At 42.9% G+C, this 72,089-nt stretch overlaps 3 protein-coding genes across 3 annotated transcripts; 1 reads left to right on the forward strand and 2 right to left on the reverse strand.

Moving 5' to 3' along the window:
• Window positions 1–15,510: 15,510 nt before the first annotated feature.
• LOC306937860 (ras-related protein Rab-25-like) lies at window positions 15,511–23,740 on the reverse strand. The gene is made up of 5 exons (XM_079521865.1): window positions 23,184–23,740; window positions 20,549–20,744; window positions 19,305–19,498; window positions 17,037–17,117; window positions 15,511–16,898 (listed from the first exon to the last, which is right to left on the reverse strand). Exons 1-5 carry the CDS (start codon window positions 23,218–23,220, stop codon window positions 16,771–16,773), a joined length of 636 nt encoding a protein of 211 aa, XP_079377991.1. The 5' UTR covers window positions 23,221–23,740; the 3' UTR covers window positions 15,511–16,770.
• Window positions 23,741–27,546: 3,806 nt separating this feature from the next.
• On the reverse strand, window positions 27,547–44,936 carry LOC306937858 (ubiquilin-4-like). Its single transcript, XM_079521863.1, has 11 exons — window positions 44,690–44,936; window positions 40,871–41,022; window positions 39,788–39,927; window positions 38,892–39,154; window positions 36,295–36,453; window positions 35,853–36,075; window positions 35,536–35,675; window positions 34,329–34,412; window positions 33,365–33,480; window positions 30,999–31,317; window positions 27,547–29,342 (listed from the first exon to the last, which is right to left on the reverse strand). The coding sequence occupies exons 1-11, from the start codon at window positions 44,891–44,893 to the stop codon at window positions 29,190–29,192; spliced, it is 1,953 nt and encodes a 650-aa protein (XP_079377989.1). The 5' UTR covers window positions 44,894–44,936; the 3' UTR covers window positions 27,547–29,189.
• A 718-nt stretch (window positions 44,937–45,654) lies between these two features.
• Window positions 45,655–56,804, forward strand: LOC306937861 (lens fiber membrane intrinsic protein-like). Its single transcript, XM_079521866.1, has 6 exons — window positions 45,655–45,710; window positions 49,476–49,514; window positions 51,256–51,470; window positions 54,808–54,957; window positions 55,277–55,411; window positions 56,632–56,804. The coding sequence occupies exons 3-6, from the start codon at window positions 51,296–51,298 to the stop codon at window positions 56,691–56,693; spliced, it is 522 nt and encodes a 173-aa protein (XP_079377992.1). The 5' UTR covers window positions 45,655–45,710; window positions 49,476–49,514; window positions 51,256–51,295; the 3' UTR covers window positions 56,694–56,804.
• The last annotated feature ends 15,285 nt before the right edge of the window (window positions 56,805–72,089 follow it).

Consider the following 72,089-nt stretch of genomic DNA (forward strand, 5'->3'; position numbering starts at 1 on the left):
TTTTTAACTAAAATATTTGCTTCTGGGGGGGTCCCTGGAACTACATATTTTGAGATGGGGGTCCGTGGCCCAATAGAGATAATTCTGGGGGTCCTTGACATGAAAAAGGTTGAGCACCACTGACATAGAAACATGGGTTTTTCAGAAAGAAATTAGGCTTTAGAAGCCTTTTTTTTAATCGTCCAAAATGGGTTAAGGGAGTTAATTGCGGCAGGGTTTGTGGAGAGGTAATGCGGTTAAACGCGCACTCGTGCATGCAAAGGCATTAGTGCCACCGATACACCGCCAAAACCGTGTGCGTGAATGAACGTACAGTCGTACACCGACAAACACACACTCAACCGCACTAATGGTATAGCCTACTCTTTAGTACTCTGCATATGAACATTTTCTTAGCTAGCCTGACTGATAATGAACTATATCTTTGGGTACATTTTCATTCGTGATGAGGGCAACAGGTGAAATTTAATTTGAAATGGCAGGTGGGTGCCTGCCATTTCAAGGTAGCCAATACCCACCTTTCCCTCTCTCTAACAGAGTAGTAGAAGTGGAGAGTGCTAACACAGGGCTTCCCAAAACCTTCCATGTCAAGGACCCCCAAATAACTCTAGCTTCTGGCTGTGGACCCCTGTTGAAAAATGACCTATAACTTATGAGACTTCAAAAAGGGACTCCACAAAGCAATGGGTGAAGTGTCAGTGTCCTTGTAGTCCGGCAGCCGACAGGCTTCTTTTGTTTAAAGTGGGAAATTTGGTATATAGCCTTTTTTATTGGCCTAAAATATTATACAGTGTATACATACATTCATGAATCCACTTGCTGACCGGCTGTCGGGGTGTATATGTGACGCTACCATTAACATCCTATAGATTTTCAAATTTTCATTATGCTTTATGTAGCATGTGACATGTCAAACTAGGGGGTTTTCATGATTCTGAATCCTAGTAGGGGAGCCTATCAATTTCCGTGATTTTGGAATGTTAATTTTTGGAGACATGCATATCTTGATTCTTGGAGTTACCAGAATGCCAAAAAAACTTCCATAACTAGGATATGCAACCTTTCCTTATTTCCTTTATTAGCTTAATTTGCATATATATATATGCAAATTAAGCTAATAAAGGAAATCAGTCATATAAAATAACAAACAATATGAGAAATGGTCACAGAATTATCACGTTGTTTATTCTAATATTTACAGAAATGTTGAATCAATAAACCAGTGGAGCCGAGTTTTTCATACCAGTGTTGCGGACTCTATTTCTTCCTCTTGTACTGCCAATTGTCCAGCACCATGGGCTAGAGTGGAGGACGAGGTGCATGCTCTATTAGACTATTACCTTTGTTGTTTACATTACCACACACCTCTAATCATCTGCCCTACACATGCACATCTCAGAGCAGTTAAAAAATTGAGATCGACAAGAATAATGTGATATGCACTGGGATTTCTTGCAGACACATTTGATCAGTTGGGTAATGGCTGGGGCGTGGTATCCTGTGTTGTGACTGGCAGCAGTTGAGCTCCCTCAGCGATGCGTCCCATCCATATTCAGTTGCTGGTGGCATTGAGTCCCCTGACACTGATGTCTTTGTTTTTACAATCCGACGGTACCATCAGCTGTGCAAGGACATCTATTTCATCACCGGTGTGGGGAACAAAAAACGTATCATCGCTGGAGCCAGTAGTGTAGGCACTTGGTAAAACGAGGACTTCAGCCTTACCAGGGTTCCATGGCGTCTCTTCATCATCAGGGATGGAGATCCCTGATGTCATCAATATTGGCAAGCAACTGTACATCTGACCTCAAACCCTTAGATCTCCATATATGGAGCTGACCTGTTCTGACATTCCGGACATTATGTTGATCCTTCCCCATCCATCCTTCCTCTTTGATGTCTCCCTTTTGACTGATACCTGTCCATTTAAACTCTAGACGGGTGCAGTACTTACTACTTAGTTTAGACAGTACTTGGTTTAGACTAGTCATTGGTTAGACAAGTCATTAGTCCTACAACTACAACCTATCTCAAACCCTCACCCTAACCCTAACCTTCCACGGGGCACACCTAAACCTAACCTTAACCCATGTCTAACCAATGACTAGGGTTGGGATTTGTTAGGATTTTAACGGTTCCGGATCCTTACCGGATCCCTCTTAACGGTTCCGGTTCCTAAAGGTTCCCTTAACGGTTCCTAATATTATTTTTTCACCCTTTTTTGCTGACATATATTATGCTTATATTATAACTAACCTAACCAAGTACTTAATAAACACAAATTCAATTATTGTATTTGCACTTTAAAATTATGAGGTGGCACTATTATTTAAACTTCACCACCACCAGCTAGCCACCACGACAATATCATTGTTGCAATTTGTACTGTATATTAAATATACAGTACACATTGCAATAATGATATTGTTGTGGTGACAAATGTTGTGTCTTCAGATTAATTTAATATGAAGGACCCCAGTTACCCTAATGGAAACAAGCCATAGTGCTTTCTTGGGTTATAAAATCCTCTTAGCAGACCTTGTATTGAACTGTAGGCTACGTCCCTGTGCTTTTTTCTGCAAACTGTTTATAAAGTAATCAATGTATGGAGGTATATATGCACCTAAAGGCTGGGCTCTCAACAGTTGCACGATTAAATTAGAGCCAAATCAGTTGTAAAAATAAGTGCAGACAAATTGATTTTTATTTAATTCATGGCTCTATAGTTGATTGATTTTGAGATGTTTCCTCAATGTGGACGTGCAACTGGTGCAAGTTGCAACAACCTTTGCAGGAAACTATGGCATCACATTTATTGCACTTTGTAGATTCCTGCAAAGGTTGTTGCAACTTGCACCAGTTGCACGTCCACATTGAGGAAACATCTCAAAATCAATACGCCTACACGAGTCACAAGATTAATCTACTCACTCATGTCAAGTAGTAGAAGTCACCCCAGTAACTTGGCTCTGCTTGCATGCATGCACAGACACAGCGGAGCTAAATGACGACTGATGAGAACTGTTTGGGGAACCATTAATACAAAAACGATGGAACGGGCTCCGGATCCGCAATGTCGGAACCGGGTCTGAAATGGACCCGTTCCGAATCCCAACCTTACCAATGACTAGTCTAAACTAAGTATGCACCCCCTCTAGACGGAGTTCTCAACAGGCCCGAAAATTAAGGTCCGGCCCAACCTGGGCCCTCATCAGACCCTGTACACTCAATACACTGCCACCCTTAGATCTCTATATGTGGAGCTGACCTGTTCTGACATTCCATATGTTGATCTGACCTCATCAAACCCTGTACACTCAAGACACGCTCCATATATGGCCAGTACATAATTCACTCCATATGTTGATCTAACCCCCCCATGCCAAAGCACCAGCGCTTGCCCAGCAGTCTGCCATCACCCAGGCGGATATGTTGATCTGATCCCCCCCATTCCAAAGCACCAGCGCTCGCCATGCAGCCCTTATAGTGCGAGGTCGCTTCTCGCCCTCAGGCGTCTTACTGGATTTATATGAGGGATATATATATATATATGCAAATTACACTAATAAGGAGGTTGCATATCCTAGTTATGGAAAGAGAATATTTTCTAGACATGCAAACAGACTTACACTGTCTATAAGATCATGAGTATTAATTAACTTAAAGCAAAGAAATATGGCCATTTCTGGTTTTGGTGTGATTATTACATAATTATTACATAGACAAAAGGTTGCATGATTTATTTATAAGATGATAATAATTCCTGGAGTTGTAAACATACACTTAGATTCTGTGGGAAGCTTTCAAAGTTGACTAAAAGTAAAACATGCAGCAATTTGCTGATGTTCACCTTGTTTTTGCATAATTTATGGAAATTATGCTAATTAGGAAAGGTTGTATGACTTCACAATGGTAACAGATGAATTTCTGAACATCACAAACATGGACTTAAACTCTTAGATCACCTTTATAAGTTACCTAGAAGCAAAGTTCTTGCCATTTCCGTTTTTGACAATTTATTAGCCAATTATGCTAATTGCACATGCTAAACTCAACAGAAAAAATTGGAGACATGTTTTTTTGGCATTCTGGTAACCCCAAGAATCAAGATATACCTGTTTCCAAAAATTAACATTCCAAAATCACGGGCATCAGAATCTGATTGATAGGCTCCCCTACTATCCACTTCAAGCATTAGTTTTGCACAAAAAACACTCCTTGGGCTAAAAACGGCCTCATCATATTTGTGATGATTGCTATGGCCGTCACATACTACTTAAAGCATAATGACATTTTGACATTTTTTACATGTTTGCAAGATGTCGACGGTATGGTCACATATAAACCCCTATAAAAGAATTGCTCAATACCGACAGCCGGTCAGCGAGTGGATTCATGAATGTATGTATATTTTAGGCCAAAAATAAACTATGTACCAAATTTCCCACCCCACAACCCCGGCTGCCAGACTATTGAGCAAGACTATAATTGCTCCCGATGATGAGCAGGTTGGTGCCTTGCATGGTTTCCTCCGCCATTGGTGTGTGAATCGGTGAATGTAGGCCTAATGCACATTGTTAAGCGCCTTTGTTGGATAAAAGGTACTATATGAATGCACCATTTATTTGCATTCTTTTTTACAACCTTTTTGACAACATATCAAAGCACCGTTCCCTTAGCTCGCCATAATGACCATCACCATTGTTTATGTCAATATTCTTTGATTTTATGCAGTCTAAGTAAGGGCCTTGGGAACCAACAGTTCGGGAGCCACAGGGTCAGGAGCCTGTCTCCTGTTTCTGTAGCGTGAGATAGAAGTATACCCCCCTGGACATGATGCTAGTATGTCTCAACGACTTAACCCCAATTCAATACACCCTTGACTTGATGCTGACCAGAGAAAACTGGTGCTCACTAAGGTGGTTTCTGAAATTCTACAATACTTGTGTCACGCACGCACGCACGCACGCACGCACGCACGCACACGCACACGCACACGCACACACACACACAGGTTTATTCCATCCTGTTTTATACGGCACGCAGCCTGTGTGTGTGTGTGTGTGTGTGTGTGTGTGTGTGTGTGTGTGTGTGTGTGTGTGTGTGCACGCGCATGTGTGTGTGTTCCTGTTTGCTGTATGTGGGCGAGTTAATGTGTGAGCATATGCTGGGTTCTGTCTTGTTTGCATATGGTTTATGTGAAGAGACAACTCCTGGCAAAAAAACAAACAAACACACACACATGAACACTTATACAGTGACAGACAATCAGAAATACGTGGAAAGGAGAGAGAGAGAGAGAGGGAGAAGGGAAAGAGAAAATCCAGCGGGTTTGAGGAGGGTTCCATAGCCCCCCAACCCACCCCCCCACCCACCCCTTTCCCCGCCGGTCAAAAGCCAGAGGGGACAAAGGGGTCACAATAAAAGAAAAACGCTGTGTCCAGGTGTGATTCCACGACTGTAAATTCTCAGGGGAGTTACGCTCTTCTTCCTACAGTCAGCCCCTCACAGACAGACAGACCAGGCACGTGCACACATAGACATCAAAGGGGGCTTCGGCACCCTGCCCTTTTACCCCGTCTGTAAAACAACTGCCCTCTAGACCACGAACGCAGCATTTACTATGGTGAAAGAAATGCAAATGCCCCTCCTCTCCTTTCCATGCCATACTGGAAGGCAGCATTCAGGAGAATTGCTTTTTTTGAACTAATTTGTTTAGAAATCCATGATGTCGTATACACACCGCATCTCCAGTAAATAAAGACTGCTGGGTTTGCGCCCCGAAAATAGCTGATCTACAAGCTCGCAGCGCGACGCGTTGGGAGCTTGTAGATCTGCTATTTCCGCTATTTTTGTCCAAAAGTGCCCTCTTACGGGATTTCAGCCCCTGCCTCTCTCTCTAACCCTCTCTGCACGTCCCCTAGACAGTCAGTCAGACAGAGAGAATCAGCCGGTATAGGTAGCAGCCCCAGATATACGTCTAGTCTCTATACGAGGCCCCGTCCGCGGTGATAAAAGGTGCCACGCCATTCATCAGCTGTAAGCACGTACAACTCCCTGCGTTCTCTTTTTACGGGCTACACATGTCCAGCGGTGCGTGCATAATAAGCACCACATGGCCTGCCGCCGCCGCCTGCCGCGCCGAAACGCACACTTTTCCAACAGCCGCTCGATCCCTCCCTGGGGGTCAAAGCCCGGTCGGACTCCTAGCGGGACTGGGGGGGGTTCAGGGTGGATTTTTACAAGATCCCCCGTGTGTGTGGAGCGCTTTAACAACTTGGGCCCAGGGGTCATCAATAAGTCTGTGCTACCAGTGGTGTAAAGTAACTGCGTACATTTACTTACTTACTGTATACTTACTGTAAGTACAGTTTTTAGGTATTTGTACTTTACTTGAGTATTTCCAATTTCCAATAGGCTACTAGCTTCCAGTACATTTATTTGAAAACTTTAGCCACTTTAGTTACTTTTTGATCATTACAAAACATACATACAAACTACTTCAGCCATTTCGGTCAAAAAAAATCTTTTGAAAATATGTAAGCTCACAATGCGATACATTGTGAGCTTACATATTTTCAAAAGATTTTTTTTATACATTTGAAAACTTGAACATTGGTTCATTCTGCATAATGAGTACTTTTACTTTTCCATTTAGACCTGGTGTAACCTATACGTATACATTGATATCTTTCATACTGGATGCGCCCTCTGTGTCTCATACACCACTGTGTCTCATATATATATCAACATAATAATTTGTATTTTATTTTTTTAATAAGAATTTGAAGGTTTTCCGAAAACCTTAGGCTAGGTTTTTAGAATCGGCCTCAGGTCTAAATGGGTTGAGTACATTTTGATGCCCATTTTATACTTTTACGAATTCCGGACTTTTTAACAGAGTACTTCTACATTGCAGTATTAGGTACTTTTACTAGTATTGGTACTTTTACTGCCACGGACAGAGACTTGGGGCAGTATTATGCGTGTCTTAAGTACCAGGTCTTATGACTTAACTTAAGACCTGGAGGCGTGATCAATGCCATTTGGCTATTCTGAGTGGCCAAACAGCATTGACCACGCCTCCAGGTCTTAAGTTAAGTCATAAGACCTGGTACTTAAGACACGCATAATACTGCCCTTGGTGTCCCTGGCAAAGTTTAGATTTTCTTTTTTACACACCGCCGTAATGTTCTTATTTTGATCATAAGACCCAATTACTGCATGTCAAGTCTCCAGGCTTTTTCTTATATAGTATGACACTTCTTTACTACTTACTATTTACTACCACACTATGGCATATTAGGAGTCCAACTAGTACTGGTGATTCTCAATTGTTTTATTTACAAGGTCCCCCCAAATAACTCTGAAAGTGTTCAAATGGAACCAAATAATTGATTGATTGATTGAAATACAGAAACAGTTTGCAGAATTACAGTATAAGCACAAACTCAATACAAAGACTGTTAACTGTGAGTGGACGACCCAATTAAGCATTACACTTGTTTACAAGAGGGTCCACCTTGTTCAATTCATCAAAACATTTAGAGACGTACAAAATAGACACTTCTATATACCGGTAGTCAAAGAAAAGAACAGGAATTCATCATAAAGGAGGTAAAAAGGGAAAAGAAACATATACAGTGAGGGGAAAAAAGGGTGGGCGGTGGGGGGATTCAGATTTTACGGGGACCAGTTTTGAATTGCAGCCGTCCGTAGGTGCCCTTTGAGAGCGGTTTTGAAGGAGTCAAGGGATTCTCATGACTGTTGGTAGGGCGTTCCACATTTTGGTGGCATAGGAGCGAAAATAATTTAGTCCCTTGTTTGTGCCGAATCTGGGTTGTACATGGTTCGTTGCACTCCCTCTGGTGTTGTGGGTGTGGACTTCGTTAACATTAAGGAAGTATCTAGACAGGTATCTTGGTGGTGTATCGAATCTTGTGGACCAGACCCATTGCAAGATGCTGTACTCTGTCGTCAACCCTAAGCCATTCCAGCCTGTCAAAGTGGGCAGGGGTGATAATGGACCTGTAAGGGTCCATTTCTTTCCATTTGAACACTTTCAGAGTTACAGACCTAATGCAGGGCTAGCTCTTGTGTGTTTCTGGTAATAGTTTTGTCGACACACTTTTTATGTAAAAGCTTTCTTACAAAAATGTCCACAAGTGGTGATGACCACTGATAGGCCCTATATATACTTTGTCATGACAAATATGGAAAATAGCAGATCCACAAGCTCACAGGTTGAGCTTGTGGATCTGCTATTTTTCAAAACGTTTTCTGCCTGCCCTATAATGACTTGCCCAAATTAGTGCATGGTGCCACGTACTGCCAGGGCTAATGTGGTTAAATCAGTGGTTTCCAAATGGTGTGCCAAGGCACACTGGTGTGTGTGTGGTGACGGTGTGCCATATGAGACAAGACCCGCTGTTGCTTGGGATTTTGTGGCAACCACATGCACATTATATTTATTGCAATGTATACAACTATAAAACATGTATCATTAACATTATTTTTCCAAATACTACTTTGTGTGAACTAATTTCCCAACATAAACACATCATGATATATATGAGTTATAGGCCCTCATTTATCAACCGTGCGTACGCCAAAATATGGGTGTACGCCGAAATTACCGCAATTTTCGGCATTTACCATTTGCGCCAAAGATTGAAAATCATCTTGTGCCAAGACAAAACTCACGTCTGGTCGGGAGCTGTCGTACGCTTTGTCCTCACCTGTTTTTTGTCGTAGAACAGCGGAGCAGCATTGTTTGACAGCTGAGAGGCTGTCACAGGCATCGAAACATATGTATTCACTCCTAAAATGTTTATATAAAACTGTATGTAAAACTGTAGGTATGTATATGGGCTAAATGTAAAAAAAAAAAAAGAAAAAAAAAGGAAAGGAATACATCAACGATGTGTCTTTGTGTCATATGAAATTAGTAGGAGATTTCCAACTTTACAAGCAAGCAATTAAAATCGCGCTTTTAAAAACAATGTTGCAAGTTAGATGCCTAAGCCATTTAAACAGTGTTTTGCATGATGAGCGCATACATGCGAGGATTTGGGCTGTCTGTGCTGAAATATTTCCATGACGGGACGTTGGAGATTATAGTACAGCGCTGCAGCTGCGGAGAGTCCCAACATGGGTAGCCTACTGTAGCCTAATCTACAGCAGGCCGATGTCTTTCTGGAGTTACAGTATGTGCAATCTCCTCCTCGTTTAATAAACCCGACGCGTCGCTCGAATGCCAAATGTGTCGTGCCAGCGCAAGTGGGAACGCATCGGAGATAGTATAGGCTAACCCAGCCTGCAGCCCACCACCACCACCACCACTGTCCAGTGCATGCCACATGAGGCTACGGTTTTGGCTTCAATATTCATATAATTGATTTGACAGTTGACAGCCCAACCACTGCAGCGACTGCGAGGCAATTTAAATCGTCGAACGTGCTGGTCAGTTGATCACGGTGTCACGGACGGACCACAGTGATAGAGAGAGACAGACAGGACAGGAGGAGCACCTATGCAAAACAGCAGCGTGTGTGTGCCTATTTGTTATTTATTTCATGGTTCACAGGTTCAGGTTTTCGTTCACTAATATTTCTTGTTGTATATTAAATTAAAAATACTTTAATAATTGAATATACAACTAACAACACACAGTGACAGTTGCTTGCAAATTGCGATATGTGCGTGCATGCGTGCGGGGGGGGGTGAGGCGGACAGGGGGGAAGCGAAGCGAGAGGAGAAACAGACAGGGTAGGCTACAGCTTTATTTAATTCATGCAGGTTTATTTATTTAAGATACAACAAGTTGCAAGTTGCGTGTGCGTGCGTGCGTCTGTGCGTCTGTGTGTGTGTGTGTGTGTGTGTGTGTGTGTGTGTGTGTGTTTGTGTGTATGAGAGGGGGCAGAAAGGCAACTTATGCAAGCGAGGGGAACTTTATTTTTCCTGTAACCATGGTTTCCAGGTCGTATTGCAGTTGTTCATGTCGCAAAAACGAGGGCGAGGCTTGATTTCATAGGGCGTGCCAGATAGATTTCAGCCGTCACATTTATTAACGTCGGAACGAAATTAAGGAAGAAACAGCTGTCTGCGATCACTTTGTAAATGCCGACCCGACGTGGGTGTACTACGAATCCTACACTCGAATTTGGGGCAGATTTTACACTCGATTGATAAATGAGGGCCATAGGCCCTCATTTATCAACCGTGCGTACGCCAAAATATGGGTGTACGCCGAAATTACCGCAATTTTCGGCATTTACCATTTGCGCCAACGTTTGATTTTGAACTTGAGCCAGGACAAAACTCACGTCTGGTCGGGAGCTGTCGTACGCTTTGTCCTCACCTGTTTTTCTGTCGTAGAACAGCGGAGCAGCATTGTCTGAACTGCTGACACGCTGTCACAGGCATCTAAACATATGTTTTCACTCCTAAAATGTTAATATAAAACTGTATGTATATACATGTAAAAAGAAAAAGAAAAAGAGAGATTTCCAACTTTACAAGTAATTAAAATCGCGCAATTAAAAACAATATAACATGTTTACAATGTATTAGTTTGTGCTTAATCAAACAGTGCTTTACTGGCCTTGTTATGCGAGCGCACTTGTGAGATGATTTGGGAGCGCATCGCATGCGGCATGAGCGTGACATCAGATGCCTATAGAATCACTGTGATATTATTTTAAAAAAAGGCACATGGACTGCACGCCTTTATTTCCAAGTGACAATGACAATCATACAGCTTGCCTATTTGCAATTGTAGCAGGCTATAGGCGTAAGGGGCTTAATCATTCACCATTTAAATAAGCGCTTTGACAGTTCAGATAAAAGCGAGATCATTTTCGGGGGTCGGGAGGCGTGCGTCGCCAGCCCAGGCCAGCACATACCGGCACACATGCAAACCTTCATCCATATGTTTATGATTCGTTCATCAATGATCAAATCACTCCATAAACGTTGATTATGACTGCCTTGACGACATGGTAGCCTATCTCTCATGCAGGCATCACTGACTCACCCACAGGACTTATCACAGCAGTGCGCAGTCTCACTGATCGCCTTCGCCGTGCACTGCGCACGAATGGGTAAAATTATTATAGGCCTACAAACGTATTCCATTCATGGCGATGCGATGTGTCATGTAGCCTTGAGGTGCGTGCGTGCGTGCGTGGACATGACAGAAAGGCAAGCGAGGTGAGAGGGAAACAGGTGAGAGGGAATTATTTAATTCATGCAGGTGTTCTTTATTTATTTAAGATACAACACACCAGTTAGTTGGGCTTGCAAGTTGTGTGTGTGTGTGTGTGTGTGTGTGTGTGTGTGTGTGTGTGTATGAGAGAGGGGGGTGAGGCGGGCAGTACGTTTTTCCTGTATCCATGGTTTCCAGGTCGTATTGCAGTTGTTCATGTCGCAAAAACGAGGGCGAGGCTTGATTTCATAGGGCGTGCCAGATAGATTTCAGCCGTCACATTTATAAACGTCCGAACGAAATTAAGGAAGAAACAGCTGTCTGCGATCACTTTGTAAATGCCGACCCGACGTGGGTGTACTACGAATCCTACACTCGAATTTGGGGCAGATTTTACACTCGATTGATAAATGAGGGCCATAGGGCCTATTTTGCAAGGATATTATTAATATAGGTGTGCGTTGAGATTTTGACCTTTGGTGCATGTGCCTTAAGGGGCGCACAGAAAGTATCAAAACAGTCTGTCTTAAACAATTTCAACCTGGCGTTGGGAATTTCATGATGTTCAAAAATAGCTTGGATAATAGATAACATATTTTTGCTGTGTGACGTCCATGATACAAGGAAGTAAAGAAATAGCGCTTAAGTGGTTATAGCGAATTTAACCCCACTGTGTCCTCATCACACTTTGAACATAGGATTTGGGAGATATGGCATTTTTCATGTCTTTTTCTTCTCTTTTTTTGGCGTTGCCTCTTTGTGAGGGCCATGCTAGACACATCAAAATGTACAGTTTTCAAAACCGGTGCAGCCGGACTTGGGCTGCATGGATTATTAAACCAGATGCCTTTACTCGGCCCATAAAAATATCATCATTCATGGGAGAAATAATGAAACATTTACTGCTGCCCCTCGCAGATACTTCCTTATAATACTTTCATGACAGAAACTTAATTAAAAAATGAAAAAAGAAACCCCCTTTGTGGTCAATTCACTGTGGCAAATGATATCTGGCAGGCAGAGCAATTGTGCAAATAGGCACATCAGGCCACACGCACGCACAAACACACACACACACACACACACACACACAGGCACGCACACGCGCACATCTGTGAGCCAGAGATAGAGCAGTTATCTGTCAAAAATGTCATTAACAGCCAATACAGTAGATTTATAATACAGTCTCTCAGCCGAGCTGTACCGGCCGACCCAATTAAAGCCATAGAGACTGCAGGTGATATGTGCGCGTGCACACACACGCACGCACGCACACACACACACACACACACACACACACACACACACACACACACACACACACACACACACACACACACACACACACACACACACACACACACACACACACACACACACACACACACACACACACACACACACACACAGCTAAGAAGAATAAAACAGCAGGCATGTGAATGAAATGAGGAAAGAGTGTGAATTAATTCTGTTCTCCTCGGGTGATGAGCGCTTATGAGGTTGTCAGGAGGAGAACTCCCTCTCTCTCGCTGCCATAGAGACGCGGCTGGACGTTGTCACGTGAATCAATGCGGTGGTGGTCAGTGTTGTAAAAGTTACTCAAGACTGGTAATATATTACAGTTAATTTTCATATTACTTCCTGCCAAAAGTAATACAAAAATGTCCCCAAAAGTGTCTCCAGACGCCCTTCTGCATCCGATAGTTCACATACAGACAGGTGCGCATCGTTTCCATAACCGTTCTAGAGTCTATATCTAGACCGGATCAGCAGCCTGCATAGCAACTCCATCGATTCCCAACCCAGTCTATCATCTTAAATAAACACTCAAGCCCACAGTGCCACCAAGGCTCGTGAAAATAGTAATATAAGAAATGAAAAAATCGGCACACCAATTCAGGCTCCCAAGTATCTTTACTTTTAATCAGGTAATGTTTCGGGCCGCAGCCCTTCCTCAGACCTTGATCGAAAATAGTAACAAATACTTTACAAACTAAAATTGTAAAGTAATTCAATATATTACTAGTTACTGGAAAAAAGTAATCGTTACTTTTCAACACTGGTGGCTTTACTGTGCAACACAGTTAAACACAGTTTTAGTAAGGAGGAGAGGAGAGCTGGACAAGCTGAGCTCACAGTTTTAGTAAGGAGAGGAGAGGAGAGCTGGACAAGCTGAACTCACAGTTTTAGTAAGGAGAGGAGAGCTGGACAAGCTGAGCTCACAGTTTTAGTAAGGAGAGGAGAGCTGGACAAGCTGAACTCACAGTTTTAGTAAGGAGGAGAGGAGAGCTGGACAAGCTGAACTCACAGTTTTAGTAAGGAGAGGAGAGCTGGAAAAGCTGAACTCACAGTTTTAGTAAGGAGGAGAGGAGAGCTGGACAAGCTGAACTCACAGTTTTAGTAAGGAGAGGAGAGGAGAGCTGGACAAGCTGAACTCACAGTTTTAGTAAGGAGAGGAGAGGAGAGCTGGACAAGCTGAACTCACAGTTTTAGTAAGGAGATGAGAGCTGGACAAGCTGAACTCACAGTTTTAGTAAGGAGGAGAGGAGAGCTGGACAAGCTGAACTCACAGTTTTAGTAAGGAGAGAAGAGCTGGACAAGCTGAGCTCACAGTTTTAGTAAGGAGGAGAGGAGAGCTGGACAAGCTGAGCTCACAGTTTTAGTAAGGAGGAGAGGAGAGCTGGACAAGCTGAACTCACAGTTTTAGTAAGGAGAGGAGAGGAGAGCTGGACAAGCTGAACTCACAGTTTTAGTAAGGAGAGGAGAGGAGAGCTGGACAAGCTGAACTCACAGTTTTAGTAAGGAGAGGAGAGCTAGACAAGCTGAACTCACAGTTTTAGTAAGGAGAGGAGAGCTGGACAAGCTGAACTCACAGTTTTAGTAAGGAGGAGTGGAGAGCTGGACAAGCTGAACTCACAGTTTTAGTAAGGAGAGAAGAGCTGGACAAGCTGAGCTCACAGTTTTAGTAAGGAGGAGAGGAGAGCTGGACAAGCTGAGCTCACAGTTTTAGTAAGGAGAGGAGAGGAGAGCTGGACAAGCTGAGCTCACAGTTTTAGTAAGGAGAGGAGAGCTGGACAAGCTGAACTCACAGTTTTAGTAAGGAGAGGAGAGGAGAGCTGGACAAGCTGAGCTCACAGTTTTAGTAAGGAGAGGAGAGCTGGACAAGCTGAGCTCACACAGTTTTAGTAAGGAGGAGAGGAGAGCTGGACAAGCTGAACTCACACAGTTTTAGTAAGGAGAGGATAGGAGAGCTGGACAAGCTGAGCTCACACAGTTTTAGTAAGGAGAGGAGAGCTGGACAAGCTGAGCTCACAGTTTTAGTAAGGAGGAGAGGAGAGCTGGACAAGCTGAACTCACAGTTTTAGTAAGGAGGAGAGGAGAGCTGGACAAGCTGAGCTCACAGTTTTAGTAAGGAGGAGAGGAGAGCTGGACAAGCTGAGCTCACAGTTTTAGTAAGGAGGAGAGGAGAGCTGGACAAGCTGAGCTCACAGATGCTCCAACAACTCAGCAACTCAGTGTGCTTTCAACCTCACCGCTGCCACCTACAGTCTAACTGGAGGGAGTACACACGGTACAGATCATCACATACAAAGGGCCATGCATGGGTTATTATGAGACAATGGGACCCTGGGCAGTGGTGTAAACTAAAGTAAGTCAAAGTCATACGATTAGTCACACACGTTACCGCAGTGAAATTTGTTCTCCGCATTTGACCGGGAGGTCAAATGCGTGCGCCACGCTCGGGAATCATGAGTTGATTTGACACCCAATCCAACCTATTGATACTACTGAGTGCCAAGTATGGAGGCATTTTTACAGTCTTTGATATGACCCGGCCAGGGATCGAACCCCGACCTCATAGTTTCAGGGCAGACACTCTAACCACAAGTCCATTGTCTGGTCATTTAAGTAGTACTGTACTTAAGTAGAACTTTGTTACTTTTCCAGTTTTCAGTACTTATTTCTACTCCACAACATCTCAGAGACAAATATTGTACTTTTATTCCACTACAATTATTTGAAAACTTTAGTTACTTTTAGATTAAGAAGAAACCATGGCATTTAATCATGTTTCATGTTTATAGCAAATATTAAATAAATGTGTATTTCTACCTTTCCCTCCATGTTGTTTTCATTTTCTTTTGTGTGGGTGTATGCACGCACGCACTCACACACATGTGTGTGTAAGAACAGTGCTGTAGGCCTAATGGAGACCATCTAAAACGAGATCAAGTCAAGACCGAATCAAGATGGAGAGCAGAAGGTTTGGTATTAGTAAATGAATTGAGTCGATGACCAATTAATTCAGTTTTTCAAAAAGGAAAAATATTTTAATGTATTCAAGTAAAATACAAGTTACTATATAACAGAAGGCAATCCTTTGATCTGAAACACAAATATATATTTTTCTTACTTTGTAAAAAAGCTCGGAATTGGATATAAAACAGAAGAGTGTCAAACAGCGTACTTCTGCTGATGAAGACAATATTAAGCGTATACATATATTATGTACACTGAATATAATTTAAAATAATGTGTAAATTAATTACACCGCTAGTGTAGAGGAAAAAAACCCATCTTTGAAATAAGTAACATTTTACGCATCAATTACTCAAATAATTAGGTAGGCCTAATTATTCAAGGAATTGAGTAATTACTATAATTCAAGAATAAATCTGAGAATGAACAAAAACGGAACTAGCACACACTAGCATGAAACTCTCGAAGCTGCAGTAGTCATAAATGTCCTCTGGTCCGACAGACAACATGTGGTCTTGAAACTGGATTTCAACACTGGTCTGCAGCCCTACAACACAGCCATTTTATTTTGAATTAACTTCAAGCGTCCCAGTTGAGGGCATGTCATTGTAGGCGAAAATGTTCCAAACCTTTCAGAAATAGTGGGGGGGAAAATAGCTGATCTACTAGCTCACAGGGGCAGGCAGCTGTGGCCCAAAGGTTAGAGGAGCGCACTTGATGCCAGAATGGGTTCCCGGTTCGATTCCCCGGACCGTCAGGAAACAAATCTGGGTGGGGAAGTGAATGGCACCACTGACCCCTCCCCCAACACCGCTGAAGTGACCTTGAGCAAGGCACTGAACTGGCCAACTACTTCAGTGGAGATGCTCAGTGACCAACAGTATCAGACTGTGGTTGTACTGGTCAGCTCCCAGTACAACAGTATCAGACTGTGGTTGTACTGGTCAGCTCCCAGTACAACAGTATCAGACTGTGGTTGTACTGCTCAGCTCCCAGATGTTATTGTGTGTGTCTGTCTGTGTGTTTCTATGTGCAAGGCAATGCTGAAAATGAGCACTTGTGCTCAGCTGCTACCCTGGGTAAATTAAATGTAAAACAAATAATCACAACGAGCTCGCAGATCATCTATTTTCACTTTTTTTCTGAAATAGGGCTTAAGAAGTGGGTAAAGAGGCACTTGCTGATCATGTGAACGACACAGTGTGGATGAAGTGTAATTATGATGTTGATGTTAATGGCGGTTGGTCCGGTGATTGCGTGGTGAGGGGGGTCCAGTAGAAGCCCTCCCCCGGCAGCGGCGGTGGTCAGAGGTTCTTGCAGCAGCTCCGTTGCTCCGGCTGAGGCTCGCTGGCAGGTCCCACGGGGCTGGACAGGGTCACGGCACTGATGGAACCGCGGGTCACCTCCCGGCTGGCCACCTTCGTATGGATGGCTGCACAACACGGAGACGCAAAACAAAACATTTGTCTCTGTCATTGTATTTCCTGGATTTAGCCGTGTGCAGTATTCGGGTTAACATTCAAACAGATACAAGAAAACATCTGTATTTTCGCAGAGCGAGCGTGTGTACCTGTGAGCACGTCGTGGAAAGCAGTTTCAACGTTGGAGGAATCCAACGCCGAGGTCTCCATGTACATGAGGCCTTTGCTCTCTGGATAAAGAGGGAAAGAGTATGAAGTCAGCGTCGACTAAAACCCTAATGAATACTCTGTAGTGTAGTGCGACTGTCACCGACAAGATCAGTTCTTGCCTGCAAAGTGACACAGTCGTGAGGTGGAATATAAATTCCACCAAAAGCTGAACACTGATAGAAATAGTATGCAGAATATACTGTAGTGGTGGAAAATGCTCAATACTTCTTATACATTCATTTTATTCATACAGGTGAAAATCCCATTGAGATCAAGACCCCTTTCAAGAGGGAGCCATGGCCATACAGTACTTGTTCATACAGCATCTATCGAATAAACTCAAATCTCAATCCTATGTATCATTTATCTTATGATCTTGTGACCGAGATAGAGATTTAATTAGTTTTAACAGGTTTTGGACATACCAAGGTTTCTGTGGTAGAACGTTTTTCTTTTAAATGTACTTTTACTTCTACTCCATTACATCTCAGAGGCAAATTTTACAAGACTAGAATTATTTGAAAACTTCAGTTACCAGTACTAGTTATTTTGTATTTTGAATATTACTACAAAACATACATTAACCACTTCAACCCTATATAATTTGTCACAATGTGTTGTGTGAGACCACCTGTGTTAGTCTTACAATGCATCGCACCACAAGGCATTGTGAGCTTGTAGATTTGCTATTTTCAAATGATTTTTTTAATACATTTGAAAACTATTGCATAATGTGCATAATGAGCACTTTCCAGTTTTTTTGGTGCCAATAGTAAATGTTGAATTCCGGACTTTTAGTTGGTTCTTATTTCTACATTGCAGTATTGATACATAAAACATACTTCTTCCACCCCACTGCATGGTTTCAGGTTTTGCTCATTATGGATGAAAGTAAGCCCACTGTGTACGACACGTCCCTCCTGGATACCAGCAGCACACAAACAGTATGAGGAACCACACAATAATGATACTGTCACACCACCCATTATGTTTACAATGTGGATCTGCTGGACCTGGTTTTTATATACACACACACACACACACAAGGATTGACCGCCACCCACATCCCCAGTAGGATCTGTGCATAATCTTTAAACTATACTTAATCACACTTAGGCTGTGTGATCATAGATATAGGTTTGTGTATGTAATGTCCTCTTAATGACGGAACTGCATGTAGTACAACCTACAGTCTGTTCCTGTACGGTCTGGCCAACCTCTGTATCAGCCATGACTCACACAGCCTCCGGTCACGTATGTATATATAGTGTCTGTGTGAGAGTGTCTTGATAAACTTTAGAAGTCTGTGTGGTGTGTGACGCAGCCTTGCTGTCATCCTGTACCGTGCGAATGAGTAATTCAACAGAGTGAAGGCACCACCTTTCACCACATGAACCCAATAGCGTCCCTATTCTGTCATGTCATGTCATAGTAGGCGACTGAAAAAGGAGAGAGGCCGCACAGCTCGTAGTCACGATGCCATCAAAAACTTTGTCATAGTAGGCGAACATTCGCCGCGTGACGTGTTGTTGTGAGCTTTAGATCGGCTGTTTTGAGTGACGAGATTTGGTGTGGAGGGAAAAAGGAGGGGACCAAAGTATAGACCCCGTTAAGAACCTCGGGGCTACGAAGGAAATAGCGTTATTAGCGAGCTACGATGAGATTCTAGGATCGCAACAGGGAAGTCTAAATCACAGCAGGCCCTTTAGGGCAGTGGTTTTCCACCAGTGGGCCTTGAGGGGGTTCCAGGTGGTCCCCAGCTAAATAATGGGGAGTTGGTAACCAAATGGATCATTATTAGATCCTTAACTCTTGACACACTCTCAGTTTTGGGACAGAGTCAAGCGTAAAATGAGACCAAACGGACTCGTACAGGTCTGTTTGGTCTCATTTTACGCTCTCAAGTGTTTAATTATTGTTAAATATCTGCATTACTTAATTTACAAGAACTCTACACAATTGGATAATGTAGAAGAATTGTTATTTTGATCAACGTTTGCCTGTTATCTCTCCTAATGGTACCAACATCAATACAGCATGGAATTGTGGACAAAATCTTATCCAACGATAACAGAATATTCTTTAGTTTTGGGACCGAGAGGCTCAAATGCCGTCGAATAAATAACGGGCCTTGATGTGAAAAGGGTTGAAAACCACTGCTTTAGGGTGTTTCTATTAGAAAATAACAAAAGGGAGCGAAAGAGTACCTGCGAATTGCCTGGCATCGTCGCCGGGCACCGTCCGGACGGAGTCCAGGTCGCTCTTGTTGCCCACCAGCATGACCACGATGTGGGGGTCGGCGTGGTCGTACAGCTCCTTGAGCCAGCGCTCTGCGCTCTCGTAGGTCAGGTGTTTGGAGATGTCGTAGACCAATAGAGCCCCCACTGCGCCTCTGTAATACCTGGAGACACAAAGCAATGACGTTAGTTAGTGCACATATTGTTTTTTGTTTGTGCGGTTCCTTTTTTCCCTTTCTACCAATTTATTTTGTATGCCGATGCCCAAGTCCCTGATGTACTGTAGTCCCTTATCATGGCTGACCCCAAATGGTTAGTATGGTGTAGATGAGCATCTCCTCTGATACACGTGATGCAACCAATCCGCTTCTTTTCATGTGAAAGTGTGTGTGTGTGTGTGTGTGTGTGTGTGTGTGTGTGTGTGTGTGTGTGTGACAGTGTGTGTGTGTGTGTGTGTATACCCTTGTTCTTACTCTTAGACAGCCAGAGGAATTGCCAGTACTCGCAGAAAGGTCAAGTACTTTGTTTAAAGGACACAAACAAACAACCTATGCGTTTTGGCACAGAGCTGAAGGCTTTGTTCCGAAGCACGTATGGTGTTTGTTTGCTGCCTGTGCCTAATAAAGGAAAATACCTGAAGGACACTTTCCATGAGCGCTTCCTTTGAATGTCAAAGAATCTCCCTAGACCATGTATGAACCCAGCAAAAAACGATTAGAATAAGTTGTTGGAGTCGTGTTCACAATTATATTATGGAAATCTAAAAGTAGGGACATAAATGTCTTTATTTTCACTAGTACGTACGGACTAAGCGGCGATGGGCTATTGGTTAGGCCGTAATGTTAGGGTCGAAAAGTACAGTAATCGTCTCTGTCGGGTGGAAAACTCATATGTTCAAAACTGTTACTTTTCAGCTTTCAAATGACAAGATGCCAAAAATAGCAGATCTACAGATCAACGTGTTGCTTGCGGATCTGCTACTTTTGGGTGACGATGTAGTATGTACTGTATCATCAAGTAAATTGATGATTGATTGATGATGAAATTAAATCAAGTTAATTTACGAAAAAGAACCCCACAAAAGATTAGAATATGGAGATAAGAGGTTTCTGCCAGAAAGTCGTGTCTGTGTGTGTGTCTGTGTGTGTATGTATGCGTGCGTGTGTGCGCGTACGTGCGTGCGTGTATGCACGTGTGTGTGTGTGTGCACCCACGCGGAGGTGATGGCTCTGTAGCGCTCCAGCCCGGCGGTGTCCCAGATCTGAGCCTTGATGGTGATGGTGTCCAGCTGAACGGTGCGCGTGCTGAACTCCACGCCGATGGTGGTGCGGCTGTCGTGGTTGAACTCGTTCTTCGTGTAGCGAGAGAGCAGGTTGCTCTTCCCCACGCCGGACTCCCCGATCAGAACCACTGGGAAGGGGGGGGAATAACAGGCAGGAGAGAATGTTAAAATCAGCAGATGACAACAAGTTGTAGGTCCCCCACCGAGCCATGTGGCCCATAGGCCAGGAGCCTATGTCCTGTTTCTGTAGCGTGAGGCAGCTTGAAGTACACCCCCTGGACATGATGTACAAGTACACCCCCTGGACATGACGCGGCTAGTATGTCACAGGGCATTAACCCCCAATCCAACCCTTGATGCCCAGTTCCAAGGCACTGGCACAGGGTTCCATTTTTATAGTCTTTGGTATGACTCGGCCAGGGAAGGGATTGAACCCCTGACCTCTGGGTCCCTCAGGGCGGATCACTCTTGTCAAAGACAACTTGTGCTGCTGGTTAATAATGCTCCAAGTGCACATTTCACTTTGGGAGCGTGGAAAACAGTGTGCAGATACTGCAGAATATACTATCTTTTCCGTGGTACACTCCAAAATACACTCGCCCCTATTTTTATCACGTTCCACTAGGCACTCGCCCACAGCGGTTCTTGTATTTGTTTTCCTGAGATTTAAGGTTAGGAATAAGGTTAGGTTTAGTTTTACTGAGGTTACGTTTAGGAATAAGGTTAGGTTTACTTTAGGCATATAGTTTTACTGAGGCTAGTGCTACCTTTAGGAATACCTGGTGGAGACCATTCCGAGGTCACCGGGTTTGACCTGTGGAGAGCATGTTTTGGGGCAGGCATTTGTGTATTCTAATCAGTACGTCAACCTGGCATTTGGTACTAAGTGTGCCATCCTTTGGCCATCACCAGTCACCAGATGTGTGGTGTGGCGACATCCTCATCAGTCTACCTATTATCCTGTGTGGTTGTCACTCATAAGACAGCTGTCTCTGCATGACACTAGGCTACATTAAAAGAATGTTGCGCTGCATTGGCTTCAACTTCCTTCTGCGCTACAATGACGCAACAAAGCATCAATCAGTCACAAGTTTTAGTTTCGCCCTAGTTAGTCTGTCCCCACAACCCCCGTTCCTTTCTGTAAAAGGAAGACAAACTAATAGTTACTATGCTGCTGTCTATAGGTAGGGTAAGTGATTTTCTCTGGTTTAAAGAAATGTTACATATCTATATTCTGATAGTACCCATTGATATAGAGAGCTTGTTCAGTAACAGGAGTCTCCATGTCTCTCCAGCTCTTTATCAATAAACATTTTCAGGTCAGGATACCAATTCTACCCAATCAGAATAGAGATATTAGAGAACTCAGTCAGGATTAGGATACAGATTAAACAAGCAAAATTGGAAGTGATGAGACAAATAAATGAACAGACAAAATTGAACAAATGAATAAATTAACAGACTTTTGAAGCTGTTAACTTTTATAGTTATATCATGAAGCTGATAAATGGGTACTATCTTGATTGGCTGAAATGGTGTCGCCTACTTATGGAAATGTATGTTCTGTTTATTAAAGATCTGTAGAGACAGAGGGAGACCCCTGTTACTGAACAAACACTCTAGTCTATACTATACTATAGCAATGATTACTTTCAGAATATAGCCTAGTACTTCAACCTTTTAACAAAAAAACTTACTGACTTACTAAATCACTTGCCCTACCTAGCATTTTTCCATTTGCACAGTGTGTGGCTCTTAAGCAACACTTCAACAAAGACGTGGCATCAATGCTGCTGGTCACGCATTGTTGAACACAGCATTAGGAATGTATGGAATGAAAAATGCATAGACCACATAGGTACACTACTTTATATTCATAATAGGAAAGGGCACTGTCCAAACAAATCAGGCTATACAGAGTACACACACACAATAATAATTTCTTCTTCTGTTTTCTACATGAATATAACCACATTATAACCATATAAAATTAAACAGGAGTTAAATGCTGCAATTTGTAAAAAATGGCAAAATATGAAGGTGGGACTCATAAAATGTCCCTGGGACTCATCTAAAAGACCATCCCTGCATCCCGGGACTCATTACATTGAAAACCTATTTACATCATACACACACACACACACACACACACACACTGGGTCAAAGATCAAACAAGGCACGCTGCCAAAGCCAAACAGAGAGAGAGACACAGAAAGAGAGAGGGAGAGACGTGCACTTCCTCGTTTCCCTCCCAGATCTTCTTTTGTTTCTGCTTTCATGGAAATAAGTGTCAACTGCCAGAGGAGCAGAGCCGCTCTTTAGCATGTAGCTGCCCTTTGCACCAAGTGCACCTGTCGGCTGTCTGTGCTGTGCGCTCCCATCCCAGTCAGTCAGTCGGGCACACATACACACACACACACAGGCCCGGGCGCGTAATAATAGTGAAAGAATCACTGAATCAGCCTTGATTTAATAATACCAAAGTTACGCGCGGCCGCGTGTACGTCGCGCGTACACCCGGCCGCGCGATTTCGTTTCGGGCGTTTCAGTCTTGTCGACTGACTCACCTTTGAAGACGAAGTTGTAGGCCTCGTCAGACCCCATGGTGGCGGTGGTGGTGTCCCGGCCGCGTTTTAGGTTCACCAATGTGCCTCCCCGTCCCAGACCAGTCCCCCTCACAACATTCACATTAGATCCCAACAACGACAGAGATTATTAACTAGTAAAAGAGACCCGGCCTCTTCTTTTTCTTCTTCCTACTCCCCCCACCTGTCTTCTCCTCTCCAGGGCTGGACGCCGGGAATGACGTAAAGGTGAGAGTGGAACGGAAGGACAGAACAGGTTCCTCTTTATTTATCCGTCTGTGTGTGTGTATAATAGGGGTAGGTCCCGTCCCGGTGCTGGTTGTTGTTGGCAGGTAGGCAGGCAGGCAGTCAGTGACACGTACGGGGCAGACGATACCACACGCCTGGCTGCCGATCCCTGGCTCGCATCAGCTGACCTGGCTGGCTGCACCGAGGCGGTGGGTGTGGTGTGGGTGGGAGGAGAGACAGGACAGGTGGAACAGGTACAACCACTATCATAACAAGGCCTATACAACCCCTCCCTCTACATCCCCCACGGCCCACCTCACCTCCAGGGCTCTGCGGTTTCATCCCGTGATGATGATTTCCTTTCCCCTCCATCACTCTTATTTGGAAAAAGTACTCACATTTTGTACTAATGAGTATAAATACTGCAATATAGAAATGTATACTGTTACAGGTAAAAGTCCAGAATTCAAAATGTAGGCTATACTTGAGTAAAAGTACAAAAGTAGGCTATTGGTATCAAAATGTACCTCAATGTGCAGAATGTCCCATTTCACAAGTTCAAAATCATTCAAAATGTATAATAGGTTATATTTTTGAAAATAGCTTGTAGATCTGCTATTTTCAAATGGCCAAAATGTAAAATATACGGCTAAATCTACAAAGTAACTAGTAACTAAGGTTTTCAAATTATTCTGGTAAAAATCACGTCTGTGTGAAGTGAGGGGCACTAATATATTAAAGTCTAAATCATGTTGCTATGATTAGGTGATGTAATGGTGATGTGAAACAAACGGTGACAAAACAAACATTACATTCTCTTTGTTAATGGCATTTAATGTTTGTGTTATAGGGACAATCATTGTCAATGGCGTTTTTAAAACAAACATTGAACTAAGAACAAACATTAAACCTGTATATAGGCCTCAAAAAGTACAAATATTTGCCTCAGATCTATAGTGGGTTCCCACCCATTTTGGGCGGGAACCCCTTTTGGTGTTTAAAGCATTATGTTATACTTTAGCTATTGAAAAATAGCAGATCTACAAGCTCGTAGCGTGGCACCGAGTGGCGCGCTATGAACTTGTAGGTCTGCTATTTTTGAAGAATCGTGAAAATGTGGCGCAAATCTTTGAATATATATTCTTTCAGATTGAACGTTTTTAACTCAAATCTTTGCTTCTGGGGGGGTCCCTAGAACAACATTTTCAGATGGGGGTCGGCGGCCAAATACATAATACAAATACATAATTGTTGGGGTCCTTGACATGAAATATTGAGCACCACTGACATAGAAACATAGATATTTCAGAAAACTGTCAGGATTTAGAAGATTTTTTTTAATATTTCGACGTCAGGCCTAAATGGGTTAAAGTAAAATGCCTCAAAATTGTATTAATTCCAACAGTAGCTACTCCGGTAAATGTAGGCCTACTCAGTTACCTTAAACCAGTGCATTTCATCCTCCCCCCCTGCCCCCCCTCTCTCTACTGAGTCTCTGTCCATTTGTTTTCGGTTGTTTGTTGGAGGTTGGAGACTGGGAGTGAGTCTCACCTAACAGGTGGATCCAGGAACTAGAGTATAACTACACGTCTACACTTACCGAAAGCATATCCATTACCTGAGGGCTGAGGCCACGTGGGTGGAACTCCCTCCACTCCCTGACTCAACCCCATTCATTTCTCTCACTAGCAGCAGCATTCCAAGCTGGTATAGGAACACCAAGTTTATCCAATCAGAAGAGAGAATCTATACAGGATAAATGATAAATAGAGGTGAAGACACAAAGATATAAGACAAAACTGGAACACTATAAATTTGAAGCCGAAAAATGGCCACTCTCCCCGCATTGGCTGAAATGGGCAACCCACCTGAAAATGTATGAGACCCATGTTACTGAACGAACAGTGAGAGCAGTGACAGATTAAAAAATTTTTTTTTAAAAGCATGTCGTTTTAACCAAAAATGTCACGTACCCCAACTTTAAGGACATATTCTTTAAATTAATGTATGCATTAAAGGTGCTGTAGGCCCAAGTAAAACGTTAAATCATTGCTATAGCCTAGTGTTGGTTCAGTAACCGGGGTCTCACCAGCTACAGCCACCACTTATGTAGATAAGTGGGTCAAACCAATCAGAAGAGAATAATTTATCAACTTTATTTTAGTGTTCCAATTCCAAATTTGTCTGCTAATTTCGTTTTTTTCGTCACATCCAATTATATGTTTGTCCTGTATTCTGTACAAATTCCCTCTCATGACTGAATGAAATCGGTATGCAGACGCAGCTGACCTGAAAAGGTATTTTCAGTTAAAGTGCTGGAGAGAAGAGAAGATCCCCATTGTTAATGAACATACACTATAGCAGTGGTGGGTAACTGGCGGCCCGGGGGCCACATGCGGCCCCCACCTTTACTTAATGCGGCCCTCAGGTTAATGTCAGAATACTGATATATTATTAGTTTCAGCTGTTACAATTCCACAACATGCCAACATGACCCGCTTTAATTACTTCAGTCTAAATTAGTAGCTCAATGCTCAACACAAGTATAATTAAAGGCATTTGAAATTACATAAAAAAAATAATAATTCAGGATTCCATTATAGCAAAAAAAGTAATTCAAGATTTCAATTCGAATAATAGCAAAAATAGTCGATCTACAAGCTCAAAACGCGTCGCAGCGCGACGCGTTTTGAGCTTGTAGATCGGCTATTTTTGCTACGTCAGTAATATGCAATGTGGCCCTCTGGAGTGAGTGTGGAAATGTAGTGGCCCTCTCCATCGTCAAAGTTGCCCACCCCTGCACTATAGCAATGATTACTATAGTAATAGCTTTGAACCATAACTTAATTTAACAACAACAAAAAAATCACTTCTTAAAGTTTTAAAGGACCACTTCACCACTTTTCAACATCGTCATATAATTGGTCCTCACCAATGTTCATGATAAAACACCACCATTTTTTCCTACTCAGTCTGTGTCTCATAGGAGGGCTTTGGGCAGTTCGGACACCCGTCCACCAGTGACATCATCATTAGGCAGATTTTCTTTTAAACAAGATTTGTTTTAAAATACATTTAGATTTGTATTATCGTGAGAACGATGGCTTCAACTTTTCAGGAAAAGAAAGCCTGCCGTTTCTATTAGCTTGGATTCACCATCGATGATGTCACTGGTGGACGGGTTTCTGAACTGCCCACAGCCTTCCTATGAGACACAGACTGAGTAGGAAAAAATGGTGGTATTTTATCATGAACATTAGTTAGGACCAATTATAGGAAGAGAAGTTGAAAAGTGGTCCTTTAACTAATACAGTCGTAACCTCAATTTTGGTTTCGCTGAGCAGTGAAGTGCTCAATTGGGACTGTTCAAATATCACAGCCTAAGATACACAGCAGCTTTTACAGACATCCATTCTCAAAGCTCCATGTAATAAAGAAACCACTTTCATACACTACAAAATGGCCAAACATTCATGACAAGTGTAATTTGGTTCCCTTGTAATGGGTTCGCATCAAAATTGAAATGCCACTTTGAAACACGGCCCAACCTGCAGAAATCTAAATGGGAAAATGAACATTGCTCCGGATAATTAATTCTCAGTACAAGCTTCAGGAAGAGAAGAAACCAAAGTACCGAACCATAATATTTCTCACAGATAGGGTTGGGATCTCGTTTAGGTTCAGGATTTTAATGATTCCTTAACGGTTCCCTCCAAGGCTAAGCGGTCCGATTCCTTAACGGTTCCATTTAACAATTCCTATATTCTTTAAATATCTATATAATTTTGGCCTTAATTTTCTTGATAAACAAATTAAATCATACAGCATTGCATACACATTATTGTAGTGGTTCTCAGTGGGGTCCAGGGACCCTCCATGTTATTTCTAGGGGGTTCCAAATGTAACTCTGAGTTACAGACTCGTTTGAATTGGTCCTTGAAATGAAAAGGTTTGAGAAACAGCAGTATTGTAATTGTATAGCAGATCATGTGAAGTCCACATAATAGAGCTCCGACAGTGTGATCAAAGCGTTTTCCGGAAACGGTTCCAAAAGCCTAGTACTCACAGCACCGTTTCTCTTACCCAAACAATGAATGAATCCACACCGAGCAAACAGTCTCTTTTTGACCAAGTTTTGTTTTATTCTTTTAGTACAGTACTGTTAAAAGTTAGTTCCAACATGTTGAATTGGGAGATGGATTTTTATCTTTTTTTGTTTTTAATCCAGCTGCGGTCAATAGACAAAGCAAAGCTATAGAGCCCCTTGCCAAGGTTACCACAACTACAATGCTGATATTTTCAAAAGCAAGAGAAAGGAAAAAAACAACCTAAAATTATGATTTTTTTATTTATTTTTTTTACAGGTGGATGATCCGTTAGGAGCATACCAGCAGAACAATGAAAAGGCTCGTCATTGATGCATTTAAATGATTTCCAAATTAATTTTCAGATTTTTATTTCTTCCTTTCTTTCGATACGAGACAAATGATGATCATCTCTAGGTACTACGTTGCACCAAACAAAAGAAAGAAAGAAGAAAGAAAACCTATTAAAATAGATAAACAATCAGATCAAAAAAAGAAAGAGGAAAAAAAAAAGGAAAGCTCATTTGTTTTTTAAATTTTATTCCATGAATTCTGCCCGCATCTTCTGCTTGGGGGGTGGGGGGGGACCGCGACTCTGGTAACTGATTTATGGAGAAATAAAGTAAAAGGGGGTCTTGAATCGATGCTTGCTTGGCCGGAACACCAATAGGAGGGGGTGGGGTGAATATCTGTCCAGGTGGGAGCTGAGGGGGAGAGGGGAGTAATTCGATGAGTGCTCCTATAAGGTTTGAGAGCACAGAAGGCACAGTAGTAGTGCCTCGAGAGAAAAGAATGAGAGAGAGAATGTGAGAGAGAGAGAGAGGGAGAAAGAAAGAAAGAGAGCTCTCGCGGCTGAGTGGACTCCCTATCTGGAATGACAAATCGCAACTTTAGGGAAGTGTGGGGCAGAGAGGACGCTCCTCAAGCACTTGCAATAAATAGTGAGGGTTGTCGGGCAGGATCTGCAGTGTGGTCTCCAGAGAGTGGGGGTGGGGGCATTTGTATGGAAAAGGGTGTCTTCTTCCTTCGTTCCTTTCGTCGTAACCTACCCCTTTGTGAACCAGGGAGCCGTTTTATTCACAAGGAACGACCCAAAAAAATATCCATCGTCCGAGGTGACAAACGTGATGGCGTCACATTCCATCCCATCTCTAACTCTCTAAACCATCTCTATCCATGGTCGGGGGTAACGGTGGGGGGGGGGGCCCTCTGTCTGACCGGGGCGACTCTCGCGTTCGGAGGAGACAACGTTGTTAAAAACGGTGAATGAAGTTGGGGGCGGGGGGACGACGACACTTTCCCCCTCTCTTCTGCTCGCCGCTTTTTTTCTCTGAAACACTCGGGGAACACCCCGCACAACGAGCTGAGGAGTGATTCAGTCCAACTCTGCAACATGTTGCCCTGTGGCAGAGATCTCTGTAGATGATGCCGACTCGAGATGAGAAAAAAAAACGGGCTGGCTGGAGGCGAGGCAGGGGGGGGAACGGGTGCAATCTAAGAGAGGAAGCAGTAGAATTGGGGGTCATACACATCCTGCCCAAGATTCTTCTGTCAGTTTGGGATCAATCGATTTTTTTCATTTCTCGGTTCAATGCGAGATGCTGCGTGGTTGGTGATGAACGAGTATGTGTGTATGTGTGTGTGGATGAACGTAGGTGTGTGTGTGCTTATGTCTTTATGAGGGCTGTGAGCCAAGCAGTCTCTCGATAGCGGCGTTGATGTCTCCTCCGGTGGCGATGAGGGCTTGCAGGTTGGCTTCGCGGTTGATGAACCCCATGGCGTTCAACTGGTCCAGCTGGGACTGGAACCGGACCTCCGGGGTCTGGGTCTGCAAGGGAGGGGGAAGGGTTACAATGTTACACCACAGTGGACGAGGCCACATGGGCCTGGGGGTCGGATTCTAGCCTGTGGCTGAAAAGCAGTATTTACTGTACATTTTGATGGCTGATGGCTACAGATGTTATCATTAGCGTACCAATGAATCAAAAAACAAATGTCGCACTCAGAAATAAAAGTCTATGTTTTGTTTTACTTTTCATGCCACATCAAAGCCTGTATCATATGGAGAGTTGCATTTCTGTGAGTGCAACACTTTAAAAAAAATGTATTCATTGAATAGTTTATTCGAATAACGCACCAAAGTGGTCAGAGTGCAGAGGTATAGAGATAAGTTTCATTAGCTTACCAGAAATGTACCCAACTCAAGTCACTTTCTTTTCTGGTCTAACTGATCGGGCATGCTGTACAAGCTTAAACCGTTTGATTTGATGTGGACCAGCTGAACATGTGAGATTTGATAAAAGTGGCCTATGCTGACGCCATTGCCGTTGCGTACCGGCGGCACTAAACACATCTTGATTTGCATTAGTAATAAGCAAGTAATAGCGTTATGTTTGTTTACAAAACGAGTCATCCACCGTCCTTAGTTTAGAATCAACATACAAAAACACACAGCAGTTTGTGGAGAAAAAAAAAAAAAAAAGCAAAAAGAACGGTAATGACTGAGCTGACCGATAGGAGGATGACATCAGATTTCACCGACAGCATGTTGTTTAACCCATTTTTACCTGAGATCAGATTCTAAAAATGTCTTCTAGATCCTGACAGTTTTCTGAAAAAGCTGTTTCTATGTCAGTCGTTTAAAAAATAGCAGACCTACAAGCTCGTAGCGCGCCACTCGGTGGCGCGCTACGAGCTTGTAGATCTGCTATTTTTCAATAGCTAAAGCATAACATAATGCTAACACCAAAAGGGGTTCCCGCCCAACTTGCTTGTTCCCGAGATGCATGAAATAATAGCAAAAGCAAAGTCCTCGTGTTGCACAATAAATGGTGACATATCAAAACACACAACCAACATGGACTGCTGGCAGAGGTCAGCGTCACAGCACAAGTGGTGAACAACCAACACAGTGTGTTTGTGACAGAGTTCATGTTTTGACAAAAAGCGACTTTCAAAGAAAATAAAAACTGTGGCAAGGCAATATCATGTTAACTCGTTTACCGCCGACACCCCCATCTGGTGTCTGAAAAGGGTACTCCAGCCAGTCATTTAATATTAGTTTGAAATCCGTTTCACTCGGAAACCGAGACCCCGGAAGTTAATTATCGCTATGCAACAGGTGCCACGAATGTTATTTCATTCACCCAAAACACACATTTTGTAACCGGGGTTCATATAATTTGAGAAATGAGGCGCAAATCAAGCTTGTTGATTTTGAGCCAAAAAGAAGAATCTGAGATATTACGATTCTAAAAACTGCATTCCCATAGACATCAGCCAGCGGAATTTTCATTTCCGTTTTTCTTTTTCTCATCGCACTCGAACCGGAGTTCTGTTGTGAACCGTAATTAATTGATGTAAAAAAAAAAAAAGCGTCAAAACTCAGCACAGAGGGCGTTTCGACCTGGAGGCGTCAAAAGGCGATCTCGGTGCCGAGTGAGTTAATGTTATGGATTTGAAGCAGTGTGTGTACAGCACGTACCGGTGCACCTCCTACTCCTCCTCCTCCCCCTCCCCCGGCGAACATCTGGAGCATCTGCTGCATGAGCTGCTGCTGGGCGGCACTCGTCCCCGCCGGCGCGCTGGGCGAGGGGGCGGCGTTCTCCGGAGCCACACCCCCACCCATGGGCATGGGGGTGGCGGGCATGCCAGGGATTCCTCCAGGCATGCCAGGGATTCCTCCGGGCATGCCAGGGATTCCTCCAGGCATGCCGGGGATTCCACCGGGCATGCCGGGGATTCCTCCGGGCATGCCGGGGATTCCACCGGGCATTCCACCGGGCATTCCACCGGGCACCAGACTGACGGAGAGAGAGAGAGACAGAGAGAGGGAGTCAGTAGAACATCTACGTCAGTGCTTTTCAACCAGTGGTCCTTGAGGGGGTTCCAGGTGGTCCCGAGCTATTTTACACTCTCAAGAGTTAAATCATTGTGAAACATCTGCATTACTTAATTTAAGTCTAAATCTCATCAAAGGGTGGTCCGTGGCTCAAATGCTGAAAAACATAATCACACCCGTGTGAACTGAGTGGTGCAAGGTCTTATATAGCCTGATCAGCTGTGGTCTGACGTAATGTCAGTGACCATAGTAACCATGCTCATTTATTTGGGTCCCACGTACAGGTACACACACGTACAGGTACACGGGTACATACAGACAAAGCTGGTTGTTGGAGTAGTTTGCACCACTCAATAATGGGCCTTGATATGATACTGATCTACGTACATCACTGGTTCTACGATCTGGGAACCATCGGCAAAAAAAAAGATAGGAAAAAACCGGTGCCCTCTGCCGTTTGTTTCCTTTGAATTTGCGGATGTGTGCGGAATGTGGATAACAGGATGTTGGTCCGTTTGGTCCGCCCACAGCCCTCCTATTACGGGGGGGCGCTTATGTTTTCCTTCCACTAATCCCCAATGTATGCGCGTTCTGTAGTGCAGCTCAGAATCTGTTCTTGAGATTACTCAAGAACAGATTTCACGCCTCCACTCCTCCCTTGGTCTATCTGGCACCGCCCTCTCCTGGATGAAATCCTACCTGTCTGACCGTCAGCAATTCATCTCAATCAACAACTGCACCTCCTCCACTGCCCCAGTCATCCACGGTGTCCCCCAAGGTTCTGTGCTTGGCCCCCTGCTCTTCACCATTTACATCCTCCCCCTCGGACAGATCCTTCGCCACCACGGCCTTCAATTTCACTGCTATGCTGACGACACACAATTATATCTCTCCACCACAACCATCACCGCAGCCACTCACTCCACCCTCACCACCTGCCTCACAGAAATAAAAACCTGGATGCAACAAAACTTCCTCAAACTCAACTGCAATAAATCAGAAATAATCATCATCGGCCCCGACTCCCTCACCCGCTCCACTCAGGACTTCTCACTTACCATCGACGGCTCCCTTGTCAAACCCTCCCCACGCATCCGCAACTTAGGTGTCATCTTTGACCCAACTCTCTCATTCCTCCCCCACATCAACCACATCACAAAAACCGCCTTCTTTCACCTCAGAAACATTGCCCGTCTCCGCCCCTCCCTGACACCCTCAGCAGCTGAAACCCTCATCCACGCCTTCATCTCATCCCGACTGGACTACTGCAACATCATCCTCTACGGAACCACCACAAAAACCCTCAAACTCCAATATGTTCAAAACTCAGCCGCCCGCCTACTCACCTCCACCCGATCCAGAGACCACATCACACCAGTCCTTCATGATCTCCACTGGCTCCCCGTCAAACAACGCATCGACTTCAAATTACTCCTCACCACCTACAAATCACTGCACAACCTGGCTCCCCCCTACCTCTCCGATCTCCTCAAGCCACACGCCCCATCCCGCTCCCTCAGGTCCAGCGACGCTGGCCTCCTTGAGGTCCCTAAAAGGATCAAGCGGAAAACCTGGGGCGACAGAGCCTTCTCTGTGGCCGCCCCTACCCTCTGGAACGCTCTCCCCAAACACATCAGAGATGCCCCCTCACTTCCCACCTTCAAATCTGCACTAAAAACCCACCTGTTCACCATCGCATTTCCAAGCTGATGTGTTTTTAAAACTGGTTATATGCACTGTTTTATTGGTTTTATTCTTTTAATTGTTTTGTTTTTTTCTAATAAAGTTGTCCCTTTCTTGTTCCCCCCCTGGCCCCAACACATGTAAAGCGTCTTTGAGTGTTATGAAAAGCGCTATATAAATCCCAGATATTATTATTATTATTATTACTGGTTCTATGACATCAAAACTAAATCAAAATTTGCTGTCTAAATTTGCTGTGGAACACTGGACCCCACTTTGAGAAGCACTGATCTACATGATGGCGGGGTGAGTCTGTGTGCGTGTACCTGGGCATAAGTCCTGGTGCCTCTGTCTGCAGCGTCTGCAGGCCTTGCTGGATCTGCATGAGAGCCTGCATGGCACGGGGGTTGGTCATTACCGACAACGCCTCTGGGTTCTGCATCTGGAAAGCAATAGAGAGATCTGCATTATGATCAATTCGGTCAGTCAGGTAAGACAATCTATAGAGTTGCCCTGGCTGAGCCACAGGGCTCAAGCATTCAAATGCAATCAACCAATTCATTCAACAATTCATCATTTGCAACACGCGTTAGTCTGTGTCCCTTCCCTGCCGAGGTCTTTTCAGCTGGATATCTTAGACATTAACTCCCGGGCCGAGAACCGGAAGTTAGCAACAGCTATGTCGAGTTAGGGTTAGTTATGAGCCGTGAATCAAGCTCGTTTTGATCAAATTTGATCAATTTGGGAAAAGAATCCGAGATAAAAATGGGTTTAAAATTTTCAGTTAACATTGAAGTGGACGGAGGGGAATCTTTTCACTGACGGACCATTCCCTGCAATGTTTATTGATTGCCTAGCAACGGAGACATATCCAGACGGTGGTCTGGTTAGCGATCTCACTGAATCAATCAAATAAAAATCCAAAGGTCATTAAAGTCGTGCGTTGGCAGTAAATGACCGAATACAACACATTTACACAATTGCACATGTATACAGGTGCGTGCGCCTGCTCACTAAAACATGGCAAAATATACTATGCATAATGTGCATAAGCTATTAAGCTTATAAGTTTGTTCTCCGAGTGCACAGTCTATGAGTGAGTATATGTATGCATGCCTGTTTTCTGTCTGTGTACAATCCATCTGCAAGAGTGTGTCCGTGCATGCACAAATCAAAGTTTGCAGAACTAGTTGGATCATAAGTCAGATTCTGAGACGTTCCATGGGCTGGCGCGTTGGATGTATTGTACAATGTGTTTTACAGTGTGTTTTACAATGTGTTTTACAATACCTGTTGCAGAAAAACAGGCAGCTGGGATCTGAACTGCTCCTGCAGCTGTGGGTTTCCAGCGAACAAGGGGTTATTCATCAATACCTGGGTGAGAAAGAAAGACAGAGAGACACAGATGGACGATCAGTTAAACGAGAGAATTGAGAGACGGGGGAAGAGAGAGAGCTCTCTCTCTCTTCAGGTCACGTATACTAGTTTCAGTTCAACTGTGTGAGAAATACAATGTCCAATACACAACATCTGGAGGAGAGGAGGAGGAAAGTATAGGCAGACATTTGAGTATTGGAATTTGGCCATTCAACTGTGACGGTGGAAGTTGAATTCGGCTTAACACATTTTGTGCCCAAGACGTCTGTGGACGTCTTGGGTATTACCGCACGTGCAGAGCCCAAGACGTCTGTGGACGTCTTTGAAAAAAAAAAATATATATATATTTATATATATATATATATATATATATTTTTTTTTTTTTAAGTAAAAAGTTCCAGCATGTGTCTCCACAGTCAGCTGAATTATAAAAAATGTGAATGGATTTTCTAGGTGAAAGTGATTTTTGGGCAGTTTTGCGTGGGCTCTCAATGTGTTAATAGTAAGCACCATCCTAAAGCCCTAAAAGGAAGTTACGTTGATATTATACTAGACTATCCGTTTACATTCCCATTACAGAAGATCTGTCACGTTCTGGTGGGGGAAAATAAAATAGACGGACTCCGGGGGAAGTACATACAACGGCCAATAAACAAGTGCCTTTCTCCCCATGAGAGGAGATAAGGCCGAGAATGAGGTTAGACTCCAGGGCAAAGCTCGATTAAATTAGAATGGATGAGACATGGCTGTTTCAGTGTGACCAAAGAACCGATCTTTAAGCTAACAATGCATCATGACGCGACCACGTTGTTTGCTTTAAGATCATGCCGCAGTTGCACGTGAAGCTTAAGAGATAATCCCCGCTGCTCTGTGTGTAGGAGTGTGTGCGTGTGCTGCTCAGTGTCTGGGGCCTATTGACCCACTGCACAGCAGCCGTAGCCCAGATCCTCTTCATTACAATTCATTGGAAACTGCAGCAGCACTCCACAGCATCAATCTGTCCTCCACACAGAACAGGAATGGAATATCAAGGAGTTCTGTGGGAGAAGACTGTGTGTGTGTGTGTGTGTGTGTGTGTGTGTGTGTGTGTGTGTGTGTGTGTGTGTGTGTGTGTGGAGACCTGGGAGGCCAGCTCTGGGTTCTGGGAGAGTGACGTCATCATACTGCGCATGTAGGGAGCAGACAGCATGTTCTGCATTAGCTGGGGGTTCTCTGAGATCTGTTGCATCAGACTCTGCATGCCTGGACTGTTGAACATGCCTGGGGAACCAAGGACAGCCATTAGAGTGTGTGTGTGTGTGTGTGTGAGAGAGAGAGAGAGAGAGAGAGAGAGAGAGAGACACACACACACACACACGTCAGTCAGTAACACTCAAAAAAGGAAGAACAAAGCAGGACATTTCGTTTGAAATCTGTGACCAACACCCTCCCTCGTACCGTTGCCAAGGCTGGCGGCGTTGATGCCCAGTGGGTTGGAGACACTGGGGTTGGTGCCAGCGGTGCTGCCGGGGCCTCCTGTGGTGCTGCCTCCGCCCTCGGAGGGGTTGGTGGAGGCGGGGGGTCCCCAGGGGTTCGGCAGGGGCTCGCGGTTCTCTGTCCTCGACGGCTGGGCGCCGGGGTCGGTGTTGCCCCCGAGGGCCGAGAAGGGATTGTTACCAAACTGCAGAAAAACGGGAAGTCGGACAAAGGATGTCAAGGTTTACCGATCGCTTTTTCTTGCAGGCCACTTGGAATTCATTTAGCTATAGTCTTATCCATCGTCAAACCTTCTTTAGGGAAAACAAGAGTTGCATATTTCATTTGCATAAAATCCAGACTGCTTCACAAGTATCACACAGACACACACAAGGACTCGGTTGTTAACAGCTGGCGTAGCTACCTGTTCTCTGGCGGCACTGAACATGGGCTCCTGGATGTCTGTGTACATCCTGCGCAGGGCGTTGTAGCCTCCTGGGATGCTCTCCAGATTGCTGAGAGCCCGGTCCTGGTTGCGCATCATCTCCTGCATCATGGCTGGGTTCCTGGCTAGCTCCATGGTCTGGGGAGGCAGAGGAGCAAGGAGGCCTTGATATACATTGTTGTGCACAGAATATAGCATGAGTTTGTAGATCTGCTATTTTGGGGTATAAATGCGGCTTAAAAGGAGGAGAAAAGGCTGTTAACTCTTTCTGTGACCAGGTTTTTCCACCTAGCTTTGAAAAAAAAAAAAAAAAAAGATCACAGAGTATCTTGCGTCGCTCCATGTTGTAGTATCGGGAAAAAGGTCTATACATGGTCTATATCCGTTTGAAAGTTACAAGCTGTTGAAACACGAGTGCTTTTCCAATGGAGTGAATTAGAGTTGGGAGAGCATCAGACCCAGTGCTGTGCGCATGCATGCTTTTGTTTTCTTCCGGTCACATATCCGCGTGTTACTACACCAAGACACCATTGGTGTACCATAGGTTAGCGAACAGCGCCCTCCAGTGTAAGAAGTAATCAATAGCATCAACGGCAGAGAAAACGCTAAGATGCTCCTCCGCCCTAAAGAAAACTGGGCGACAGACAGTCAAGATGAGCAGCCTCCGCTAATCAGCCACAGGATCTGAACAGTCATGGGCCATGACTGTGTTGGCTGGATAACAGCGACCGAGCCCTGCTTACGACACTGGTGTTACACCAGTTTAGTCAGTCAGACAGCTTGGTGTTACCCAAGTGGTACGATAGCCTTCATGTAAAGTGACAGCCAGAGTTATCTTCTAGACACACGCAAAGGAGATAAAACGTATTCACCACACCTTAAAAGGATCCCTGGCTAATGAGTAAATATGCCTTAAAACATTATACTTGCCCTCTACAACTAAAATATAAAAATAAAAACACCTTAAATATTGTATTGTCCCCGGGACACACGCTGGCACGCACGCACACACCTTCGGTTCTATCAAAGTCTATCAAATTACACAACAACTTGCAAAGAACATTCACAAGTATAAACAAAATGTTAAGACAATAAATGTACAGTGATTTCCAAAACTCCCATCAAGTTCAAAGCAAGTTGTTATCAGCAGAAATATTATATACTGCTGTCTGATAACAAGTTGACGTTTTGACAATTAGGCTTAATTTCAAATGAAATTCCATTTTCAACAGAAAGTTTTCATTTCTCATGTCGAGCGACAGGATTGTGTGATGAATTAGATTAGTCTTTATGTTGACATCTCGACCAAAGCACATCGACAATAATGAGTACCACAGACGAAAAACAAGTCCAAATTTCATTCTGACCCCTCCACGAAAAGGCCTCGTTGTCCTGACCCCTTATCATTTATACATTATGGATCAATAGTGTGGACTTAGACTGTTATTCGTCTGTGGCATTCAGTAAATAAAACTGCATGCGAGTCAACGGACACTGACAGAGCTTTATTTTTTATGTGTAGGACTGTTAGACTAGTTGGCAAAGCTGGAAAGTTTTGGGTGTTCTTGTTTTCCAGCCAGTGTGTCCCTTATGAGTGGCCATGGTGCTATGAGAACAATGCTGCTAGAAGCAATGCTAAATACCACTGAATTTCAACATTTGTCTGGCAAAATAAAATATCCCAGACATGTTGACTTTATTTCATCCAACACCGCATGTGGTGTGGTGGTGGTGGTGGTGGGCGGCGGCAGTGTGTGTTGCACACGGAACGGAAGACATGTAGTTGACTGAGGCTACTGCTGCTTATTATCACAACATAAAGTTATATCATGATTTCGACCTAAATGGCATATTGGAATAATATATCAACAAGGAGAGGATGATATAAAAAAAGATTAGCCTGATGAGTCGACCGTCTTGATCCAAGGCTGTTTCAAACACGGTCATTACTCATCAGGCTAATCTTTTTAACTTTATTTACACTTAGACAGAGTGGCGCATTAGGCCAACATTACCTGGGTTAGCTTTACATCTTGTGTTGAATGTTGGCATTATAATCCCTTGGTGTTTCATCAGCACGAACGAAAATATAGGCTACAGGCTGCAGCCTGGTGATAAAAAAATAAACTCACGTGAAATGCTACGATAAGGAAGCAAGGATTCGGCCGTGATGTCACTGCTATGCAACAAGGAAGTAGCACAGGGAAGCACAGCAGCAGAAACAGAACGCCATTATTAAGGAATCGGCAGTGATGCGACATCATTGTCGATTCCTTGGGCATGTGACGGATTTAACTTGTCTCCGCTGTTGAGGAAAACCCCAAGCTCAGCTGTCGTTTATAACATTGCGCAGTGCGGGTCCACTGATTAAAAAAGGTCACACACCCGCGTTGCGTTCCGCCCGTACCCGTTAACTTATAAAGGTATATTGTCCCACCCGTCAAACTCGGGTACCCACGGGGTACCACGGGTATCGGACCCGTTGCAGGACTCTGAGCTCTACCACACTTGTGGGGACATTTGGGCCTCACAAGTACAGCAATACACACACACACACACACACTCTGTTCTCTCACCTGTCTCATGAGCTCGGGGTTGTTGAGCATGTGGGAGATTTCAGGGTTGCGCTCCATCAACGTCTGCATCTGGGGGTTGGCCACGATCATCTGTCTCATCAGGTCAGGGTTGGACATCATGTTCTGCACCAGCGGGTTCTCCATGATCTGCGACAGCATCTCGGGGTTGGACATCAGCTGCCTCTGCATCTGCTGCTGCAGCTCCATGAAGTTGGCCGAGCCCATGCCCAGCCCCGCCAGGTTGGACAGGTCCCCGAACCCGGCTGGGGAGAAAAAAAAAGGGGGGGGGGGGGTCATTTATTGAGATGGAGCTCTTCGGCTGCCACAACACTGTCGGGCAGAAACCTAGTAACTCCTTATTTCATCTTTTTATGTTTGGGTGTGTGTGTGTGTGTGTGTGTGTGTGTGTGTGTGTGTGTGTGTGTGTGTGTGTGGAACTTAACTCAGGAGGTTGGGTGTCTGTGTGGTGTAGTGTACATGTGGGTGAGTGGTGTAGTGCGTGTGGTTGGTGTAGTGTGTGTGTGTGTGTGTGTGTGGTTGGTGTGTAGTGCGTGTGTAAAATGGTGAATTTATATAGTAAATGGTGCATTTATATAGCGCCTTGGGCGCTTTACATAGTGCATTACATTCACCCATTCCGACACCGATTGCGGCGGAGGCCATGCAAGGTACCAACCAGCACATCGGGAGCAATTTGGGGTTCAATGTCTTGCCCAAGGACACTTCGACATGTAGACAGGAGGAGCCGGGATTCGAACCACCGACCCATGGATCATTGGACGACCTGCTCTACCTCCTGAGCCACAGTCGCCCCACTACTAACTCAGGTCAGGAGGTTGGGTGTCTGTGTGGTGTAGTCTGTAGTGTATATGTGGGTGGTGTAGTGTGGAACTCACTCAGGAGGTTGGGTGTCTGTGTGTTTGGAGGGGCGTTGCCGCTGGAGGTCGACGTGGTGTTGGAGGCATCGTTGGGACTGGAGGCACCACCTGCCTGGGTGGAGGAGCTTTGGGACGAGGAGCTAGCGCCATCTGATGCCCTGGAGGTCGGAGGAATGATCGCTAGCGTTTAGTTGGTTCGGAAATGATGAGTAAGAACACTGATGTCCATAATAATAAACCATGCGTACGATGGACTCTAAGCGGCGTAGAGGATTTATCATTTTGTACTGATATTTTAATTAGTTTTGATTCATGTCAAGTGTCTTGTGTCATTGGAAGGCCAGCCCATATGGACTTACAAGACACTATGCTTGTGACATGATGTGACATTATATTTATGAATATGTGCAAATGTAAGCATGGCGCTGAGCATGCTTACACGGTACACACAGCACCCGTTAATAAAATGGTCAAATTAAAAAGGATGACAATACATTAACAGCACATCTACATTATGTAATCCAATTCATAACCATTAAACTATTTAACCATGATTGAATAAATGCCAATTAGGTCAATTTGAATGTTGGAGGTTGTTGGAGGTTGTTGTTGGCAATTCATACCCAGGGAGTTTCTTGGTATGAATGGGAATTACTGTCAATAAACATGGTGGTTTAGAATGTGTGGGATTTACCAAGGCAGGTGAGACTATACGGTGGTGTTGTGTACTGCAATTAGCCGATCTAAAAGCTCACAAGCTGAGCTTGTACTGTAGCTCAGCTATTTCCCGTGCGGGACACAGCCAGGCATAACACAGGCTTTACAGGAGGTGTGCATGAGCTGTCGGGTTAAGTGTGAGCACATTTGATAAATATCCAATTATCTTACAAACCCTCTAAATGTTGTTTGTAGGAGGGAATTTAGAAGATATTGCTACACAATGCTGATGAATAAAGTCACACCATCTTAATGCACTATGCCTCACTAATGGAGCATTATTTTTGCACAGTCCAGTGATATACAGCTTCCACTTCATATATGTCATATCTGACCTCCACAAGAACCTTTAATACCATTCCGTTAAGATGATGTGTGCCTTACTTGTGTGCCGTCTTTATGACAAGGTGAACGGTCAACCCATCCTTTATGCCATGCTGGTTGAGGCTGTCGCCGTCCTTTAAGATCTTCCCTGCGAAGATCAGAACCAGCTGGTCCTGCTTAGCTTTGAACCGATGTGAGATCTCCTCCTTAAACTGAGAGAGAGAGAGAGAGAGAACAAAATGGAATTAGCGTACGGTACAAGCCTAAGGGACAAGAAAGCTAGCTAGCAGTGCTGCACGATTCTTGCTCAACGTGAACCTTGATTTTCCTCCACAAGAATAAGAGATCATGATTCTCATTTTTTCCATGAAAATATTTATTGTCATCAGTAAATTCAAAATGTGGCACCTGGAGCCAACTATTGTGGATTTAAACAGACAACATCAAAGTGCTTGACTTAAAACTCTTAACCCATTTAGACCTGAGGACGCATCTGTGTCGTAGTGCTACAAGTTCGTAGCACTACGAGCTTGTAGATCTGCTATTTTTGAAAAATCTTGAAAATGTGTGATCTCTGAATATATATTCTTTCACACACAGCAAGCAAAGCTTAAAATGAGATTGCATAGGTGTCTGAATATTTCTTCGATTAATCGTGCAGCACTCTAGCTAGCAGATGAGGGACAGAGAGACTGTGTGTGTGTGTGTGTGTGTGTGTGTAAGAAAGAGGGGGAGAGTCTGTGGGATAAAAGGATGAGAGAAGAAAGAAATGCCCTTTGCTAACAGTCTGTATCTATATTATGCATTGTATTGTATACTTTTTGTATACCATTTATGAATCTGTGCTCCATACCATGTGAACATGGTTGTGAGTTAAATAAATGAGAATGGTGAAAAGAAGGACAGATGTCTTCAGCACCCTGGCTGTGAAATCTGGTTTTGTTCTGTTGAAACCCTCTGGTTTCAAATATCTAATTTCTAAGAAACTCCCTCTAACTTTATCCTAATATCCTATTAGCACTGGTCTATTGCCACAATTGCCCAACAGCCAAAGCTTCACTCGTGAAAAGTCTAACAGCCCCTCCGCACGCCACCCTGATTCCAATTTCATTTGAAATGAAAAGCCTGCAACCAATTCTTTCAAGGCCAGATATCAACTCTTCTGAATAGGAGGGAACACTCGCAATAGAATGAGAGTGATGTATTGAAAATGGAGGACCCTGATGTAAACAAGTATTACCGGTAGTGCTTAATGCTTTCCTTGGATATATCCTTGCAGTAGCAGTTTTTGTATTGAACTGTACCCATTCTGAAAACTGTGAATACAAATTTCAAATCAATCAAATAACAAAGTTGTCTGTGCTTAGGCTATACGTATGTATAACAATCTGTCCACAATGATCCAGTAAATTGTATAATTTTCAAACGCAGGGCCATGAAACTATATTCAAATAGACTAGCCTATTAGATCTGATCTTTAACTAAAGACTGTGCAATTTGGTATTCAAAGCAAAAACACACTAGATTGTCCTCCTCGATCATTTACACATGCTGGGATGCTAGACAGACTCCACTTCAAGTTCAGCCACAAGATGTTCAAATACATTTACAAGATTCAAACAAATCAAAAACAGAGATAATTTTATTCGGGCCCCCTACTTCAACCCTCCTATTACACTCACAACTTGGTTCCCTTTCCACACATGTCACACCTGCAGCCCGCAATCTCTGTGTGATTTTTGACTCAGACTTAACTTTTAATAAACAGGTAACAACAGTCGTACAATCATGCCATTTCCAATTTAGAAATATTGCAAAAATCAAGCCTTTCCTGTCAGCTCCGGACCTCGAGATAGTCATACATGCCCTCATTTCATCACGCCTCGACTACTGCAATTCCCTCTACTCCGGCCTTAGTAAGAAAATCACATCCCCACCTAAATCTGAACGCATCCTCAGATCATCAGGTAAAGCCCTACTTGGACGAACCTAGTCACCAGAGGTGATCGGGCCTTTGCCGCCCGGGCACCTAGATTATGGAATGCTTTACCGGTGCATGTAAGGTTAGCACCATCTGTGCCTGTGTTTAAGTCACTTTTAAAAACTCACCTTTACACAGAATGTTTTTACCCTTTCTATAGGAGATTGTACATATTCAACTGCTGCTATTTGTCTTCTTTTCCTTTTGTGTTTCCCGTTTTCAAACTGCTCTTGATTGTGACTTGCTATACGTGGTTTTAGTTTTTTAACCTTGTACTGTACAGCACTTTGGAACCTTGTTTTGAAAGGTGCTATATAAATGTACACTCTTGACCAGTGGTTCTCTCAAAGTGGGATCTGTGGACCCTCAGGGTTCCTTGAAAGGGTTCCAAATGGTCCCTTATTATGGGTCTGTACAAATTGACCTGTACATTTTTTTTGGTTACTTATGGCGATTTGAAATTAAAGTTCTTTGACTTTTAGCAAGCCATGTCTTATTTGGAAAACATTGGTGACAAATAGCCATTAACAGAATTGAACACTAGGCCAACAATAAAGGACTGAAAAGGACAGGAGAGCGTTTTAAACATAAAGAAAGCCAGGGTTGTATTGTAGTCACACTAGACTAGAGTGTAGACAAAAACAACTGTGACTCACAAACAGGACACTAGTTTAGTTTAGACAACAACCTGTGAGAGCACAGTCAGAGGAGCACACAGGGTCAGCGGGCTATGGCAGAATGTTCTAGACTACGAAAGCAAAACCTAGCTTGTTGTAGCTCTATTCTTTACGCTGAAATGAGTCACAACAAAAAAGCGCCCGGGTTTAATATTGGGACAACCAGACCAGCCACTGCTAAAGCAAACCAACCACCGTTAATGGCAGCAAAAGCAACAAGAACAGCAAACTCATCAGCTGACACTTGTTTGGCTAACTGCTAGGCGTGAACCCTGGTAGCAGCCGGTTAGCATAGCTCCCCCCTGCCCCCTCACGTCGTACCTAAACCGTCCTATAGACTCTACCCGGCCTTTGCTAAAAAGTATTCTAACAACAAATACACTATCTGTCAATATAACTATACACGTTTACGGGGCGTCCATTTCAACTGATGGCCCACATGACAGCCGGCCGGCCAAGCAGAGTGATAAAACACGGCTAACTAGCTACTAGCCCCCGCCGTGGCTAAACATGCTGGCTACTAGAGCCAGTTCGAAACGTAGCTACTTGCGGCTAACATGCTAAAAGGCTAACCCTCCGTGGACAGGGTCTCATTTCGCTTTCGCAGGTTGCAGATCCGGCCTAGGGGCGGATACGGAAATTGTTTTTTCATTGTGTTTGATGTCTTGTTATTTTTTAATGTATCGTTTCTGATGTTTGATGTCGTGTTGTTTTTGATGTCTATGACTTTGGAAAAGGTGCTATATAAATACAAATTCAACCATTCGATCATATCTTGCGTGCAAACCAGCGGATACAGCAGGGCGGGCTCTGTGCCGGATCTGATATTCTGAGCCCCCCCCACCCAGAGCAGCGAAATAGAAACCAGGCTTCCCAGTTCCCGCACACACACACACACGAAGTGTCAGTCTCTGCGAAAAGTAGCTAACATGCTAACACGAGCGGAGCCCTCCAGCAGCCTCCATTGCCAGTCACCAACTCGGCTAACCCGTGCTAACTAGCACGCTAACGTTAGCATCGGGGGTTTTGGCCGGCACGGCGGCTGGCTGACTGGCTGGCTAAGGGGGCTCGCCGGATCAGAGAGTGGGCAGGGTGGGTGCATGACCTGGGTCCGTGCCGCTAGTAGCAATAAGCAAGCCGAAGCTCCATATATCATCACTATCTGTGTGAGGGGGAGAGAGAGGGACAGTCACACACACACACCAACCCAGTGAGACCCACCTGAGTGACCGACGCATCCTCCGAGATGGCGATCTCCTCCTTGTCTTTGGGGGTCTTCACCGTCACCTTGATGATGGTGCCTCCCTGCTCTGGTGGTGACTCGTCGGCCGCCTCGGCGGGTCCGGTGGTGGCGGTGTCTTCGGTGTCGTTGTCGTCGTTGTTGTTGTTGTTGTTAGCAGGATCCGCGGCGCCGTTGTCAGCCATCTTTACTCCTCCGATGGATGGAACACAGGCAGGGAGGGGGGCGGGGGGGTTGTTGGCGTCGACTTCCGGTTCGCACGAGGTCAGAGTTTCTTTTTCTTTCCAGAAAAAAAAAATGTATCGTGGTTCGTCGTACGACGGTGTCGGGGAAATGATAATTAAAAAATCTGACATTCTTTCAATATCCCGTACAATTTAGAAGTGGTGGGATTGATTGATTGATTGATTGAATGCAGTTGGCAGAAAAAAAGCACAGGAAAGTACAGTTCAATACAAGGTCTGCTAAGAGGATTTAAAACCCAAGGAAGCCTAATTGGCTTGTTTTTATTTCCATTGACCATTGGGGGCCTTCATATTCAATTCATCAGAAAGGAAGAAGGAATTAAGTATAGTACTCACATTTTGTACCAGAGTAAAAGTACCAATACTACAAAAATCTGTTTTTTCTTCATCCTTTTCAATAGGATCCAATAGATACAATTTAGCAGTGTTACTTCAATGTGGAAATACACCAACAAAAAGTCTGCTATTCAAAATTTACTCCATTATCTTTTGTAGTAAGTAAAGTTACCATTCTCACAGCCAAGTAGGCCTATGCATTCTCGCATACTTGGCTTCTGGGTCGCAAGACAAATTTCAGTGCGAACTGACAATAAAGTATTATATCACTATATCATATCATATCTTCTCTCAGCCCCATTGCCCTAAACATGTAATGTTGTCGTTTGTAATAAACACAGAACAGAAGCATCTGGGTGGAAGTGGACTAAGAACGGGAGGAGACAAACTGAGTACCTGTTTCTACACAGAAAAGGAGTTGGTGAGGTAAAAACTAAAAGGGGGGAGGTATATATTATTAATTACCGAATGGATTTCCAGATTGGATTACCATAAATAGCTATAGAATAGCTAGAATACTTGACATGGGTCAGAGAAATAATAAATCAGACAACCCTTCAATTCTGTATTTAACAGGTAGCCTGTGAAGTGAGCAGGAATATTATATTCTTCGCAAGGAGCTTACAGTCCCATTTTAGACTTCAACACAAAGCAGACCCTACTGATAACCAAACTCTGTGGGTTTTTGAGGGGCGCTAGACCCTCCTATATGCCCATCTTTTGGTGTCTGTGTAAACACAAACATTGAAGCCACAAGTGAGGACAGAAAAGTGAAGATGCAAATTGTGATTGACATTTGTGATGATTTGATTGGTTAAGCACAGAATGTGATGTATGATGATGTATGATGATAAGAGCGCCACTTCACACAGGTGTGATTTTATTTTGGACATGACAGCCCACATCTGAAAACTGTATTATACTGATTGGAACACTCAACAGGTATGTCAAAATGAATATCCTAGATGTTCACAAACCTTTTCCATTTGATAGGGTCCATTTGAAGTTTAACTCAACAAAGACATGAAAATTGTTTGTTTCATCAGATTGCTATTATTATGATTTAGATGAATTGCAACATAAAGAGCTGATTCAATTAGAGTAGTATAACATGAAAAATATATGTCAATAATTGTTTCTATTCTATGTTAAAAAAGAGTAGATGATACTCTTTACATGATACAAACATGATAAAATGATACATGATACACAAAAATACAATTTGCAATACTTTAATACATCCAAAATTAATACATGTGTTATGCTATTTATTACAATAACATTGAAACACATGAAATCAGTAAAATATTACTAATATAACATATACTTCATTTAATTAATGTTTTCATTTGTAAGTTTAGTTTTGTGTTGTTATTTTGTAAGTGGTATTCAGACTGACAAAGTTGTTATATCTAGCCTGACAAAAGTCATTGACCCAAATAAAGACCTTAGATTCAGGTTTGAAATAATTTTAATCCAGGGAAAGTATATGCAGCATATGAAGAACCTTTGCTTTGACTTTTATCCTGGCTATTAATTTCCTGGCCACTGCTGCCACTGCGAGTCAATAGATAAAAGGCAGGTCGTTCTTTTCATATTTTTAACTTCATTATCACAAACAATTTATCCACCTGCCTCAAGCGGTGAGAGGAGCAAAATGTCACATTTGCAGTGGTGGAAAAAGTACTCAATTTACTTACATAAGTAAATGTATCAATACTGCAATGTAGAATACTCATTTACAAGTAAAAGTCTAGTAATCAAAATAAGTACTAAAGTATTGGGAAAGTACACGTTGTGCAGAATATCCCGTTTCAAGTTTTATAAAGTATGACAATATTTTGAAAATAGCCGATCTACAAGGCCTCATTCACACGTACCAAACACCAATCAAGCAATGTTTGGTCGTTTTTTTGTTTTTTTGGGCCACCACAATGCTTTTCCAATGGGAGTCACATGGTTTGATCAAACATTTGTGTTTGATCGCTGATTGCTGATTGCTCCCCCCCCATCAAACAAAAATGTTTGGTCAAACCATGTGACTCCCATTGAAAATGAATTGGAGCAGCAATCAAAAAGCAATCAGGCATCACACACGGACCGAACATTTGTTGTGTACGTGTGAATGAGGCCCAAGCTCACAATGCGTCGCATTGCGAGCTTGTAGATATAGGGCTGAAGTATGTTTTGTAATAATAATCAAAATCTACATAAATGTAGTGGAATAAAAGTACAATATTTGGATCTGAAGTGTATATTAAAAGTACTGGAAATTTGAAATACTCAAATAAAGTACAGTAGTTAAGTAAATGTACTTAGTTACTTTGCACCACTGCACATTTGTCTACATTTGTCGGCACAAAGGTATACTGGCGGGGGCCATCACTTCATCTTTGGGTCATCTGTTTAACATGTTGTGATGCTGAATGTTTTAATGGAAAAAACATACTCTCTCCCCATGCCTTCGGCCTGGTGGAGACAACAAATGGTAGCTTAATAATACTGTAGCTCGGTGATTCCCGTACGTTTTATCTGCAGTGTGACCCAAAAGAGAAATCACAGATATTCACCTGGGAACCAAACTAGTGAAATTAGCAGATCTACAAGCTTACAAAGCTCACAAGCTGATATCTTGTTTTCTAATTTATGACATTTCTTTGATTTTTCTTTTATTATCTTCATGAAATTACTGAAAATGGGAATTTTGGGAATGTTTTTTTTAATATGTTTTGAAATAATAATAATTAAAACAACTAAATGTAGGACACAAAAAAATAAAGAGACCTATGAAATTGTATCTGCGACCCACAAAATGTGTTCCTAGTTTCTACCCACTGTTTGGGAACCAGTGCTGTAGCTGGTTTTGATAGGTTGTTTTATATTTTGTAAAATGACACTGTGTTTGGAAGAGGGAATGGTAGATAGATCAGCTGCATTGGTTTGTTATGTTTATTTTTTGGGAAGTTCCGATCACGTGTTTTTGCTCTCGATCGGATTCCATTTGATTTTGAGTATCTGCCGATTCCGATTTTTCTCAATCCGATATTTATATTTTTATAGAACACTTATGCCACATCATCACAATAGTACAATATCCAAAATCACAGACAATATCCAGTCTAATATCATGAATGATATGGATATAATATTGATACAAGGATGTCCCGATCACGTTTAATTTGCTCCCGATCCGATTCCGATCATTTGAAAATGACGTGTACCCTATTTATTTTATGTTTTTTGACATGGTCATCACAATCATATTGGACGAATCAGATGCATTGTTTAAAGTGTTATTTTCAACACCATCCCCTTATTGTGATTGTATCATTTGGACATGTTTTGTATATGTCTGAGCACAAGTATAGTGTGTATGTGAAACTATTGTGTCCCTATTCTGGCGCAGACTTTCAGTAAAATTAGCCGATCTGCAGGCTTATAATGCGTCGACAAAGAGATTTCAGTATTCAGGGGAAAACGTACAGGGCCTGGTATAGACCCTGGGGGACACCTGTGAAATACCGGTATAATGTTTAAGTGGTTAAAAGCCTAATAATCTTCGACTCATAGGCGTCAACGCAGCTTGCGTTTTAGGAAAGAAAATCCTGACATGCATTATATATAAGCACCGATAATCCTATACAAGAGAGCTCCCACTATATGCCCCCCCATGCTGCCACAGTGTAACATGCCCTGAAAGGAAACCACCTGTGTCAGCATGTTGTATTGACACCGCAGAGTACTGCATACCATAGCATATCCCCAGCTCCAGAATACACCATTTACAAATAAACAAAACAAAACAAAAAAAGGAAACATGCCCCCCCTCGCCTCCCATCAGCCTCTGACCCCCCTGTCCCACCACACACACAGGCACCGCCGCTGAAAACGGACAAGGTCACATGGTCGGCGGGGTTGGCCCCCCAAACCCAACCCCACCCCCATCCTCATTCAAGTGCGTCCCCACACAGGGTGACTATATTGTCACCGAAAGGATTTTGCTTTCATCGACAGAAAAAAGTACAGGGGTGGGGGAGGAGGTGACGGGTGTGTGACTTTTTGGATTTCGGCCCAAGAGAATTCTCTGACTCTCTCTCTCTCTCCCTCTTGGTTGGACGCATCACTCCCTCCATCTCTCTCTCCCTCTCATCTTTTCCCTTGCATCCCTCTCTTCCTTGAGCCTCAGGAACGGCGGTCAAGAGGGCGCATTTCCAGAAGAAACAAGGTAAGAACTGTGCGTGTGCTCCTGTTTTAGAACAGTACAGATGTTAATAATGTGTAAATCAGTGGTTCTCAAACTTTTTTGACTCAGGTTGACTAGGTCACCGCTAGTAAATAACATTTTCGTCCACGGCAACCCTGAATGACATTGCCACTTTTTTAGAACATTACATCATATGACTGTATGTACGTAAATATGAAAATCTTTGCCCCTAAGATCCAGTGTGTAAACGTGAGAGAATATCAGTTTTGAAAATAACGTTATACTTGATATTTAACCACTTGAACCCCAGCATCCCTATTCTGAGGCATTGTGAGCTTGTAGATCTGCTATTTTTGAGATTTGGTGTATGGAAAAAGAACGCACCAAGTACAGTGCAACTTGGATCCTAGAGGGTTTAAGTGGTTCAACTGAAGTGATATCATTAAATTCCAAATATTATCAAAGTATTCGGAGGCACCTCTGCCTGGACCTGTGTTACGGCATCCTAGGGTGCCACGGACGGCACCTACTGTAAATTAAGAAACGCTGGTGTAAATGAGACACCAGAGTCTTTGATCCTGCTCCATTGGTTGCTCAGCTGGCATCATCACCGTAGACGTGATGTGAAAAGCCTCTGTTATAAAGAAGGTTGTAGACCTGTGAGGTGAAAGGCCTCCGTATAAAGACGGTTTTCACCTGCCTGGGAGCTTTCCATAACACCTGATCAACTCTGAGTGATGCCGCTGCGCGTTTGGATAAAAGCAAACTATAATATGGCTGTTGAAAAGTTTGTAGACCGCTTTGATTGGGCTTGGTTTTAAATGCTTCGCTGCTTGGGGGCTCAGCAGGACCTCTTTATGTGTCTGAAACCTGAACATGTGTTTTGCAGAATGTTCATACTCGGTGATGTTTCTGATGCCATTTTGAAAAATCTACTCGATATTTAGTTTAGTCTTATTGGCTGTATGTTTGTTTTAAAACACATTTACAGTACGTGATTTGAGTTTGTGACATTCACAATTATTTGTCTTTGTTTTGTTTATTCAGTTCTACAATACAGTCGATATGGTGTTTCGTTCCAGTAGCCTATTTATTATCATATTATGGTACTTTTGTGTTTACAATTTAGGCATTTTTCGCTCTTAATCCAGAGCGATTTACAGTATCATCATGCTATCATAATAATCATGCTAAACAAAAATTGGGCTGAATAGCTCTAAAGGTGGTTCTTTGGCTTTAAACCACAGGGGAACCTGTTTTGCTGCTATATAGCACTTAAAACTGCTATATAGAACCACTAGAGGTGCCTACACTAAACTAAACAACCAGTAGAAAAACGATCGACTTTAGATTATTTTGGATTATATTTTATCAATCCCATGGGGGGAACAAAATACTGTTTCAGCTTCACCCAGCTGATGGCTACTCAGATGGTTATGATGAGAGCATATAGTTAGGGGTCTTGCTCAGGAAGTCTTCGACACGAGGGGTCAGGAGACGAACCTAAGCTCCGGCTGCACCAAGGTGTTTCTTTGTATGGCAGTGGTGCTATCTATATATATATATATATTGTGGTAGTTTTGTACGTATTTATTAGTTGTATGACATTGACTACACATACAGTAGTCATGCAGAACCACGTTGAGCTCTTCTTACAACATGTATGTAATGGTTGCCTTCATACGTTGTCTTCAAAAACCACACGTTTCGTTATTTCACACATTAATGAATCCATCCTATGTCTCCTGCATGCATGGTGCAGTGACAGGTGCTCTGCGGCAGCCCCTCTATCTCAGCTCAAGATGTACAGCTTCATGGGAGGGGGTCTCTTCTGTGCCATCGTGGGCAACATCCTGCTGGTGGTGTCCACGGCCACAGACTACTGGATGCAGTACCGTCTGTCCGGCAGCTACGCCCACCAGGGCCTGTGGAGGTACTGCATGTCCAACAAGTGCTACATGCAGACCGACAGCATAGGTAAGACCACCCCCGCCATTCACACCTGTGGGTTTCAACCACCAGTGGTCCGGGGACCACCAGTAGTCTTTTTTTTCTTCTTTTTTTCTATTATTATTATTATTCAAGTATTTTTATTGAAGTTTGAGACAGGACAAACAACAGATACATGACAACAATTACAGAACAGATACAGGACAAAACAACAACACCGGTACTCAACATTCATGTATAAAATATAAAAGTCTGAAATACAACCCACAAATTGTACATTAATGAAATCAACTGTAACTGAAATAAAATACAAAAAGATAAATAAAAATGAAGGGGGGGGGGGGGGGGGGGGGGGGGGGGGGGCCAATGACTACGTAGAAAATACTACCGCAAAGTAGGTTAGAAACGGTTGCCAAACTCTGGTATATTTCTGAGTGGAGCCCCTGATTGTATATTTAAGTTCTTCGAGTTTGAGATGTGACATAACATCCTCCACTCAACGTTTGGGACCACCAGTAGTCCTTGAGGGGGTTCCAGGTGGTCCCCAGCTAAATGACGGAGAGTTGGTAACCAAATGGACCCTTATTAGATCTTCAACTCTTGAGAGTGTAAGATGAAACCGCTCTCAAGAGTTAATGAGAAGAGAATGTAGAAGAATTGTTATTTTGATCAAAGTTTGCCTGTTATCTCTCCTAATGGTACGACATCAATACAGTATCGAAATGTGGACTAAATCGTTTCCAACTACAACAAAGGTTTGGGGTCTGGTGGTCCGTGGCGTGTAGTGGCTCAAATGCCGATTAAATGAAAAGCGTTGAAAACCAATGACTCACACTACAGGATGTCATGAAGCACTTCCTCTCAGGATAAGCAGTAATGCATTACATTATTAGTACTAAATACACGTTCATGAGTAGGAAAGTAATCACAAGGGATAATATTATTACAATTAAAATATCAAATAATGCATTACGTTCACAAACTCTGTTGATGATATATGTTTTACGAACAAATGAAAACCTTTGGCCCTAAAATGCAAATATGCAGCTCATCATTAACGTTCACTATAGACTTGTATTTGATCTTTCAACTCTGCACCAACAGAGGGCGCTGTCAAATATAGTGTGGGGCAATGTTGTCATAATCTACAAAGTCAGTCAGATTGAAAGCACATACTTAATCTGATTGAAGGATAGACGAGTCACTCAGTGTTAAAGTGTGCAGCTCTTGTAATGCCAAAGTCCTAAACTTTAGCCAGCCTTGGCCTTGACCAAGCCCTCCAGTGATGTCATTGAATGAGAAACATAACTCATACGGCTTTTACTGCTCTGCTCTGCACTTTGAAAGTGTGATCAATATATGTCATGTTTGATGCTTCTGATGAAATATATATAAAGACAGTGGCGTGCACATTTAGAGGGGCAGGTGCTCAAGTGAAAAAAGGGCACCTTGTGCAGCTCGTGGAACCGGCCGGTTGCCATAATAGTGTGAGATTGGCCTGGGCCGTGGCTCAGCGGTCCAGGCACCATGGCTGGTAATCCAGTCTGGCAGTGTGCCGCGGGTTCGACTCCCGATCCCGACGGCCTTTACTGCATGTCATCCCCCCATCTCTCCCCCATTTCCTGTCAGCCTACTGTCTGTCTTTCCATAAAAAATACAAAATAAAGGCGAAAGCCACAAAAAAAAAAACATTTAATAGTGTGAGATTTTCAAAAGGGCACATTGCTGTCCAGAGGGCAAGGGCAGGTGGTGCTCTAGCACCACCTAGTGTCTATTTGTGCACGCCACTGTATAAAGATCTACTACTAAGTGGCAAAATAGGCTGAAAAACAGCCAAAAAAGACAGGCACATCTAAAATCTAATAGGCTGTGTGCCGGATCAAAACCAGAGTAGTTCAAGAATACAAAGGGTCCGCACACCATTTTCTCTTCCCAGAAATGGCTTCACTTAATCAATGGTGAGGAAGGTCTGAGGAAGCAACGTCCAAATGATGCCATCTGAGAAGTAGCATACAGTAGAGTGGAACCTGCATGACCGTGATTGTCATCGTACAGTGTATATAACCCAAGGGGCCAGTGAGGCTATTCAACGTTGAAGGTCTGGGTCCTAGTGGTAGGAGGAGGGACTACAGGCGGACCCGTGGATTCATGACCGGGAAACCCCGTGCAGCTGGGCTTTAACATTGAGCGCTCGGTTGCATACGTCACCCCGGACCTCAAAGTTGAGGTCCGGAGGAGGGACTTCCGGCAGTCTTCCGGGTGCTTCAAAACGCCACTGAGCAACTTCCACTGACATGAATAGCGGAGGGGGCGGAGCTTCGCGCCAGATCAGTCTCTATCCTTTTATATACTCTATGATATAACCTCAAGTTCATCCTTACAACCACATACAGTAACATGCGTTAATGTGTGCGGCCGATAACGGTACACTTCTGTACAGATTATTACGATTATTATGTTTTAGATGAGGCAGTGCTTGAATTTAGACAAGAAAAACAAGATATTTTCAAGTTGGTGTTATAGCTGGTGTAATCTCTCAAGAACAGATTCTGTGCTGCGCTACCGGGTTCCCAGATTGTAGCTGGTGCAACCTATGCGTTGTTTTACCTTTGAAGCCTGATGCTACCTCTGTGTCTCATTATTTATTGCTATACATTATTATTTTTTACATTTTTGAATACGAATTTGAAGAAAACTTAAAAAAAAAGGTTTTAGAAGGCTTTTTTAGAATCAATTGGCTAATTCAGTGGTTCCCAAACTGTGGTGCGTGCAGCCATGCACCCCTTGTGGTGCACGGGCGCCTTCTAGGGGGTGCGTGACATGAAAAGGCTAATGGTGGTGCTATGGTTTTATTTAAAATATATTAACATATTATGCCAATATATGGCAAGTATATGCAGAATATAGCCTATGCTGCATATATATGCCATATTCAGGTCCATATATGTGGATAAATAGGAAATGTATGTCTCTATATAGCTTATGCAATTTATATTTCCATGTGGGTGGGTGCGTTAGCTAGGTCAGGAGGTAACAGGGTAGCCTGGGTTGCTGCGTTCCACGGATCTGAAATGTCACTTCGCAAAGGCCCCCAAAATTAGAAAAAGTCTGGAGTAAGTCGGTTATTCCACAAATAATTTGGCTTTATAACTGCCTACATTTTATAGAAGTCATTTAATCCTCTTATGTTACATAACTGACAATGTCAATAGTCATATATTGGCATAAACCTTTTGGGTGAAATGATTAAGAAATATCATATAGTTTGTTCTGTATAATCTTTTTTCCTGTTTTATTTTCCTCCATTATTTTAAGAAGTTGATGTCATGATCACTGATTGTTCCATGTCTGTGTCCCTGTGCAGCTTACTGGAATGCCACTAGAGCCTTCATGATCCTGTCGGGCATGGCATGCTTCTCGGGCATCATAGCGGGCATCATGTCCTTTGCCCACTTCTCGTCCTTTGAGAGGTTCAACCGCTCGTTCGCTGCAGGGATTATGTTCTTCGTTTCCAGTGAGTCTTCACACGCACACGTGTGCACAAGAAAACCGTATTTTTTTTAGGATTAGTTCACCCCAAAAATTACTGCTTTTCTATCAATTGCACACCCCATGAAGCACTGAATTATTTTTAAAGTCTAAGTTATGCATACACATACCCACACATATGCTATCAATCAATCAATCAATCAATCAAACTTTATTGACAGCCGTAGCCAAAAGAAGACATACAAACAATTTAAAAACATACAAAACAATTAAGCTATATGCACACACGCACACGCACGCTCTCACCTTGAATAATAATAATCTCAATCTCCCACCTTCCCCAGCTTTCTTTGTTCTGCTGGCCATGGCCATCTATACTGGTGTGACGGTCAACTTCCTGGGCAGGCGCTTCGGTGACTGGCGCTTCTCCTGGTCCTACATACTAGGCTGGGTGGCTCTGCTCATGACCTTCTTTGCAGGTAAGGACAGAGAGAACCCACAGACACACAGTCACTGCTCTCCAAAAATGAACCGTCCGCATTGTTACCCTAATAATCCGAACCCGGGCAGATGAAACAACAACAGACTGTGATGTTCTTAAAATGATTCCTGGCTAATACGCCTTATATGCCCTAATACACTATAAGTGGCCTCTATAACTATAATTAGAAATGAAAAAATACCTTAAATATTTTATTTATTTTAGAAATAATTCACTCAATTGGGACAATTAACTCCTGTCAGAAGTTGATGATGTCAATGTGTGGTCCAGCTCTATGGAATGTATTACTATTAATGTGCTAACTAAAAAAACAACGTAATACTTCCTAAGTTTAATATGAGCACCAAAGCAATATTTTACATTTTAAATACATTTTACTAGTTAATACATGCATTCCATACATTCCATCGGGTTCGACCACACATGGACATATGATGGACTTGTGACGGGAGTTGTCCCAATTGAGTGAAAGATAAATTATTTCTGAAATAAATAAAATATTTAAGGTATTTTTCATTTCTAATTATAGTTATAGAGGCCACTTATAGTGTATTAGGGCATATAAGGCGTTTTCGATAGCTAGCTTCAAACAGAGCAATGGTGGGTACAATATCTTGTTAATAATAAAGTCAGGACCACATGAATTATATTAGTTGACACTTTGTTCTATGAAAGACACTTGTTGTGACAGAGCCCTTCTAGGGCCAATTGAAACCAAATCCTGCCTGTTAGTGTTTACCATGCAGTAGAAATCACTCTTCAGCTAGAATGTTCTTCAAAGCTAGACTATAAAAGCAGCATAAATCTACACTGTAAATATAACCTATACACAGTAGGCTATATATAGGGTGCTCGCACTTTTTGACTTGAGAACTACTTTTAAAATGACCAGCTCAAAAAGATCTACTCACCAATTTCTTTTTAAAAATATTCCCATTGCTGAAAATAGCCGCTGCCTTTGCATATAAGACAAATGCAATTAAAATGGGAAATAATGGCTAAACATACTTCCTCCCGTTCTGTAAGGAAGTGGTAGGTTTTCGGGTTTTTTTGCCTCGCACATTTTTATACAACTTTGTAATGCTACTGACGTAGTAGTCACATTTGTACTCAACACCAGAAAACAAATTGCGTTGTGCGTTGGCCTGCTTCTCAATGTGCATCAATGACTGAACCACAACTCTTTGTCTGTTGCAGGTATCTTTTACATGTGTGCCTACAGAATGCATGAATGCAGAAGAGGGACTGGCCCACGCTAAAGGGGAACGGCCACCCAAGACTTTCCTCTTTTAGGAAAAAGGGGATAGCGCTTCATCAAATGGAAGCCAGTCCGGAGACAGAAATATATCTAAATGGTCAGCACTGATCTAGAACCCCAGAGATGATGTCTGACGCTATTGACAGAGACTAGCAACTGATCCAGAAAGACTCCTTGGGCTTTTCTTTTTGAAGTCTTGTGATTTCATTAGGTCTTATTTGTGATAATAGTATGAAAAATAATTTCATATAGTACTGTTTTTACCTTAAAATGACTTCACTGCTTTCATTCAGGATCATTAAAAAATAATATGTGTAGGGGAAACACATCACTAATCTGAAACATGTTAATATGACAGACACAGTTTTCAATAAAGTTGCTTTTCAAATTGTTTTTATTGTGATGTATTTAATTCCCCATGACACCACTAGAGGTCAGCACAAAACCTCTTATGTTCTCTACAGTAGAATAGAGTGTCGCAGTCTCGCCCCCTTTCATGACGACGACAGGCCCAGGAAATAATTCCCCATGCATTTTTCCCATAGACATTTCTAAAAGTATTTATTCTAAATAATTAGAAAGAAGAAAAAAAAGGGCAGGTTACAACACTGTTGTTTTTCTTCTTTGTAATTTTTGTTGTCATGATTTGTCACGTTCCGAGTTGGCTTTGTTCGAGACATGCAGATCTTTAAATAAATACTTTTTGAAATGTCTATGGGAAAATGCATGGGGAATTATTTCCTCGGCCTGTCGTCGTCATGAAAGGGGGCGGGACTGCGACGCTCTATAGGGTGTACCAAAATCTCCTGGAGGGGGCGTCAACATATGTGTCACGTGGTAGCGGCCGCCATACTTGCTGGCTTGTCTGGTTTGTTTACATTGAGCGACTATCCGTGTGCTTGTATACGTTCTTTTTTTAAACTGACCTCACAATGGTGCAGACTTGCTCAGTAAATAAGTGCCACAGCAGGTCACGTTGAGGAAATGAGCCAGAAAACGGAATTAGATGTTCAGCTTTCCAGCATGGAGACAGCATCAAGGAACCCAGATTGACAAGTTTACAAAAAGACGTAGAATGGCTTGGATCGGCGCACGGGCGCAGAGACATAATGTTCAACAAAGTATCTAAGCACAGCCGTGTTTGTTCACAACATTTTCCTTGTCCTTGTAATGTATTTGGGCCCGACGTTCTTTCTATCCACCCTGGTGTTGGTTCACTATGTTGTCGCCAAGAACGAGCTTAATATTTACAAATACATACTACCGTCACTCTATTCTGAGTGATGTGGGCTAGAATTTAATGCCCACGAGAGGGCCGTCCCAAGATTTTCAGACACCGCCCCCCTCTTGGTGACGTACACGTTCTCACACGCTATAGAGCGTCGCAGTCCCGCCTCCTACCCTGGACCAGGAAATGAAACCCAATGCATTATTCTCATAGACATTTCTTAAAGTATTTATTTAAAGACGGTTACGCCGCGGACAAAGCCAACTCGAGTCGTGACAACTCATGACAACACAAACAATATTTTGGATCAAACAAATAATTACAAAGAAGAAAAACAACAAAAAAAGTGTTGTAACCTGCCGTTTTTTTCTTCTTTCTAATTATTTGTTTGGTCCAAAATATTGTTTGTGTTGTCATGAGTTGTCACGACTCGAGTTGGCTTTGTCTGCGGCGTAATCGTCTTTAAATAAATACTTTAAGAAATGTCTATGAGAATAATGCATTGGGTTTCATTTCCTGGTCCAGGGTAGGAGGCGGGACTGCGACGCTCTATAGCCTCAGTAAAGAGTCTGTGTGTTGGCTGTGGACTCTAACTATGGAGCCATTTTAGGGCCAAAAGTTTTGATCATTTACCAAAAATGGTTTAAATGAAAAAATAAGAATTGAAACTGAAAGTTGATCTTGAACTCATCTTGACAAATACAACAAAAATACAACAATTCAAAAGTTTGTTTAAATATAACTTTTAACTTCTTGAAATCTTTTGAATTAAGTGCTTATTTTCATTATTCACTTTCATACAGGAACACAATGACACTATTGCTAAAGTGATCATGTACCTACAGTACCTACCATGTACCTACAGTATGGCATCATGTACCTACTGTATGGCATCATGTACCGTATGGCATCATGTACCTACAGTATGTACAGTATGTACAGTATGTACCTACAGTATGGCATCATGTACCTACAGTATGGCATCATGTACCTACAGTATGGCATCATGTACCTACAGTATGTACAGTATGTACAGTATGTACCTACAGTATGGCATCATGTACCTACAGTATGGCATGCTGGTATAAAGTGATCATGTACTTACAGTATGGCATGCTGGTATTATAAAGTGATCATGTACCTACAGTATGGCATCATGTACCTACAGTATGGCATGCTGGTATAAAGTGATCATGTACCTACTGTATGGCATGCTGGTATAAAGTGATCATGTACCTACTGTATGGCATGCTGGTATCTATTGCTAAAGTGATCATGTACCTACAGTATGGCATGCTGGTATAAAGTGATCATGTACCTACAGTATGGCATGCTGGTATAAAGTGATCATGTACCTACAGTATGGCATGCTGGTATAAAGTGATCATGTACCTACAGTATGGCATGCTGGTATAAAGTGATCATGTACCTACAGTATGGCATGCTGGTATTATAAAGTGATCATGTACCTACAGTATGGCATGCTGGCATTATAAAGTGATCATGTACCTACAGTATGGCATGCTGGTATTATAAAGTGATCATGTACCTACAGTATGGCATGCTGGTATTATAAAGTGATCATGTACCTACAGTATGGCATGCTGGTATTATAAAGTGATCATGTACCTATGGCATGCTGGTATTATAAAATGATCATGTACCTATGGCATGCTGGTGTAAAGTGATCATGTACCTATCAGTGATCATGTACCTATGCTAGTGATCATGTACCTATGGCATGCTGGTATCTATTGCTAAAGTGATCATGTACCTATGGCATGCTGGTATCTATTGCTAAAGTGATCATGTACCTATGGCATGCTGGTATTTTGTGTCACCCAATCCAATCCAACTCCTCTGAGAAAGTCTGTAGGAGCCAACCATGTGGGTAGGCTACCCATGAGGGTCTGAGCCAAAAACTGGGAAAATAGAAATTGGCCAATATGAGCTTGTGGGATGTCTAATTAGGGGTTTGTGGAGGTTAGTCCTTATGCCGGGTGAGATATCGTTGCCCTAAAAAGGGACAAGACATATGTGGTATCATTTTGTTCGTCTGACATCCAGGAGTGCTAAATTGTGTGATAGCATTTCAGAAGGGCAGCTGAATATGATTTTAAGGGTATAATCTGATTATGCAAAACCATATAATTCATTGTTATCTAAACTCCAAAATTATTCACTTTTATGCACATTGCTGCATGTTTGTACCATGGATGGGCATGACCAGGGGCGGCCTTAGGAATCTGGAGGCCCGTTTCAAGATCAAATATGAGGCCCCCATCTATCACATATTCTGTTGATACAGCCGTATTGATACAAATAGTTTGGACTGTTCTATATCGCGCACAGCCATTACTCTCGACAATTACGCAGCAACAACACCTCTCCTAATCCTGTCGTCTCTTCACAACAAAGTGTCTCCCCTTTACCTCCCAATGCTGCACATTTTACCCAGGTAATTAACAGGAAATAGGTGTAACTTAACATTGTGGGAGAGAGCAAGGCAGCGAGCGGGAGAGAGAGAGGGCCATGGGTGGCGGGGAGTTGACTGATGCCTGACGGTCAGTTGGAGCTTGGAGGCCCCCCTGAGGGTGGAGGCCCGTTTCAATTGAAACTGGTGAAACATAGCTAAGGCCTCCTATGGGCATGACCAACATCATAATAGAACAACAGACATGCTGAATTATTCTTCTTGTAGCCATACCGGGAAAATCCGCAATACCTACTTCTCTGAAACAGGGTACATCTTAAACTTCTGAATTAAACATCATGAGTGATACGTCTTTTTATGGGTTTATGAGGATGTAGACCATTTAGACATTACTTTGAAGAGTCAGGAACTCTCAAACTCAGGTTGTACCCCAGGTTGTACCCCAGGTTGTACCCCAGCACACAACGCAACTCAGGAAAACATGTAATATAGAGTAAATGAGGACTACACAACTAGACTTAACTTAGAGATAATGCGCGCGCGCGCGTGCACACACACACACACACACACACACACACACACACACACACACACACACACACACACACACACACACACACACACACACACACACACACACACACACACACACACACACACACACCCAAGCTGTATTATGTTACTTCTGGAGATACTGATGAAATGGTTCTCTGTTTAGCGTTCCAAAAACACATCCCTTGTCCTATCCTTGGCCTTGACCTTGGCCTGTTCTTTTATGTTTTAATATGTTCGAAATAAATAAATAAATGAAATGTGTGGTACACAAAACCGCACACGGTTTGTGGCCCTGGTTTGGGAGAGAACCTCTGTGAGAGTCTGTCACATATTTACAGGATGTGACATTGTGAGTGCCTTTGCTGGTCATGGAAATCTGAATGCACTGAGGGTATTGAAGAAAAACCAAATCCAATTGTGGCATTCATGTATAATGTTATGGATGATAATGGTTTAAGATCTGAAAGAGTTGTATAATTTACCAGGTACCTCCTTTTTTATATTTGCAGCTCCATTCGGCTGCGAGCTATGGAGTTCCATGGACCAAACCATGCAGCTATACTCACCCCTTAGTTACTTTCTCTAAAAGGACAAAGGACAAGTTTCTATAATTTATAAAGATCTATCACAAAGATGTACTTCGCCGGCGCAGTCGTCTCAGGCCAAGGCCACCTTGTTCAGTTTACTTGTTCAACGGCCGCTCAGCCATTCATAATACTTAATAAACACAAGACGGAAGACACATATGAGCAATTATATTTTACTGTATGTAAGATATGTTGTGTGCAGGCTGTGCGACCGTTAGTACCATGCAATTCTCTGGCAAAGAATTTGAATTATGTTTTATTTGCATTTTCTATATGCCTGTACCTGTCCCCATTCATATGTGTCTTCCGTCTTGTGTTTATCGGGGCAGCGGTGGCCGAACGGATTGCGGAGCGGTCTTGATAACGGAAGGTCGCCAGTTCGAATCAGCGGTCCGACACGTTAAAATTACCACCGCTGAAGGGCCCTTGAGCAAGGCATTGAACCACTTCCATGAAATGTTCTATGAGCAGGGCCTGGCTGGAAACAAGTTCTTGAGCTTAGCCCAGATACCCTGGGTAAATATAGTGCTTTGCTTTGCTTTGTCCCTTAGTTCTTTTTTTTATATTTATTTTATCCCACGATTTTGTAACCCATTTTTCACCCCTGTGTCAATTATCTAATGTGATCCTGGGCTCTACACACCCTCCGCCAACCTGGGGAGAGCAACAGACTTGAACTCATGCTTCCTTCATGCATGAGTGTCCAAGTCGCTCCTTTACACCTGACAGGGGGGAGTTTCCCTGGTTGGACGTAGCGCGTGGAAGGAACGCGTTATTCCAACCAGTTCCTTTCCCCTCCATCAGGCACCCCAGCTGGCCAGGGGGAGGCTGTCCCTTTCTTCTTAAAAATGAAATAAAAATGTATTTAAAAAAAGAGTCTAAGTAAGCTATGTTTGTGATGTCCAGAAATATAGTTATCATGCACACTTACACATGCAGGCACATTAATGTGCCTGCATGTGTAAGTGTGCATGATAACTATATGCATTCACCTTTCAATATTATTGCAGACACAGTACAGTATGTTGTTTTCCCGGCTGAACAAGTAAACTGAACAAGTTGAAGGGTTAATTATGCATAATGCATATAGTTTTTTTCTTATTGCTAACATTTTAAATGCACAACTTGGATAACACGGTACGCCTAATTTTGAACCAGTTCACAGTGTTCAGATCCCCAAAAGTTGGTTCGGAACTGGAACCCAAAAACACTTTTTCTTGTGGGAACCAAAGTGGGCATGTCACTAATTTGGAAGATGCAGATGTAATATAAACCATCATAAAAACATAAAGAATGAAACCAGTTCGAGAACCAAAGTTATTTTGGTGGAAAAGGGGCCTGTTTCTGCTGGTAAAGAGTCTGTGTATCATTGTGTTTAGCCAATGGGAAAATAGCACAACAAATTTAAATACTGTTTATTATACTGTTCCGTGTTGCCATTGGTTGTTGGTCTTCACGCTGTTACAGCAGGGTTGTATTAAAGGGGATCAAATTGTTTTGTTACTGTGATTTAGTTAGTTGCAACACTGTGATTCACCTGTTGACCAGAGAGACTTTCAAAGAAAAAGACAGATACAGAAAGAAAAAACAGTAGAAATCCAAACCCTATAACCACCCACAATACAATACGAGAGACCGGTTGTTTCAACTGCTGGATCAGTTCACTCTACAACCTACACTGAGGTAAGGACAGGACATGACTTACTGACATACTTTTTACTTTTAAAGCTGTAAATGGTCAGGCCCCCCAGTATGTCTCTGACATGCTGGCTCCCTATAAGCCTATACGTTCACTCAGGTCCTCTGACAAAGCCCTCCTTGAGACCCCCACAGCTCATCTTATCACAAAAGGTGGCAGGGCATTTGCAATCCGGGCTCCCAAACTATGGAACGCCCTACCTATTAATTTAAGACTTGCAACATCTGTGTCATGTTTTAAATCCCTTCTAAAAACCCACCTTTACGTTAAGGCCTTTTCTTAATTTCTTTTTACATACCTTATTCTATTTTTGTGTGTATGCTTTCATGCTGTGCTTGCTGTCACTCAATGTTATCTTGTTGTAGCTGTGACTACGTTGTTGTTGTTTATTTTTTACCCTGTTTTGTAAAGCACTTTGTGACTATGTCTTGAAATGTGCTATATAAATAAAGTCATTATCATTATCATTATGACTGGCCCTGCTATATGACTAATATTGATTGATTGATTATAACACATCTTCTAGTACTACTGCTATTATAATACAGCTGCAACTGTTTCTACACAATATTCCCTCTTTTACAGGAAAACACCAATGTCTAATCCTTACAATTTTGACATGTAACACCTTAACACTTCTACTTAGGTCTTAGGGTCTATCTGACATTTTGAAGTTAGGATATGTGGGTGAATATCACTGTAGGGTGTCTTTTGGGGTTCTGTTCATGAATTATCATTTATTTCTTCATGTTAATTTAATAATTTACCATCGCATGAATATTAAAATATATCCAGGGGGATCCAGAAGTGCACTGTAATCGTATCAACTGATTCTGAACTGTGGATGGAATGTCTTGCTCTTTTGCTTCCTTGTTGGGAAATTGTTACAATTTACAATTTACAATTTAGGCATTTAGCAGACGCTCTTAATCCAGAGCGATTTACATTAAGCAATAACAAAAAGCATGGCATACATCACATATATAAAAAGTAGTTATCATGAATCATGCGTAAACTAAGAACGTAACAGTGGAGTATCTATGTAAACTATACATACTATACTATATAATATATTATAGTATGTATAGTTTACATAGATACTCCACTGTTGCCAGCTAACTCTGACAACTGTTGGAATTCTTTAATTTCATACGTTGGTATATTCTTGGAATTGGAAGTATTGTGAAGTCTGAAGTCTATTCTGGGGATTTACCCCAAAGTCAAAATTATAGTTCTTCCCAAACGGGGCTTTTCCAAACAAACAATGATCAGTAGCGTATAGTAAGATTTTAAATGCACAACTTGGATAACACGGTACTTCTAGTAATCCAGAAGTGTAGTCATTACAAAATATGCTTAAACAATTAATTAGATATAGTTCAAAAATGTTTGCAGAATTAACAGGGTATCAAACTATATGTATTCTAATAAAAATAATAAAAAAGTAATAATATATATATACAGTGTTAAGGCTGTAATTGCTGCCAAAGGTGCCTCAACAAAGTAGTAAATCAAGAGTGTGAATACTTATGTACGTCTTGTTATGTACGTTCTTATTTTTAATAAATTAACAAAATATTCGAAAATGGGTATTGTGTGTAGATTGATGAGAAAAAATGTAATCCCTTTTGAAATGAGGCTGTAACAAAACAAAATGTGGTAAACGTGAAGGAGTACGTGTGAATACTTTCCGGATGCACTGTGTGTGTGTGTGTGTGTGTGTGTGTGTGTGTGTGTGTGTGTGTGTGTGTGTGTATAATATATATATATATATATATATATATATATATATATATATAGTGGCAACCCTGGTATAAATCAGACAGGCAGACAGAGGTTTACAAGATGTAACAGCCCCCCCCCCCCCCCCTTTCCCCTCACTGTATATGTTTCTTTTCCCTTTTTACCTCCATTATGATGAATTCCTGTTCTGTTCTTTGTCTATATAGAAGTGTCTATTTGTACGTCTCTAAATGTTTTGATGAATTGAACATGGTGGACCCTGTTGTAAACAAGTGTAATGCTTAATTGGGTCGTCCACTCACAGTTAACAGCCTTTGTATTGAGTTTGTGCTTGAAATGTACTGTAATTCTGCAAACTGTTAATACAATTTTCAATCAATCAATCAATCAATTTGAAACCAAAAAGCAGCTGCAGAAGAATTTTGACTTCAACATCACATCAACATCATTAATTGAGGAGTCTTCTTGAGGTAGGTTGCGTCACTGCAGGAGGAGGAGAGCAGGTATAGTCACTTTGTTACAGCGGGGAGTTAGCTGGCAATCTACCAACCAAACGCTCAATTATTCCTGTCATTTACTGATAATAATCTTTGCATGATGCTGTAAGCAAAGTGCAGAGGTTAGTGGGTTCGTGTCATATTGTTATTATAGAGTGTTACTACAGAAGGAGATCAAGTTCTACCAGTTCTACCTTATCAAACCTTCGATAGTTGGTGACATTGATGAGACATCTTCTACCATCATGGTTGTGATGCTATGCATGCCAATGGTCTAGTCATGATGCAATGGAAAAAGAAATGTACGTGTGCCTGCACGTACATGATGAGTGATTAGATAACGACAAAGGGCATGGGATTGTGGACCCCTGGCTGTGGATCAATAGTCCAGTAATAATGTAATTTGACCTCAATCTAATTGCAAAAAAACCCCACACTCAGCTGATTTTGCATCTTCAATATATCCTGAATAACAGAAAAAAAGTTGCCTGGAATTGTCTGAGGGGAAAGTGTTGAAAATTGCCTGTACAGTATGGCCACCATAGACATCCTATTATAAGGCAATATATTCTAAGTGTAAGTTATAAACGAAAGTTCAACTGAGAGGTGGAACGAACACCACCCAACTCGGTTCCCCTAATCGACCCTCTGCCCTGATCCAACCAGATCAGTGCATCTCACGTCTGGGCCCCTTAAAAGGGTGCCTCCTACTTCCTTGTCTCACCTATGTCTTCCGTTCAGGTCAACCCGCCACCTCCCCGACACCGCCCAGAAGCAGGCACCACCAGGATGACCCCACGGGGGTGGGCTCCGGAGCCCCTGCCTTCCATCAGGCAGGATCCGATTCGAGGCTCCCGATCAGAGCCTCCGTTGGGGCCCGTGCCAAAGCACCTAACGTCATGCCAATACGACTGCATTCATTCTTGACTTTATCATGTTCCATTCATTCATTGATTCATTCTCAAAGTAATCCCCTTCTCGTAATAAACGTCAGTGCATTCATTCAGTCCTGTGTAGTGAAATCTCTTACAGTTGAAATGTCCTTATGCTTTAAGTAGTATGTGACATGTCAAACTAGGGGTTTGTCATGAGTTTGGTTTTTTTGCAATTAGATTGAGGTTGAGCCTGTATTTTCCATAGATTTCCGGTACTACAAGGGGTTCCAACGTTAATGTTAATATAGTTAACTTTGAAACACTTTCTGTCAACGGTGAAAATCTTTTTTACTTGCCCAGTTCTGCCCTCCTTTGCTTTTGTAGCAAATATATCCTTCTGAACAGATCTTTTTTTGGTCTTTTCCTGCACCATTTTCCACTGTAAATAATACATAAAATAGACCATGGACATAGACAAGTCTTGCCACGGACACGTTTGTCAGTGTACGGGACATGTTGGCTCTGTTCATACAATACATTTAATTGCAGTCCCTGCAGGTTTCCAGAAGGTGGAATACCTGTTTCCTGTGCCTTTTCAGTTTCCCTTATCTTTGTTTGATTGGCTCGGAAGCAGATTTGAAAAGGAAACAGACTTTTGCAGCATCCATGCAACTCCAGAAAATGATAGAGCCTGCACCTGAGTCAAACTCAAAAGTACTGTAGTTGATGTATTCACTGTGGACACGCTTCTGGTGTCTTCTTACCTGTGGTAATGACAATGGGCTACACAATAGATTAACGTGACCGTTCTTCCTGTTTGGTGACAACCAAAACCATTTTATGTGCTTGCCAATTTCTGTATAATACCAATACCTGTTTGGTGAGAGAACCAAAGCTTAACCTGATGTGCTTATATAACCTGTACTAGGCCTTAACCTAAAATTGTCAAAAGAATGGTGCTGTTGACCAAGGAACTTTAAGCAAAGAAAACACTTTGTGCCAAGTTTATTTTCGTCATTTCAATTTAAGTCCAGCACTTGATACAGACATGTTATGTTGTCGGTTTAAAGCCCCCTAGACGGCAAGCATGAACAACTCAGGTTTGATCCGTGCCTCCTGTTCCTTATGTCTTCACATCCAAATAGAATGCTGGGGACACGAACAGCCACCATCATTACTATTCTGCAGGAGTTGGGAGACGATGACTTCAAACAGGGGCAAAGTGGCATCTGTCTGAATACAAACACATCCCCTATTTCCAGCTGGAGAACAGTGACAGGGTGGACACCAGTATTAAGATAAAGAAGACCTATGTTGCTGAGAGAGGCCTGATGTTCGCAATGGACCTTCTGAGGGAGATGAACATGAATGATGTAGTGTCCCGGTTTTCAAGCACTGTGTCACCACCACCACAGTCAACAGAAGGTATAGATCAAAAGGAGTTGGGTATACATGTCTGTACATTATGTAAAATACATATAGGCCGGACGCCCGCTGGCCAAGTGGTCCAGGCACATACAGGCCCACATACAGGCTTTGGCCTTTAGAGATAGTCCCGTTCATGACGACCTTTGCTGCACGTCTCTCCCCTTCTCTTTCTCTCTCTCTTTTCTGTCCATCTTCACTTGACACTATCAATAAAGGCAGAAAAGCCAAAAACAAAATAGGCCTACTTTATAACAAAAGAAGGATCACTGCAATTTCTATACGGTACATGGATACAAAGATACATCCAACGTTTCAAGCTGCTGCAAAAGCTACAGTATATTAAACAGCGACAAAGCTACAGAAATGTTGAGCTGGTTTCAACTTCACCTACAAAGATACAAAGTTACAAATACGCTCTGCAGCTTTACATCTTTGTATCTTATACATCTGCCAGTGTGAACGCAGCATAATAATAGGTCTTCTCAGTGGTTAGATAGCACCATTTTTCGTTTTCTCTCTCTCTCTCTCTCTATCTCATACCTTTTCCTAGCACCAGCAAGTACCAGTGGTGCTGGAGAGACTTCAGGGAGAATCGCAGCAGGTAAACTACAATGGCAATGGCTACAATTCTACCATTATGGGCCAAAGTGAAAACACTTCTGGAAGTGTGCGCTATCAAAGCCCCTCAATACATGATAGACATCTGCGGCCATTTAAACAATGTGTATATTGTTTCAAAGAGGTAATTCTCTTTGACTCTCTCTCCCTCATGGTTGTAAGCATAATTTCCTCTATCCATCTCTCTCTCTCTTGTTGCCTCTCTTTTCATTTTACCCCTCCTTTCTTTGACCCTCAGAATGGCAGCCACCACAGCCCAGACAAGAAGATGCATTTCCAGAAGTAGCAAGGTAAGGCCCAGACTCCAGGTGCATTTAGCGTCAATGTCACTGATTGCGTAATTTATGTCATGCCGTTAGCTAGAGGCAAAACCAAGCCCCCAGAAGGGCTGGCCAACGTTGAAGTGCCTGGCCCTACTGGTCAGAGCTGGGACTCCAGGCGGGCCCGTGCATTTAGCACGAGGAAACCCCGTGCAGCTGGGGTTTAACATTGAGCACTTCCGCATAATCGGAAAAATGCAGTAGACCGTTCTTCCAGGTGCTTCAAAACGCCACTGAGCAACTTCCATCGAAATGAATAGCTGCAGGGGGGCCTTTATAACTCTATGGGCAAAGCAAAGGAATATTATACAAATATAAATACAAATATAATACACTGGAGGCATTGGCAATATTAATCAGCTGAAAAGGTTGCTGGTAGTTGGCTATAGGCTGGCTACTCACCTACTGAACATGCCATCTATAGCTAGCTGAGTTGTTGGGTTCCAAAAACAAACAAGTATGTGAATGACAATGGCTCCAACTTGATAAATTACAGCATAATAGCCTATGGTTTCTGTTCCAAACAACCTGATCCGGCCCGGAGTTCACCTATTACAGTATATCTGGTAATTTGCACACACCGTTTCCGTATCCACTCTAGATGCAGAACAGATCAGCAACCGGCAAAGCGAATACAATTCAAAACTCTCTCTCTCTCCCCCCCCCCCCCCCCCTCTCTCTGACCAGTGAGTGTGTGTGCATATTAGGGGTGCCAACAGTTAAAACTAATCATTAGTGATCCATTGATTTTCATATGATTGTCTTGTTTTGTATGTAATGGTTGCTGTTGGATAGATCAGTATGATGTGTTCGAAAACTGTGTGTGTATACCTCATGCATTTCATGTGTGTTAATCCATCCTGTTGTCCTGTCCCTCCTGGTGCATTGGCAGGGCCTCTCAAATCCACAAGTACAGCCTCATGGGAGCGGGTCTACTCTGTGCCCTAGCGGGCAACGTCTTGCTGGTGATCTCCATAGCGACAGACTATTGGGTGGAGTCCAATAAGAATAATCATACTATCTTTTACCACCGGGGCCTGTGGGCGTTCTGCAAAGAGGTCGAGACTTGTAAAAGCATGTTTACGGCCTATGCCGAGTGGTCCCCAGTCCGAGGATTTGACCGTAAGACCTGTCTGTCTGTCTGTCTGTCTGTCTGTCTGTCTGTCTGGTCTGCGTGCGTACGTGCGTACGTGCGTACGTGCGCGTGTGAGATGGACAGACAGACAATCTGGAAGCTCATATTCGGTCAAAAATATAGTCTTGAGCAATTGAATTATATGCAATTTCAATGCGTTATGGCTGTGCGCTTGGCTTGGGTGGGTGTCCAGAGACGATCCCTGCGCTATATAACTCCATTATAGAAGACCATTATTTTCCCCCAGCCTAAAACCGGATGTGACGTTTATGGGCTTTCCTTTCTATTCTGTGTGTATGTATGAAAATCAGGAATGCATACACCACCCTAGTATGCAATACCCGTTATATCCATACACCACCCTAGTATGCAATACCCGTTATATCCATACACCACCCTAGTATGCAATACCCGTTATATCCATACACCACCCTAGTATGCAATACCCGTTATATCCAATGGGGTTCCCAGCACGCAGTACACATCACCGATTTGTATGATAATCCCAAAAGTACAGTACAGTGGTCCCTCCTGGTTCGCTTCAGGTCAACGAGGCAGGCCCGGCCCTTCCTACAGGCCGACAAAGCAGCCGCTTCAGGCGCCATGGGTTACTCTGTCCCAACTCTGTCTGCCCAGTGTCCCCCCAGTGCCTCCCCAGTGCCCCCCTGCAGTACCTCCCCAATGTCTGCCCAGGGCCTCCCTAGTGACTCCCCAGTGCCCAGTGTCCCCCCAGTGCCTCCACAGTGCCTCCCCTGTGTCCCCCCAGTGCCTCCCCAGTGAATTGTTTTGGTGTTCACTAGTAAGAGACCACACCATCGCTCAAGATTAACAGTTTATTGAAACAGAATGAGATGAATGCAGAGTGGAGTGAGGAACCCAAGGTAGGGCGAGACTCAGGGTGGGGGCGTAGTCTCTGGAGCTGACGGTCATCTTTGCTCTACTCGGAATGAGCGGTTGGTCGTCTCTGCTCCGTCACTGCCCCCCCTGGATTCCTAGAGAATCGAGGGGGAAGGAGGAGGTTGGGGTGGAGGAGGATGGCGATTTTGAAGAATAGTGAAAATAGCCGATCTACAAGTGCAGTACTCACAACCCATGTTTGGTCTGTCGTGGAGCAGAACAAACAACTTGGTTGAGAGATCGCAGGTGTATTTATACTGTGGTGATTGCACCGGGGATTGGCCGGGTGATAATGAAAGGCAGGTGAGTTTGATACGGAGGGAGGAGTTGATGATAATGAGGGAGGAGTGGTTAAGGTCAAGCGGAAGGAGGTCTCTTCTCCCGAAACTGCGTTGTATAAATACAACTTCCCGAAGTGCATAATAGCATCTAATAGCCTAATTAATTCGGAAAGCACACAAGCAAACCAACTTGTGCTTGTACTTGGGCAAGAAGGACTCAGTCCACACTATTATACTTAATATTTGTTCCATGTCCCCCAATCTGTCTTCACCACCAGCAACACCACTCCAAGCCGCTGGTGCCTTCATGATTCTATCGTGTCTATCATGCTTCTGTGGAGTCATTGTTGCCTTCAAATCTTTTGCCTACGTCTCCACCTTCAGGAGGTTCAACCACTCGTTGGCTGCAGCAATTATATTCTTTCTTACCAGTGAGTGCACACACACACACACGCACGCACGCACACGCACGCACGCACGCACGCACGCACGCACGCACGCACGCACGCACGCACGCACGCACAAACACACAAACACACACACACACACACACACACAACAATTTACAATTTAGGCATTTAGCAGACGCTTGTTATAACGCCACCATAAGGTACATTTTGAAAAATAATTGATAGTTTCTCCCGATCTCTCACCTATCCCAGGTATCGTTGTTGTGGTGGTCATGGCACTCTATACTTATGAGGCGAAAAAGTACAATGCAAAGAACACGTTCTTTAACTTCGAGTGGTCTTACAAAATGGGCTGGGCAGCTGAGATCCTGATCTTGTCAGCAGGTAATAGAAACCCACAGAGCACAGAAGATCTCAAAAGATGAACCCCCCATTGTTATCCTAAAATTCACAATTATTATCAGTTGACATATTATTCTATTGTAGACTTTTTGTCCTGCCTGTTTACTATGCAGTTACAGTACACATCTCTCGTCAGCTATTCCCTCAAAGCTACAGTAGGCCTACATTGCAAAAGCCACATGTTCTATAAACAATATTGTGTGTGTAGGCCTATTTGTTACAGTAAAAGCGAGAAACCAGAAACAAGTAAAAGTGAGAAAAACGAAACAGGGGGCGCCAGTTTTTTCG

The sequence above is a fragment of the Electrona antarctica genome, assembly GCF_951216825.1.
Source record: "Electrona antarctica genome assembly, chromosome: 15".
NCBI lineage: Eukaryota > Metazoa > Chordata > Actinopteri > Myctophiformes > Myctophidae > Electrona > Electrona antarctica.

Excerpts from the sequence above, each read along its gene's own strand:
- LOC306937860 (XM_079521865.1), bottom strand. The coding sequence starts at position 23,220 with ATGGGGTCTGACGAGGCCTACAACTTCGTCTTCAAAG. Across the intron at positions 19,499-20,548 it reads TACAGAGCCATCACCTCCGC|GTATTACAGAGGCGCAGTGG; the intron begins GTGGGTGCACAC and ends TTGTGTCTCCAG. Across the intron at positions 17,118-19,304 it reads CGATGCCAGGCAATTCGCAG|AGAGCAAAGGCCTCATGTAC; the intron begins GTACTCTTTCGC and ends CTCTTTATCCAG.
- LOC306937858 (XM_079521863.1), bottom strand. The coding sequence starts at position 44,893 with ATGGCTGACAACGGCGCCGCGGATCCTGCTAACAACAACAACAACAAC. Across the intron at positions 39,155-39,787 it reads ACAGACACCCAACCTCCTGA|CCGGGTTCGGGGACCTGTCC; the intron begins GTGAGTTCCACA and ends TTTTCTCCCCAG. Across the intron at positions 33,481-34,328 it reads TGCCTGTTTTTCTGCAACAG|ATGCAGAACCCAGAGGCGTT; the intron begins GTATTGTAAAAC and ends ATTGCTTTCCAG.
- LOC306937861 (XM_079521866.1), top strand. The coding sequence starts at position 51,296 with ATGTACAGCTTCATGGGAGGGGGTCTCTTCTGTGCCATCGTGGGCAAC. Across the intron at positions 51,471-54,807 it reads CATGCAGACCGACAGCATAG|CTTACTGGAATGCCACTAGA; the intron begins GTAAGACCACCC and ends GTCCCTGTGCAG. Across the intron at positions 54,958-55,276 it reads GATTATGTTCTTCGTTTCCA|CTTTCTTTGTTCTGCTGGCC; the intron begins GTGAGTCTTCAC and ends CACCTTCCCCAG.